This window comes from Lolium perenne, chromosome 6 (genome assembly GCF_019359855.2).
Source record: "Lolium perenne isolate Kyuss_39 chromosome 6, Kyuss_2.0, whole genome shotgun sequence".
Taxonomy (NCBI): Eukaryota; Viridiplantae; Streptophyta; class Magnoliopsida; order Poales; family Poaceae; genus Lolium; species Lolium perenne.
In genome coordinates, this window is record NC_067249.2 from 176021384 (window position 1) to 176093472 (window position 72089).

Genomic DNA, 72089 nt, shown 5'->3' on the forward strand with positions numbered 1-72089 from the left:
TCGTTATCTTTTAAAATATTTTTTATTTAATTTTAGAAATAGTGTGCGCTTATGAAATTTTTCGCAAATATTATAGCGTCGTGTTGTCGAAGCCGACTGCGCATGGTCGGCCTAGGTGCCAAAAAGTTCAGATTCCTAGGCCTCCGAACATCATCAATGCTGTGGATATGCTAGCTAGGTATACCACAATAGAGTCTCAATTTCGGCAAGCCCACATGGCCCACAGATGGTGGTGGTGCCTAGGCCTAATCGTGCGACCTAGTTGCTGGAAGAACTAAGATGGAGGAGTCTACCCCGGAGAGCGTTGGTTGGATCCAGCACATAAATGTTGGTTGGATCCTTGTCGTACACGACAAGATAACTTAACATAGTTTAGGCACATTTATAAGCCATATCCTGGAAGTCTTAGAGAACTTAACTCATTGCAATCTCGCAACTTTTTCTTAATAATTTCAGACAAGCAGCACTAGGACCTCGCCACCATCGTGAGATTTCCAAAGCTGGGTAATTCGTGCGTCCCCGTCCCTGCGACTCCTCGCTCCATGGCCCCCTCTCTCCCCTATGTGAGGCACCCCTCATCGAAGTATGATTGTATACGAAATGACAGTTGGCGTCCACCGTGGAGCCAGCAACGTCGAGAGCCGGATCCAGGCGGGATTCGCCTTCGCAGGCATGCTCAGCACTAGCAACTACCACATCATCCGCAAGGCCGAGTGTTGAATTCCCGCTAAGGAGAGCACCATCCACTGTTCCATCATCCCGATCGGAGAAATTCACCTTTTCATTGGCCAAATCATCGATTCCGGTAGATTCGCTGGATCTAGCCCACAGACCACCGTTGATCCAGATACGTCCACTAATAGAAAAAAAAAGGCTTGTAGGGTTTGAGCTACCGCCGGGGTGCCAAAAATGTTGTCTGTCGGCGCTATAGTACTGCTGGCGCACCAATTTTGTGGGCGCCGATGATGCCCAAATAAGTAAACATAAAATGGTAGTTTATTCACAAAATGGGCTTCGTAACTTAGTTAGGGATGTAATCGCCTACTATGAAGCAATCAAACTAAGAGTCTGTAGTAAATTGGATGCATCTCGAGCTCGCCTTGGTGGAAAAGACTTCAATAATTAGTATCTGATGACTGTGAATTAATTTTCATATTTTTAAATAGAAATCATTTATTACAAATGAAATAAGCTCGCTAATAGGAAATGTTGAAATAAAATGCCGGACTAGCCAACATATTCCTTGTGCGTGGGTCATGATTTAGGGTACATTGAATCCTGAAATACAAGACAACACAATAAGCAAAGCTGAAATGGTAATTTATTCATAAACCAGGTTTGTTAACTTATTAGAGATGGAACCTCATACTTAATTTGAACCAACCAAACCAAATGTTTTAACAAATTAGCTACATCTCGAGCTCACATTGATGGAAAAGATTTTATTAATTAGTATCCGATGAATATGAAATAATGTTCATGTTTGCTAGACGTAAATCATTTGTTACAAATAAAATAATCTTGTTAATACGAAATGTTGAAATAAAAGACAAGGCTAGCTAAAATATAGTTTCCTTGTGCGTGGCGTCATGATTTATTCACAAGGTAGGCTTATTAACTTAATTAGAAATGAAACCTCCTACTTAATTTGATACATGCAATACAAGAGTTCGTAACAATTGGCTGCATCTCGAGCTCAGCTTGCTGGGAAATACTTAATTAATATTCATGTTTTCTAGATATAAATAAATTATTATTCAAATAAAATAAGCTTGTTAATAGGAAATATTGAAATAAAAGGCAGAACTAGCCAAAATATAGTTTTTTTGCCCATGGAACCATGATTTAGGGCACATTGACTCCTGAAAAATAGGGCAAGCCAATAAGAAAAGCTGAAATAGTAGTTTATTCATAAAGTGAGCTTATTAGCTTAATTAGAGATGTAACCTCCTACTTTTGAGTAACCAAACCAAGAGTTTATAGCAAATTAGCTGCATTTTGAGCTCACCTTTCTTGGTAATACTATATTAATTATCTGATAAATGTGAATTAATGTTCATGTTTGCTAGCCAGAAATCATTTATTAAAAATAAAATAAGGTATTAATATAAAATATTAAAATAATATGCAGGACCAGCCAAAATATAGTTTTCTTGTGCACGGGGTCATAATTTAGGATACTTTGACTCCTGAAAAATAGTGGAAGGCAATAAGAAAATCTGAAATGGTAGTTTCTTCATAAACTTGATCGCTGCGATTTGTGCAATTTCATACTCCTTCCGTTCGTAAATATAGGCTGTATAGTTTTTGGTACGAATATTAAAGAACGCACTTGGAGGCAAAGCTAGAGCAGTTTTAGGCAAGATTACCCCTAACTAATTGACGTGAGAAAATAGAGAAGTTTACATTAGATAAGAAAATATAATAAATTTTCTATAAAAAATCTCCATACAAGTGGTTCACCGGAATATACCTTATATTTCAGATTTTTTTCTCAAAAAAACATAGGGCTTATATTAAGTAACGGAGGAAGTAAATGCTAATGGATCAAAATTCTTTCAACAGTACTTTGTTCTTTGTCTTGCCAGACTTGGCTATTTTTTTTTTCTAGTAGAGAGATTCGGTCAAATCAAAAGCTGCACGAAAGAGACAACTCATGAATTTGGTTAATCTTTATGTAAAAATGCACATGAACAGTACCTATATGAGAATTTCTACACAAATACACCAATCTATCGACTCTTTTATCCCAAAAAAAAATACTACCTCCACCGATCCAAATTAATTGACTTCATTTTATAGATATAGATGTACCCATATGCGTTTGTTGACTAGATACATCCGTATCTAATTAAAGTGGAATCAATTAATTTGAATCGGAGGGAGTACTACATTTTTTACAGTATCTTTAGAAAAATATGGTTGCTCCACCGTCCATCCCCTCGCGACAATTGGTCACCTCTTTTATCCGGAGAAATAATACTGTCTTTATATGTAGCAACTTAGATACGTTAGAGCATCTCTAACAGAGCCCGTAAAAGTCCAAACCGAAAAATTCGAGTTCAGTTTTTCGAAAACATGTTTATGGGTCGCAAAACGGCTGGCGCAGAACAGACCCCGTAAACTAAAACTGAAAAACGAAATATTCCAAAAGTCATCATCTTCTTCATAAGAAAGGTCCCCGACGCTGCCTAGATCTCCCCGGGTGGGCTGCCGCCTGTGCCCCTGGCTGCAGCCGCGAGCTTGGAGGACAGCCGCGCACGAAAGAGCCGAGCGCGGATTGAGCTGGGTAGACTCTATGCACAGCAATCATTAAACTTAAATACTAATATCACCATGATTGCTTGCTCAGCCCACGCGGACGGAGCCTGGGCATGCTAGCTCTTGCCCAATTAAACTCCAATACTAATCAATCGAGGCCAGCTCTTGCCCAATTAGACTCCAATACTAATCAATGTTGCTGCTTGGCCGCGCTGCGCTGCTGTTGCTTGTTCGCCCGCGTCTTGCTGCTTGGCCGCGCTGCTAGCTGCTGACGCGCCCCCTGGTGTGTTCGTCCGCCGCGTGCGCCGCCTGCAGCCACGAGCTTGGTCAGCGATGCATAATTTTAACACAGCAGCTAGAAATCACCGACTGGAGGTGGTTGTACGGACGGCGGCGCTGGAGGAGCAGTGAGAAATCCGTTCAGTTTTAGGCCTGTCTTTGGGTCTGTATTAGTAGGGGTCGAGTGTAAAACTTTTTGGGCCCCTGAAAAAGTTTTTCGGGCCGGACAGCGAGTTCAGTCTCTGTTCTGCGCGCGTTTCGGCCCGAACCCGTAAATCCGCCGGAAAAGTTCAATTCCGGCGGGTTTTACGGGCCCTTTTAGAGATGCTCTTACCTTCCGCCATTTCTTTTATCCGGAAAATACTACTAATTTCTCTGTGGTATCTCTTTAGAAATATATTTTTTCTCCACCGTCTTATACTACTACGACCATTTATCGCCTCTTTTATCTGGAGAAACATCACAATTTTTTTACAAGACCGTCGAAAAATATAGTTATTACACCTTTCGTCGCTTCTTTCACCCGTGGAAAATACTACTGCATTCCTCCCACGACACCTTTAGAAACGTATAGTTACTTCACCTCCCTCGCCTATATTACTGCCATCTTTTACGCTAACAAAATATTATCGCCTTTTTCTACGATGTCTTGGGAAAAATATAGTTATTCTAACGTCCACCGCTTATGCTGCTGCATTCTTGTACGACTTCTTCAGAAAAATATACTTACTCCATGGTACACAACCTATTATAGTAGGGTTAATATTGCTACTATTGCTTTCTTTACGGTGCCTTCAGAAAATATAGTTACTCCACAATCCTACCAATATTCCAAACGCGTGTAAAATACTACTAACTTCTCTATTTTTTTTTTTTTGAGGGGAATCGTGAGCTTTATTGATTATAAAATAAAGGGTTTACAATCATTTGCGATTATCGCCATCACGCAGTCCGGTGCTGAATCGATTAACACTCCACTCGACTCACGTTTCCCTAGCTGCGCTAATTCATGGGCTACCTTGTTGCTACTCCTGTCAATCTTCCGAACTTCCAATAGGGGGTGGGAACGAAGCAAGTCTTTGATCTCCATATATATGCTCCAGGATGGTGATCGGTCTAGCACACCAGAGGTTGCTCCATGTATAACACGCTGGCAGTCAGTCTGTACGATGCCGGGCAGCCGTTGAATGTCGATGAGCTGCCGTAGTCCAGCCAGACATGCTCTAGCTTCTGCTTCCTCTGCACTAGTGCTGTAAGGTAAGAAGTTCCAAACTGTGCGTATCACTACACCTTTTTCATCACGCACTACAACACCAATCCCTGCTCGCTTACTCAAGGCGTCCCAGCCCGCATCGACGCTGGCCATGAGGTAGCCTGCCGGTGGTGGCTGCCATTTGGACACCTCATCCGACAGCCTCCCATATGTCTGGCTTGGAAACATCAGGGTCTTGCCTTTAGTATCTTGTGATTTTGCATTTGCTTCAGAATATTCGCCATCCGTTGCCTCTTTTCGCCGACGCGCGTTGTCTCTCTTTTCAGGCACCTCAGCCACAATGTAGTGCTACTGCCATACTACTCTCTCCTTTTTTTTTCCCTTTGCCTCATGATCATCTAGTGATTTTTGTCCATACTACTCTCGTTTTTCACTGCATCACGATCATCCTACAGGCACACGGGAAAAAAAATCCCGTACCTTAATACTACAGTAGGACTTCTACTAAGGGCACGGGAAAAAATAATTCTTAACATTAACACTATAGTGGCACATCTACATCATTTCAATAGTGTTTCCACAACAATACTTCTAGAGAACTTCAGTAACCCTGCTGCACTTCATACACTTAACCATTTTCGATTCCTCCACCTTCACAAACTCTATCACTACACCTAGTGTAATTTCATAAATGCTAACGGATCAAAATTCTTTCAATAGTGTTTTGTTCTTTGCGTTCGGTCTTACCAAATTTGGCGAATTTTTCCTTTTTCCTGGTTGAGGGATTCGGTCAAATCAAACCTGCATGAAATGGAGAGAACTATAAATTTGGTTACTCTTCATGTCAAAATGCACATGAACAATACCCATATGAGAATTTTTATACGAATACACCAATATATCGACTCTTTTATGCTAAAAGAAATACTACTACACTCTCTATAGTATCTCAGAAAATATAGTTGTTCCATCATCTGTCTCCTCATGACAATTAGTGACCTCTCTATCCCGGGGAAATAATATTGTCTTTATCTGTAGCAGCTCTCCAATAAAAAATAGGTTATCTTCCGCGCCTCTTTTATCCGGAAAATACTACTGCCATCATTATGGTATCCCCTCAGAAAAATATATTTTCTCCACCGTATTATACTACTACGACCATTTATCGCCTCTTTTATCCCGAGAACATCACTACCTTTTTTACAGGACCCTCAAAAAATATAGGGATTTCTATTTTCGTGCCCCTCGTTCCTTAGTTGTGCTCAGTTTTCCCCAGCATCTTAACTTTTCCTCAGTTTTCTCCTTCCTCTAGTTTGAAACCCCTCGGACGGGAGGGTTGCCGTCAGGTCAGAGGCCTTACCGTTACCGTTCTGACGGGTGGGGCTGCACAGATCGAGGTGGGGCTGCACAGAGGGCAGTTCCTCTCTGACCGTCTCGTGCTGATGGGTAGCCATCCATTTGTCGCTGACGCGTGGGCCATTTTATTTCTTGATTGTATACGCGGTGCTGCCAATAACAAATGGGGCCGCTCTATAGGGCTGCCGCAGCCAATGACCAGTGGGGTCGTCTATTTTTCAAGAAAATACATATATAACCGCTCTGTGTGGCTGGCGCAGCCAATGACCAGTGGAGTCGTCTATTTTTTAGGAAAAGACATATATTACCGCTCTGTGGGGCTGCCGTAGCCAATGACCAGTGGGGTCTTCTATTTATTTAGAGAAAATTATATATTCCCGATCTGTGGGGCCTCCGCAGCCAATAACCGCTGGGGTCGTCTATTTATTTAGAGAATATCATATAGAGCCGCTACGTAGGCCGCCTCGGTAATGGCAGGTGACTATTTTCACAGCTTAATCTAAAGTGAATCTTAGGCTAAACATGGTGCTTCCCGACGGTGACCTAGCAGTGGCGGCTAGCATAGCCGTTCTGACCATGCCGATATCGGCATCGTTTGGAGGCTGTGGTGCTCGAATCATGGTGGAAATTGCGATATAATTTTTTAAATGCATAATATATAGCTAGATCTCTAAATCGATGCATATGAAGCTACATATATATTCTTGGTCATAATTCCCTTATCTAATGGGGATGGATGCATGGCTTCACGTCGTCGTCGCTTTCATCGTCAGTATCTTCGTCGTCCGAGTAGTAGTACATGTAATATTAATAGAGTCCATTTATTGCCTAATTCTTTCATGGAAAAATTTAGGTGGAATTTTCATGCAAGATGTCTAAGGCTATCATAGTGTCTGGTATTATGCACTGGCAGATCAGATGCAAGTGCAACCTGCAGGGTGGTAATTTTTGTTTTATTTGCAAAATAGCAAATTTTCACCATATGTGTTGGCACCATGGTTATTAGTTATTAGCTCCGCCACTGATATTATGCAATAGTAACATAGTCCTGAAACGAAACGGAGGCGAAATACATGTAGCCCCCATAATTAATCACATGCATCATATATGTCGGAACGCTGGACGTACCTTCTTGACCAAAGGATCTTCATAGACGACGATGAAGAACTCCTCTATGATCAATGGCAGTGTTGACGGTGGTGGTGGCAATGATGATAATCCACGTGGAAGCCATGGCAATGGATCAAGTGTATGTGAACGAAGAAGAGAGAGGCAGAACCTGCGACACAAGGGATGGCCGTTGTGGGTGTTTATAAGGGAGAGATGACCGTTGTAGGGGTTTACACAATAAATTAAGGAGGAGGTGACCGTTGTGGCCTTGTGGGGGTTTACACAATAAATTAAGGCTAGTCATAGTGCATAGTATCATATTGTTGTATCATGCATATGGTATTTGCCTCCCATGATACTATCACTATAGTGGGTGGTATTATAGGGTAATATCATAATCTTCTAAATTTATTGTTTTGTAGAATCTCAATACAAAATGTGTGTACAAGATCTATTTAGATACTAGCACTATGGCCAGCCTAAGGAGGACATGATCGTTGTGGGGGTAGTCATCTAGGTTTTGTGTTTCGTCAAACTTCCCTTTAAACTTTGACCACATATATAGGAAAAAGTAGTAGCATTTATGACACTAATTTAGTATCCCGAGATCCCTTCAAATGGTAATTCATGATAGTTTATCATTTTGCCATAATGGCTACAAGAAATGGATGATTGTTCATCATTTTACCGTGAAAAGTAATGCCTAAAAGAAATGGTAATTCATGATAGTTTATCATTTTACCGTAATGGCTACAAGAAATGGGTGATTGTTCATCATTTTACCGTGGAAAGTAATGGCTACAATAAATTGGTGATGGTGTATCATTTTTTGCGTGAAAAGTAATGGCTACAACAAATGGGTGATGGTGTATCATTTTTTGCGTGAAAAGTACAAATCGGTGATGGTTTATCATTTTTTGCGTGAAAAATAATACCTAAAAGAGTTTATAATTTATCTTGTGAAAAATAATGCAGAAAACCAAACTTTAGCGTACTGGGTAACCGCCCTTTAGCATACATAGAGGGTGGAAGCTAACCGCCGACAGAGAGAGAGAGAGAGGATGGTGGCCCCGACTAGAGAGAGATAGGGGTTATCCTATGATACGCGTACAGCACGTGTCCGTTGGGAACCCCAAGAGGAAGGTGTGATGCGTACAGCGGCAAGTTTTTCCTCAGTATGAAACCAAGGTTTATCGAACTAGTAGGAGCCAAGAAGCACGTTGAAGGTTGATGGCGGCGGGATGTAGTGCGGCGCAACACCAGAGATTCCGGCGCCAACGTGGAACCTGCACAACACAACCAAAGTACTTTGCCCCAACGAAACAGTGAGGTTGTCAATCTCACCGGCTTGCTGTAACAAAGGATTAGATGTATAGTGTGGATGATGATTGTTTGCGTAAAACGGTAAAAACGATTGCAAGAGATTGTATTTCAGTATAGAGAATTGGACCGGGGTCCACAGTTCACTAGAGGTGTCTCTCCCATAAGATAAACAGCATGTTGGGTGAACAAATTACAGTTGGGCAATTGACAAATAAAGAGGGCATGACCATGCACATACATATTATGATGAGTATAGTGAGATTTAATTGGGCATTACGACAAAGTACATAGACCGCTATCCAGCATGCATCTATGCCTAAAAAGTCCACCTTCAGGTTATCATCCGACCCCCCTCCAGTATTAAGTTGCTAACAACAGACAATTGCATTAAGTATTGCGCGTAATGTAATCAGTAGCTACATCCTCGAACATAGCACCAATGTTTTATCCCTAGTGGCAACAGCACATCCATAATCTTAGAGATTTCTGTCACTTCCCCAGATTCACGGAGACATGAACCCACTATCGAGCATAAATACTCCCTCTTGGAGTTACAAGCATCTACTTGGCCAGAGCATCTACTAGTAACGGAGAGCATGCAAGATCATAAACAACACATAGACATAACTTTGATAATCAACATAACAAGTATTCTCTATTCATCGGATCCCAACAAACGCAACATATAGAATTACAGATAGATGATCTTGATCATGTTAGGCAGCTCACAAGATCCAACAATGAAGCATAATGGGGAGAAGACAACCATCTAGCTACTGCTATGGACCCATAGTCCAGGGGTAGACTACTCACACATCACTCCGGAGGCGACCATGGCGGCGTAGAGTCCTCCGGGAGATGAATCCCCTCTCCGGCAGGGTGCCGGAGGCGATCTCCTGAATCCCCCGAGATGGGATTGGCGGCGGCGGCGTCTCTGGAAAGTTTTCCGTATCGTGGCTCTCGGTACTGGGGGTTTCGCGACGGAGGCTTTAAGTAGGCGGAAGGGCAGGTCAAGAGGCGGCACGAGGGGCCCACACCATAGGGCCGCGCGACCAGGGCAGGGGCCGCGCCGCCCTAGGGTTTGGCCACCTCGTGGCCCCACTTCATCTCCTCTTCGGTCTTCTGGAAGCTTCGTGGCAAAATAGGACCCTGGGCGTTGATTTCGTCCAATTCCGAGAATATTTCGTTACTAGGATTTCTGAAACCAAAAACAGCAGAAAACAAAGAATCGGCACTTTGGCATCTTGTTAATAGGTTAGTTCCAGAAAATGCACGAATATGACATAAAGTGTGCATAAAACATGTAGATATCATCAATAATGTGGCATGGAACACAAGAAATTATCGATACGTCGGAGACGTATCAGCATCCCCAAGCTTAGTTCTGCTCGTCCCAGCGAGTAAAACGATAACAAAGATAATTTCTGGAGTGACATGCCATCATAACCTTGATCATACTATTTGTAAAGCATATGTAGTGAATGCAGCGATCAAAACAATGTATATGACATGAGTAAACAAGTGAATCATATAGCAAAGACTTTTCATGAATAGTACTTCAAGACAAGCATCAATAAGTGTTGCATAAGAGTTAACTCATAAAGCAATAAATCAAAGTAAAGGTATTGAAGCAACACAAAGGAAGATTAAGTTTCAGCGGTTGCTTTCAACTTGTAACATGTATATCTCATGGATATTGTCAACATAGAGTAATATAATAAGTGCAATATGCAAATATGTAGGAATCAATGCACAGTTCACACAAGTGTTTGCTTCTTGAGGTGGAGAGAAATAGGTGAACTGACTCAACAATGAAAGTAAAAGAATGGTCCTCCATAGAGGAAAAGCATCGATTGCTATATTTGTGCTAGAGCTTTGATTTTGAAAACATGAAACAATTTTGTCAACGATAGTAATAAAGCATATGTATCATGTAAATTATATCTTACAAGTTGCAAGCCTCATGCATAGTATACTAATAGTGCCCGCACCTTGTCCCAATTAGCTTGGACTACCGGATCATCGCAATACACATGTTTTAACCAAGTGTCACAATGGGGTACCTCTATGCCGCCTGTACAAAGGTCTAAGTAGAAAGCTCGCATTGGATTTCTCGCTATTGATTATTCTCAACTTAGACATCCATACCGGGACAACATAGACAACAGATAATGGACTTCTCTTTTATGCATAAGCATGTAACAACAATTATTATTCTCATATGAGATTGAGGATATTGTCCAAAACTGAAACTTCCACCATGGATCATGGCTTTAGTTAGCGGCCCAATGTTCTTCTCTAACAATATGCATGCTTAACCATAAGGTGGTAGATCTCCCTTACTTCAGACAAGACGAACATGCATAGCAACTCACATGAAATTCAACAAAGAATAGTTGATGGCGTCCCCAGAAACATGGTTATCGCACAACAAGCAACTTAATAAGAGATAAAGTGCATAAGTACATATTCAATACCACAATAGTTTTTAAGCTATTTGTCCCATGAGCTATATATTGCAAAGGTGAATGATGGAATTTTAAAGGTAGCACTCAAGCAATTTACTTTGGAATGGCGGAGAAATACCATGTAGTAGGTAGGTATGGTGGACACAAATGGCATAGTGGTTGGCTCAAGGATTTTGGATGCATGAGAAGTATTCCCTCTCGATACAAGGTTTAGGCTAGCAAGGCTATTTGAAACAAACACAAGGATGAACGGCGCAGCAAAACTCACATAAAAGACACATTGTAAACATTATAAGACTTTACATTGTCTTCCTTGTTGTTCAAACTCAATACTAGAAATTATCTAGACCTTAGAGAGACCAAATATGCAAATCAAATTTTAGCATGCTCTATGTATTTCTTCATTAATGGGTGCAAAGTATATGATGCAAGAGCTTAAATATGAGCACAACAATTGCCAAGTATCACATTATCCAAGACATTTTAGCAAATTACTACATGTATCATTTTCCAATTCCAACCATATAACAATTTAACGAAGAAGAAACTTCGCCATGAATACTATGAGTAAAGCCTAAGGACATAATTGTCCATATGCTACAGCGGAGCGTGTCTCTCTCCCATACAATGAATGCTAGGATCCATTTATTCAAACAAAACAAAAAACAAAAACAAACCGACGCTCCAAGCAAAGCACATAAGATGTGATGGAATAAAAATATAGTTTCAGGGGAGGAACCTGATAGTGTTGTCGATGAAGAAGGGGATGCCTTGGGCATCCCCAAGCTTAGACGCTTGAGTCTTCTTGATATATGCAGGGGTGAACCACCGGGGCATCCCCAAGCTTAGAGCTTTCACTCTCCTTGATCATATTGTATCATCTCCCTCTCTTGATCCTTGAAAACTTCCTCCACACCAAACTTAGAACAACTCATTAGAGGGTTAGTGCACAATCAAAATATACATGTTCAGAGGTGAAACAATCATTCTTAACACTTCTGGACATTGCATAAAGCTACTGGACATTAATGGATCAAAGAAATTCATCCAACATAGCAAAAGAGGCAATGCGAAATAAAAGGCAGAATCTGTCAAAACAGAACAGTTCGTATTGACGAATTTTATCGAGGCACCAGACTTGCTCAAATGAAAATGCTCAAATTGAATGAAAGTTGCGTACATATCTGAGGATCACTCACGTAAATTGGCATAATTTTCTGAGTTACCTACAGAGAAAACAGCCTAGATTCGTGACAGCAAAGAAATCTGTTTCTGCGCAGTAATCCAAATCTAGTATGAACTTTACTATCAACGACTTTACTTGGCACAACAAAACACTAAACTAAGATAAGGAGAGGTTGATACAGTAGTAAACAACTTCGAAGACACAATATAAAAACAAAGTACTGTAGTAAAAACCATGGGTTGTCTCCCATAAGCGCTTTTCTTTAACGCCTTTCAGCTAGGCGCAGAAAGTGTGTATCAAGTATTATCAAGAGATGGTGCATCTTCAGCGGGGTGTGGAGTTTTCTCAACTAGGCATAGTATATTAGATACATAAGTTTTAGCGTTCCCCTTTTCATTAGTCTTGGGTTTGCTACTCTCATCAAACAAATTTTTAGGAACAAGCCAAGCATAATTATTTTCTAGTGCATCATTCATCGCTAGGAGCTTACATGGTATTGGTGCTTTGATCTCCCCACCATCATTAATATTATTAGTGTACTTTATTCTATCCATATCCATCTTTTCAAGGAGACTAACAAAATTGGTATAAGAACCAAGCATATTATATTTAGCAAAGACCTTTCTAGCCTCTCTTGCTATACTACCAAATTCTCTAAGAAGGGTTTCTAAAACAAAGTCTTTCTTTTCCCCTTCTTCCATATCACCGAGTGTAAGAAACATGTGTTGGATTATAGGATTGAGATTAACAAATTTAGTTTCCATCATACGAACTAAAGCAGCAGCGGCAATTTCATAAGTAGGAGCAAGTTCTACCAAGTGTCTATCTTCAAAATCTTCAACGGTACTGACATGATTGAAAAATTCTTCTATATTATTTCTCCCAATTATAGACCCACGTCCTACCGGTATGTCTTTCGTGGTAAAATTAAAATGAAACATGATGAATCAAGTAAAGTAAATGCAAGTAACTAATTTTTTTGTATTTTTGATATAGAGTGCAAACAAGATAGCAAATAAAGTAAAACTAGCAACTAATTTTTTTTTGTATTTTGATTTAGTGCAGCAAACAAAGTAGTAAATAAAACTAAGCAAGACAAAAACAAAGTAAAGAGATTGGGAAGTGGAGACTCCCCTTGCAGCGTGTCTTGATCTCCCCGGCAACGGCGCCAGAAAAAGAGCTTGATACGCGTACAGCACGCGTCCGTTGGGAACCCCAAGAGGAAGGTGTGATGCGTACAGCGGCAAGTTTTCCCTCAGTATGAAACCAAGGTTTATCGAACCAGTAGGAGCCAAGAAGCACGTTGAAGGTTGATGGCGGCGGGATGTAGTGCGGCGCAACACCAGAGATTCCGGCGCCAACGTGGAACCTGCACAACACAACCAAAGTACTTTGCCCCAACGAAACAGTGAGGTTGTCAATCTCACCGGCTTGCTGTAACAAAGGATTAGATGTATAGTGTGGATGATGATTGTTTGCAGAAAACAGTAAAACAGTATTGCAGTAGATTGTATTTCAGTATAGAGAATTGGACCGGGGTCCACAGTTCACTAGAGGTGTCTCTCCCATAAGATAAACAGCATGTTGGGTGAACAAATTACAGTTGGGCAATTGACAAATAAAGAGGGCATAACCATGCACATACATATTATGATGAGTATAGTGAGATTTAATTGGGCATTACGACAAAGTACATAGACCGCTATCCAGCATGCATCTATGCCTAAAAAGTCCACCTTCAGGTTATCATCCGAACCCCCTCCAGTATTAAGTTGCTAACAACAGACAATTGCATTAAGTATTGCGCGTAATGTAATCAGTAGCTACATCCTCGAACATAGCACCAATGTTTTATCCCTAGTGGCAACAGCACATCCATAATCTTAGAGATTTGTCACTTCCCAGTTCACGGAGACATGAACCCACTATCGAGCATAAATACTCCCTCTTGGAGTTACAAGCATCTACTTGGCCAGAGCATCTACTAGTAACGGAGAGCATGCAAGATCATAAACAACACATAGACATAACTTTGATAATCAACATAACAAGTATTCTCTATTCATCGGATCCCAACAAACGCAACATATAGAATTACAGATAGATGATCTTGATCGTGTTAGGCAGCTCACAAGATCCAACAATGAAGCATAATGGGGAGAAGACAACCATCTAGCTACTGCTATGGACCCATAGTCCAGGGGTAGACTACTCACACATCACTCCGGAGGCGACCATGGCGGCGTAGAGTCCTCCGGGAGATGAATCCCCTCTCCGGCAGGGTGCCGGAGGCGATCTCCTGAATCCCCCGAGATGGGATTGGCGGCGGCGTCTCTGGAAGGTTTTCCGTATCGTGGCTCTCGGTACTGGGGGTTTCGCGACGGAGGCTTTAAGTAGGCGGAAGGGCAGGTCAAGAGGCGGCACGAGGGGCCCACACCATAGGACCGCGTGGCCAGGGCAGGGGCCGCGCCGCCCTAGGGTTTGGCCACCTCGTGGCCCCACTTCGTCTCCTCTTCGGTCTTCTGGAAGCTTCGTGGCAAAATAGGACCCTGGGCGTTGATTTCGTCCAATTCCGAGAATATTTCGTTACTAGGATTTCTGAAACCAAAAACAGCAGAACAAAGAATCGGCACTTCGGCATCTTGTTAATAGGTTAGTTCCAGAAAATGCACGAATATGACATAAAGTGTGCATAAAACATGTAGATATCATCAATAATGTGGCATGGAACACAAGAAATTATCGATACGTCGGAGACGTATCATCCTGCCCGTTAAATCATACGATCAACGGTCGGCGGGCACGATCCGCGTGACATGGGCTAGACCAATTAGGGCAATGTTGGGCGTCTGTGAGAATTTGTGAAGGGAGAGGGCAAAACTGAGTAGTATCAAGAAACCAAGGGCAAGTGAGTAGTAAACAGACTAAGGAATTCAAATATGAGATTTAAAAAATGAAAAATGCGTGTTTTGTACAATGAAACCCATCTTGGCCTACCTCAAACTATTTGCAATACAAATATACATGAGTGTGAAAATTATGGCCTCATTCAGACAAAGTATGTTTTGGGGAAAGCTGTTTTGGGTAGGGCTTATTGTGGAAAACCATGCACCTTCATAGCTACTAGGTGATTTGAGAAGTGGTAATTTGTGGTAAAACATGATTTATCTACGATTTATCTATGATTTGAGAAGTGGCAACTTATGGTAAAGACTCCATGAGTAAGTGCCACTCTTTTTCGTAATTTTTTGCACATTAAATAACTCATTTAACTGGTTAATCCCATTTGTTGACTCTCTGTTGACCAGCCACTTGAGGGTAAAACTGAGTATATTGCACTAGCCAGTATTAGCACCCAAGGGGAAAACTGAGCACACAAAAAATGCTAGTATATGACTCGAGGGTATACCTGAGTATATCTAAATTTCCAAGGTTAGACTCGAGGACGTGTTGCGGTGCAGAAGTGGAAGACGTGCCATTGTTGACGCGTGTCGCGGTGCAAACGTGCACTAGTGGACGCGGGTCGCATTTAGGACGCGTAAGCCCCTCTCTCCCTCCCTCTGCACACAGTACGTCTCATTCTCGCTCACGCACGAAACCACGCCTCTCACGTCCCATCAACTTCTCCAAATCAAAGGAAAAACCCGAACCGCCGTACGAGCCCTGCCGGCGATGGAGAAGAAGAATGCGCCGGCGGCCATCGCCCCCGAGCCCGTCGCCTCCGAGCCCGTCGCCTCCGAGCCCGTCGCATCCGAGCCCGTCGCCGCCGAGCCCGTCGCATCTGAGCCCATCGCCGCCGAGCCCGTCGCCTCCGAGCCCGTCGCCGCCGAGCCCGGCGCCTCAGAGCCCGTCGCCGCCGAGCCCGTCGCCTCCGAGGGCGGCGCATCCAAGCGCGGCGCCTCCGTGAGCTGGGCCTCTCTCGTGGGTGACGGACCACTTCACAAGATCGGCGAATGCTTACTGGCGAATGAGGAGTACGTGGACGCCTACTCTGCTATGAGGCAAGTCTGTAGAAATTGGCGCTCAGGTTTACCTGAGCCCGACGTGCACCTGCACGAATGGATCATGGTAGACCACGCCCTTCCACGCGCCGCTGAGTTCACCTTCCTCCAACTCGGCACATCCCGCTACGTCACCATAGATCTATCGGAAGTTCGTGCAAGGTTCAAATTCCTCCAAATTCCTCCATATCTATAGGGTTAATATATTCTTATTTTCAATCTTAGTGTTGAATGTTATCTTCATCAATATATTTTAGATACTACTTCGTCGGCTTTTGCCGTGGTGTCATCGTGCTTGCCCAGAAGAACCCGCCGCACAAGATACGGCTTCTGAACCCACTCACAAAGGCATCGAACACTATGTTTGAAGCGCGAGATGCCATCTCTGTTTTGTGAATTCAGTCGCTGTGATCAAATCCCCGACTATGGTCTTAGTTTGCTCACATTACCCGAACGAAATTAGTTGGGTCGATGAGAGCACTCCAACTAAGGATATATATGAAGATTGGGGAGATGGTAGTTTTTCGATGGAGAACCATAGTTTGCGTTGCATTACCCCGTTCAATGGTGAACTGTATGCAATAGCTGTGGATAATTTTGAGTCCGGAAGAATAGTGTGCACCAATGTACAGTTGCAGCAGCGAGCACCTTTGTCAAGATGGAGACACTAATTTCATTTCCACAACTTGGAAATGACAAGTTCTATCTTGTGAAGTCGGATGGTGATCTGCTGCTTGTGTTGTTGGACAACATGCTTTTGGAGGACCAACCATTGGTGTACCGTGTGGACACTCGAGCCGCTCTCTCCATCCGGTCGGTAACATTGGCAGTCATGCCTTCTTCGTGCATTATATCCGGTGTATCTCCATCGACACCACAGTGCACCCGACACTTCTACCTGGCTGCATCTACTACGCCGATTTGGGTTATATCAGAGAGTACATTCATGATACAAAGGCCTGGGATGAGTTGCCACGATATGTGAATAGAATGGGAAACTACGGTCTGAGAAATGAACACAGGCCATACCGTCTGGAGAATGTATTGGCCGCATACTGCAGACGGAAGGAGTTCAATGAATATTTCCTTGGGATAATGCACGGATGGGACGACGAAGAAATATATGAGCAATGAGGAATCTTCTAGCTGGCCATACATTGCGTGCGTCTTGTATTTTTTTTCATCTTAGTTTGTCGTGAACATTAACAATGTTATTGGCTGCTTTTGACTGCTGTATGCAGTTTATGTATTATACGTTTTACGATTATCTTTCTTTGTGAATTTATCATATACTAGCTTCTAGATTTGCTGCCATATTGGGGAAAAAACGAGGGTCAAAAGGCAGAAATAGAGAAGCTTCTCTAGATTTGATACTAATTTGGTGAAAAAGACAGAGAGAGAAAGAGGGGAAAATGTGCTCTTGAAAGGGAAAATGCCAATTTGGGCCGAGAGAGACAAAACTGAGCTCCTGCTCACGTGCAACCAAACGCTATCTCGTCCTGTCCCACGCGGTCCCTTTCTACCAGCTCCACGCTACGAGGGCCCACACGACGCGGCCCCACACGTCAGCACATCACGGAACGATCAACTTAACGGGAATCCTGCCGTCTGAGCTGCTTCTGCGGGTTTCAAACAAGGACTTGGGGAAAACTGAGGAAAAACTAAGGGGCTGGGGAAAACTGAGCACAACTAAGGAACCAAGGGCACGAAAATAGAAATCCCAAAAATATAATTACTACACCTTTCGTCTTCTTTCACTCGAAGAAAAAACTGTTGCTTTCCTTTTAGGCACCTTTGAGGGCTGTTTGGTTGCACGGAATTTAAAGCACCCAAAAAGCTGCATGAGGGGAATGCTCGATTCGGCCGTTTCTAGCAATGCAGCCTCATCTCGCGCTCGCTGGAGCCAAAATGCGCCGCGCTGATGCGAGGGAGGGATGGTGGGAGCCCGCACGCCAGGTAAAATACGGCGGGGGAAATTCGGCCACCTCCCTTCGATACTTCCCTATATTTACACCTCCACGCCTCACAACCCAAAGCCGCGCCACCATTTCCCTCCTTTCTAGCTCTCCGTCCATAGTTGTTCGCCAGTGACCAAGGTAAGGGACGGGCTCTTCTCAAGCCGGTAGACCTTCGCTCCGGCGTTTGACTCCCAGATCACTGTGAGTACCTCCCAACCCTAGCTTAGATCTACACTAAGGCTGCTGGTATGTGTAGGGATGAAGAGCTCTTGGTTCGATCTACTTGTTTTGCATACTTGTTGCTTCGATTAAGACCTAAAATTGTTTTGGTTAGGTTGTTTCTTCAATCTGTACTTGTAGAGTACTTTTGCAAAGTTTGAGATTTGATCTATAAGTTCTTGCTTCCATCAGTAACCGTAGAGTAGTTTTGCTTAGTTCTTACTTGGATATGTACTTGTAGAGTGCATTCCTAACATTTGTAGTGTTATTTCGTCGAACACCTTTTCTTCTAAGCTACGTCCTCCACATATAAGTGTGATAGTTGTAATGAGAATTGGTTCTATGATGTGTACAACTACTCCTTGTACCAGCTATGCACTTATACGTGGCAGCAGACACAAAATATTAGTACTATCTTATAGTCAATCTGTGTGCGCACAACGTTTAATACAACTTCTTACCATGCTTAATTGCTTACCATTGTTGCATAATAAAACTTCTATGTGCGAAAGAATAGCTTGCTTACCATTGTTCTTGCAATTTGCTACTTTGATTGTCTGTATAGGACGCGAACGCCCCTTATCTGCTGCCCAAGTCTGTGCTGCATGCTGTGCCACTCCGGTACATCCCGGTGCCTGATAGGTATTGCCCTATTAGGAAGAACAACAATATGATATGGCCTACCGCTGTGTCCACCTTCATTCTGAACAGGGTGTGCGAGTTGGTGAAGGAAGGGACGACCAGAGTTCAGGCCTTCAGGAACCGTGACCTAAAAGCGATTGTAGAAGTTTTATTATGATGGATGTCGTCACCTTGCACATGAGGAAAAACTAAGTAATATCATCATCATAGACTCACCCTAGAGACGCGGAGCTCATAAACAAGCCCATAGAGAACTATGCTTAGATGAAAAAGATCTACGCCGGCCGTGTTCCAACAGTTCCGCTCACTCCCGCCGCGGTCCACCGTGCTCTGAGCTACCTCATGGATCACAAGACACATGCGACAAGATATCTCGTGATGACCCCTGATGGCAGGATGGCCTGATTCAATGCCTTCCTGACGAAGTATTATCTATATGAGGATCCAGAACATTGGATGCTTGCTGTCTTGCTTCTTCTGCAGCTGATGATGAACACCGCATCCATGATGTATATTTTGGGTGTAACTAGGGTTGATCTGGCTTGATGGCACGTCTGTATATTTTGCGAGATGGGATTTACGTAACCCCTCAGTTGATGAACTTATGTTGCATCATGAGCTACTGCTCGTGACCCCGTGGTGCAACTCCAGTGCTAGAACTATTATCCATATGCAAGTCTTGCTGATTATTTGATCTATGGTTGTTGTCCTGTTATTTTCTATTTCGTCAAACACATTATGGGCATATGCGGTGAACTGGGTAAGCTCACCAAGAAATGTAGGAGGTGATCGTATTCGCCAAGCAGGTTGTAACCAAACATCATTTGCATTTGCTGAAACGTGATTTGTTGTCAACCAGACGCCAGGGACTTTGCTTCACAACTAATGCAGAATATGAATTGTTTGCAACCAAACAACTTGCACAACATGGATTAGAGGTTGCATTTCCTCGGACAACATCCACAAAGCAATGTTCTATAGATGTGAGCAAACCCTACGAGCAACCAATCAGGCCCTTAGAAAAGTATAGTTAGTTCGCCCTCCGTCGCCTATACTACTGCCATCTTTTACGATGGGAAAATACTATCGCCTTCTTCTACGTTGTCTTGGGATAAATATAATTATTCCACCCTAGCTCCACCATTATGCTACCGCATTCTTCTACGACTTCTTCAGAAAAATATACTTACTCCACTGTTCACCATCTATTACAACATGGTAATATTACTACTATTGCCTTCTTCTACGTCACCTTCAGAAAAATATAGTTACTCTACCGTCCGTCGCTTATACTAATGCCCTCTTTTACGCGTGGAAAATACTACTACCTTCTCTTCTCTATGATATCCACAAAATGAACTTGATTCACCATCCATTGTCTCTTTTAGCCAACGAGCCATGTCTCTCTTTCCTGGTACCGCAACCACAATGTAGTGTTACTACCATCATACTCTTTTTCCTTCCCATCTTTATCACGTAGTGATTTTTTTTTCCATACTACTGTTGTTTTTAACTTTAACTGCATCACGATCACCCTATAGGTACGAGAAAAAAATAATTTCGAACCTCAACACTACAGTAGCACTTCTACTACGGGCACGGAATAAAATAATTCCTCCGAACCTTAACACTACAGCAGCACATCTACATCATTTCAACAGTGTTTCCACAACACCACTCCTAGAGTACTTTAGTAACCCTACTGCACTTCATACACTTCACTATATTCGATTCCTCCATCTTCATAAACTTGACCGCAACACTTTGTCACGAAATGGAGACAACTCATAAATTTGGTTACTCTTCATGCCGCAATGCACATGAACGTACCCATCGATACAAATACACCAATATATTGGCTCTTTTATCCCAAAAAAATACGCATTCTCTACAATATCTTTAGAAAAATATAATTGCTCCACCATCCGTCGCCTCGCGACAATTAGTCACCTCTTTTATCCAAGGGAAATAATAATGTCTTTATCTGTAGCAACTCTGCAAATAAAAATATGTTACCTTCTACCGCCTCTTTTATCTGGAAAATACTACTGCATCTTTGTACGGTATCTCCTAAGAAAAATATGTTTCTCCACCGTGTCTTATACTACTGCGACCATTTGTCGCCTCTTTTATCTAGAGAAACATCACTACTTTTTTTTACAGGACCATCGAAAAATATAGTTACTACACCTTTCATTGCTTCTTTCACCCATGGAAAATACTATTGGCTTCCTTCTACAGTATCTTTAGAAAACAATAGTTACTTCATCGTCCATCGCCTATACTACTGCCATCATTTACCCTGGGAAATACTACTGCCTTTTTCTATGATGTCTTGGGAAAAATATAGTTACTCCACCATCACTAGTAGAAATATGGCCTTTTGCACCGGTTGGTAATGGCCATATGCACCGGATGGCCAACCGGTGCAAACCATCCGGTGCAAAAGGCCCCCCCCTTTTGCACCGGTTCGCTTACGAACCGGTGCTAAAGGGGTCTCCACGTGACGGTGTGGGGCGCTGAGCGGGAGCTTTTGCACGGTTCGTAATACGAACCGGTGCTAAAAGGGTCTGCGCGGCGAAAAACGTCCCAAAACGCTGCCGCGGCAGAAAAACACTTTTTTTTTGAATTATTTTCTACTCCCTTTTTTTTTCTTTTTTCGGAATTTCTAATATTTTAGTTATTTCACAAGGTTAGTCTCTAACTACCCTTATCTCTAATCCAATTACTTACTCATGCCCAAACTTCCCGCTCGGTCACCCATCCTCCCACTACTCTAGCACTAGCACGCTTAACTTCCAAGTTCCTTTCCATCCCGCATCTAAGTGCTTCGCGCGCATGTATGTGATAGTAGTATCATATCAATCCTATTAACATGTCGATCGATGTCATATTTCTTTATTGTTCGAATTTCAAATAATTATTTTAATAAACCAAAGTAATGTTGTAATAATAATCCTGAATAAATAAATAAACATTAACTTTATAATTTGTATTATTTTTAATTATTTTCAATTTTTTAATTTTTAATTTTTTTTTTGCCAAACCTAAAACCTAAAAATTTGAAAATCTTATAATTTTCTAAAAGTAATAGCAATCTTTATGCAGGATGCAATTATTAATTTTAATTATAAAAAATAAAAAAATATGAAATCCTAAATTTCTGGAAAAAAACTAAAATCTTCCTGCTTTCATATTTTCATTTGGAATTTCCAAAATCTAAAAATTAGCTAACCGGGTAAACCCTGGTGAATTCGGATGTAATTTTTTCCCACGATGATTTTGATATATTATACGTTTTTTTTCGACGTCGTATGCAAAAGTTAATGCGGTTTTACCATTTTTCAAACATTTTTTGCAATAAATGTGAAAATTCAAATTTGTTAATTTTCCCTAATAGTAGGTTGCATAACATACATGAATCTCAAAAGATTTTTTTTTGAATAATCTATCATTTTCTTTTCTATTTTACAGTGTTAAAAAAGACGATCCAGGGGGGTGTGGAGGTGCGTGGGGAGCAGAAAAACCTTTTGCACCGGTTCGTGTTACGAACCGGTGCAAAAAATGAACCTTTGCACCGGTTCGTAACACGAACCGGTGCAAAAGAGTTTGTGGCTGACGCCAACCCTTTTGCACCGGTTCGTGTTACGAACCGGTGCAAAAGATCCCGCACGAACCGGTGCTAATGCCCCCTGGACGTGCAGACCGCACGAACCGGTGCTAATGACCCCTTTAGCACCGGTTCGTGCCAAATCCGGTGCAAAAGCACTTTCGAGGACAGGATAAAAGCCCTTGTTTCTACTAGTGCATCCACCGCTTATGCTACTGCATTCTTCTATGACTTCTTCAGAAAAATATACTTACTCCCTGATTCACCACCTATTACAGCAGGGGTAATATTACTACTATTTCCTTCTTCTACGGTATATTCGGAAAAAAATACAGTTACCCACCATCCATCGCTCGCTTATACTAATGCTTTCTTTTAGGCGTGGAAAATGCTACTACCTTCTCTATGTTGTCCACGAAAAAACTTGATTCGCCATTCATTGCCTCTTTTACCCGACACGCTTTGTCCCTTTCTCCGGGCACCGCAACCACAATGTAGTGCTACTGCCATAGTACTCTTTCTTTTATCCTTTCGCCTCATGATCACCTAGTGATTTTTGTCCATGTTACTCTCGTATTTCACTGCATCATAATCACCCTACGGGCATGGGAAAAGATAATTCCAAACCTTAACACTACTGTAGCACTTTTACATCATTTCAACGGTGCTTCCACAACAACACTTGTAGAGTACTTCAGTAACCCGGATATTATAGCTCTTCTACAATAATTTATCCAACAATCTAATAGCCAAGGGCGTGTCAGCTTCTTAGTATGCTTATATGTCAACCTTACTGCTGCTATTACTTTTGCCATCACAGATTTTTGAAAACTAGGTTGGCCATCACAGTTTAACAACAACACAATGCCACCACATATATATACAAGGAATGCTGAAGTGACCAAACAGGTTCAAAACTGTACATTCTGTTTCACAGGAGAAGAAATATGGCATATAATTAACCTTACACGCTAGTGTTTCATTGACCTACACCACCACACCCAACGAAAACTAAGGAAGAGTGCACACTAGAGTACATTTTGTTGCAACTTTCAAGCATCATGCAGCACGGCAGGAGGACGACGACCCTAGCTATCTAGCACACTAAATCTAATTAAACACATGGACTAACAGAATTGTACACATCATGCAATCAGCCATATACAATGCGAGCTTTTCTTCCACACGCGCCCGGCTGACCCACCGGTGGCTTCATGCTGCGAGCTGTTGCTGAGAGCCGCAGCTGCCCGCGTCGTCCTCGGACTCGGAGAGGCAGCAGTGCTGCAGCCTCAGCGGCGCGGGGGGAGCCTCGGCGCACATCATCTCGGACTGGAGCACAGCGCAGTAGTCACCGAAGGTCTTGGGCGTCACGTTCAGGTCAAACCCGATGCCGAACAGGAAGTCCACCTCCAGGTAGTTCATCTCCGCCAGGCTGATGCCGCCGACCTTGGCGAAGTATGCGTTGTTGTAGCATCTGCACAGAGAGACAACATGAACTTTTGATTCACTCTTTTTTCAGCTTAACCTTTTTTTGCATTTTACTGTATATTTCTCCAGCTCTTTCATCAGGCTTATGATTGAGTTTGCTGTCAGAGGATCAGTTAAGCAACCCAACAAAACACAACCAGAATTACCAACTCGGCACCAAAGTCCAAACCAATTCTTTAAGGATGCCAAGTTGGGTCAGTTAATTATATCGCTTTTTCCCAAAGACTAAACCTTGAAAGAGATACGCCTGGGCCATGACAATGGGGGAGAAGTGAGCAGCAAACATCAGCAGAGATGGCAAGTTACCGGTCGCAATCCCCCCACAACTGGCGACTGGATTAAGTTGTTAACAAAAAGGCGAGTGGGCAGGGTGGGATTCTAGTCTATGTCCTTGATCGGGTCCACGCTGGATGCGTGTGGCTGGGTGGAAGGAGCAGCCACCACATACGCTGTTTCTGCTCTCCTCTCCTCGACAAGCATAACTTTGCCTTTGTACTGCCTGTTTTAATTTGCAAGGACAATCACTCTGTGTACCTAGTGCAAATCTAAGCTTGAAAGCGTAGTTAAAAGTAGAGGCCTGCTCACTGATTGACTTCTTTTGTGCATTATTAGCACAGTAGTACATGAGTGCCAATGATTTCCACTGATATTTCTTTCTGAACTCAACGTGTGCTTCTATACTGTATGAACTGACCTGAAGAAAACTCATGTATAGACCATGTATGCGCCGACAGTTACTAGACCTGATAATGGTATATGCAGAGCAAACTGGAGCATAATTCTGGTAATGGGAGTAGAATGATTCTCGTGTTACTTCCAAGGCAAGTCCCAAACTATTCCTAGCAGGCAGAGAATCCTAAGCCTAAGTCGAGTAGTAGCAGAGCGCTTTGTCACAGCTCTCGCTACTCTTCCAACAAGAATCTTCAAAGTTTGAACCTGCAAGCTAAATCCAAAGAACAGGGAACCAAACTTCAGGTGGTCCAAGTAATGCTTTTGGTGTTCTATCCAATACTTGCCAAAATTCAGATTCTTAACCAAGCTGAACATGGCGACCAGAAACAACTCAGTGACTATCAAGTGCAGAGGCAGAGCGACTTATAATTAGCATAATTCCCCTCCGACCACCAAAAATTAATCACCAACATGATCGTGCACATACGTGCAGAACAAATTAGCTTAGCTGAGCTGTTGGAATTACTTGATCGCACAGAGAAACTCACATGTCGTCCATGAACTTGACGGCCGCGAGCACGGTCGTGATGAGGAGACGGTGCACGCTGTACGAGTCCACGGCCAGGGCGAAGCGGCGGCCGCGGTGCAGCAGCCGGTCGAGGTAGATGTAGGCCACGACGTAGCACGCCGGGCTGCACCCGGCGAACCGCGCCACGCGCGACACGTACGCGCGCACCGAGATGCCGGGCTTGCTCGTCGACCGGAACGCCGACGCCGGCGCCGCCACCTCCGCGGTGCCGGCCGCCGCCGTCGCCACGTCGTTGCGCTCCGCCACGCGCTCCAGGATGCCGGCCAGGGCGGCGACCACCCGCAGCATGTCGTCCTGCTGGGCGCCGCTCCCCACCAGCGCCTCTGGGTCGGCCATGGCTTCGTCCTCTGGACTCTGGTGCACGTGTCGACCTCCTTGCGCTGCTGGAGAGTAGGTGGGGAGATATGCACGGAGTCCGTTATTTACAACGGGTAGCTTATGAAGAAGGAAGGAGGTTTAAATTTTTTTTTGTTAGCTATAAATAATCTGGTATTCCTTTTTGGAGGGGTTATTCTCTCAAATAACCCCTCCATCACTTGATGAGAAAAGAAGGGCAATGTATTACTTTATGCAACACAGTAAAAGATCAAAGTGATGTCTTCTTTGCGACACGGATCCATGGTTGGTGCAACATACTAAACAACAAACTTCAACATATGAAAAATACGGGTGTGACATGTAGTATTACTACATTGAGGTTGTGTTGATAATATAAAGTTGAAATATCATTTGAAAGATTCTCTCTCTCATATTGTAATATGGCGGAGCCGGCAGCCCGCCTCACCTTTGCACCCACCGCGACCCCGGGACCACCACCCTGGCTTGCCTGCGCCGGCGGGCCGCCATTGTCTTCCCCAACCAAGCCCGAGGGCCGTCGACACCACACACGAGAGGAACTGCCCCCGGCACCCTTTGACAGCGGGGGGCGGAGCCAATGGCAGCGGCGGCGAGCAAGCACCGGAAGGGAGGAGTGGTGAGGCGGCGGCGGTGAGCGCCCCGATGTCGACTGGGAGAGTGAGGGGGGATTTTTTTGTCCTCTTTCCTTAGCTTTTCTTGTCTGTTCTTATGCAGCTTCAAACAACTGATGCCTTGTGTTCATTCATAGTCTGGATGCCACTTTTGGCTGGTGAACGATTGTTGCCATCACCAGTTTTAAGTGCGGCTTCATTTTCTCCAAGTTAATCTGCATCTCGCTAATCTCTCCAAACTAATGGTCATTTCTTGGGCCCAAATATCTGTACGCAAGAGGGGTCTGAGGTCACTACTCACTACAACCACTCTAGTCTCTTGGGTGTTCCTCCCAGATGCTTTGATGCGGATTACGTTATGATCAGTACGTGACAAAGTTGGGAGCCACAAAGTTGATGCTTTTGAAGAGAAAGAGATCGCTCCGCAGAGCCGCACCTTCCGTTCCGGAGGAGGCAAGGTGGTCCCTGCAAATATCTTCAAGCGGTTCACCTGCCATTCTCATAAGCAAAGTATGTCACGAGGCAGAATGTTTTTTCCTGGTTTGTGCATACCATCACACAAATTCAGAGATGAAAGGCGTGTTCAGCCTAGGCCTGGAATTTGAGCCAAGTCGAGCCAGGCTAGACTCAATAAAGCTCGGTTAGAGCATCTTCAGCTGGCGCGCAACCCGTTTGCGTCGCCTGGCGGACGCCAAAATGACCGCGAGGGACGAAATGTCCGTTTGCGTCGTGGGCTACCTCCAGCGGTCCGACGTATTTTGGACATGTAAGTGTTTTTTTTTTGTGCTACTTCTTTTCATTTTTGGTGAATGATTAAGTTTAAACGCGGAAAAGTAGTACTCAATGATGTCATGTTGCTCCAATCGAATAGATTATAGCCTAACAATTAACCGGATACTTCAATCGAATAGATTCAAACATATTTAACATACAAAGAAGAACAAATTTTAAAACATATAAACTAAAACTAATTTTTGGCCTTCTTGTTAGAAGGCCATGCCTCATCGTCCAAACTCCTGCGCCTCTTGCTTGTCACCTCCTCGTCGGAACTGGAGGATGACGCGCCCGTCGAGGAGTTGAAACTGGAAGAAATGGCGTGTTCGTCGTCGTCGTCGTCGGTGAACGGACGACGACGCGCCGCCCGCGCCAGCGCCGTTGCCCGGGCCCTGGACTTCTTCCTTGCCGCCTCCTGCGCCTCCAACCGGGCGAACTTGGTGTCGGAGTCCTCCTCCTCCTCCTCCTCCTCCTGCCCCTCCTCCTCGTCCTCGGCGTCGCTGCCAGCGCCGCCTTCGTCCTCCTCCTGGTCTTCGCTGGCATTGCCTCCTCCGTCCTCCTCCTCCTCACTCGGCGTGGAGGCAGGGTCGCTGGGCGTGGAGCCCGGATCGCTAGGCGTCGCAGGGGATTCCCACCAATGCAGAAATCCGGTCAACTTGCCCTCGCTCTCCGAGTCGGACGGCAACGTGTAGTCGCTCATGGCGTGCCGGTGTTGGAGAAGAAGAAGAAGGAGGCGGTTGAACTTGAATTACCGTAGACGCATGGGTTATAATGTGCGGGGATTAACGGCGGCGCGTATAATGAAGAGGCTGGCGGTTGCTCTTCCGTGGCGGTTCGGCGCTCCATTGCGGCGGTTGATCGGCGCGCGTTGTGAATTCGAGGCCAATCGAACCTGGGTCGCTGCCATGAGGGCCCGTGGGGAAGCGAGCGGACCGCGGAGCATCCGCGGAGACGCAAACCTGGCGCATATTTGGGCCAGGTTTACGTCTCCGCGGATGGCCCGGTCACTTTGCGTCGCCCCGTTGGAGGTGGTGCCAGACGTATTTTCGGTCACGGCGGACAAAAACGGTCGCTCAGCGTCCGTTTGCGTCGCGCCGCTGGAGATGCCCTTAACTACCGAGTTGGCTGAACATAACTGTTTAGCAATAGCAACCAAGGCAAGATTTATAATTCGGCTTGGCTCCACTCGTAAAACTCGCGAGTAGCTCACTGATACTCCCTCCGTCTCAATTTACTAGTCCTCCCCGTATCACTAGGTCGTCAATTTGACCTATATAATTTAAATTATATAATGCAAAAATTATATCATTAGAAAATAGAATATCTAAACTTGCTAATGATATAATTTTTTGTAACATATAACTAATACTAACTTGATCAAATTTGCAACCTAGGGGTAACGTGCGCGCCTAATAAAACTGTGAGAGGGGGAGTATCTTGTTAAAAACTATCAAAATAAACACATATAATATATGATGTACTTTTCCTAATAATTTGGGTATAGTTGATACTCAACAATCATTAGTATGGTACCACCATAGTATAGTCGATAAACCACAACAATCAATAATTATATGACAAAAAATATATTAACGGATCATTAGATACGGCACAAACCATATTATCAAGAAAAATTGCAAGAAAAATCAACAAACCACAAGTGGGCTTGGACCAATAGGACTTCGCCACTTCGGATGGATTAGCTTCTTTGACCAGATTGTATAATTTAATGTTGATTTTACCGAGCACTAGTAGAAAACAAGATTTCGTCCAAAGCCCCTGGGAGCTTTAGTCCCGGTTTAAAAATGAAGTGGGACCAATGGGAGGCATTGGTCCCGGTTCGAGCGGCGCGGGCCGACGCCACCCTTTAGTTCTGATTCGTTTGAGGCCTTTGGTCCCGGTTTGTAATACAAAGCGGGACTAAGGTGCACGGGCCTTGGTATGCCCTGCCGCAAGACCTTTTGTACAAACCGGGACCCGCAAGACCTTTAATCCCGGTTTGTCTTACCAACTAGGACTAAAGGCTCATCTCTATATATATACCCTGCCCTGCCGAAGTGTGAGTCACACTTAGCTTTTTTCACTTCTTAGCACAAGAGGTGTATGTTGTTTTGCTCTCTTTTCTAATGCACAAGAGGTGCTCGATGAAATGCCTAAGAGCTTTTACCACTTAAGTTCACACAAAACAAGCCACACTTAAGCTTTCTCCTCTCTTTTTTCCTTTCACCATCGAGGTTAACAACTTTATCCTTTCATCTGTCATTGATAAAATGCATGTATATATATATATACATCGCTTCACTAATCATGATGTTCTGTAATGGTTTTTGATAAGCTTAATTATATCATGTAGATGAATCGGCAATGGATGTACAGTGACTAACACCTTCACTGCGGGCCTGATTTTTTTTATCGGTGTGGCTGAGGAAAAACAAACGGGGTGGTTTTATATATTGTCCATGTGTTAACTGTTAGAATAACATAAATTGCTCTTCCTAGAAAACCCTTCACACCCACCTGATGCGGTCCAGTTTCATGCCCAACTACAATTGTTGGACCAAGCACGGAGAAAGAGGGGTTATGATGGAAGACAGTGAAGAAGAAGAGGATAATGGCAACTATCACATGTTCCCTAAATACGATGATACTGCAACAGGGGATTATTTTCCATCAGAAGACAATGCAAACAATGAAGCAGAAAATCAAGAGGCATCAGATGAGCCTGCTGACGATCTTGGTCGGGCCATTGCTGATGCAAGGAGAAACTGTGAAACTAAAAAGAAAAGGTTGAACTTCGACCAAATGTTAGAGGATTACAACAAATTGTTGTACCCAACTTGCGAAGATGGCTAGAAAAATCTAGGTAGCACACTGAAATTGTTGCAATGGAAGGAAGAGAACGGTGTGACTGACTCGGGATTTGAAAAGTTGCTAAAAATAATTAAGAAGCAGCTTCCAAGGGGTAACAAATTGCCCGCCAGTACGTACGAAGCGAAGAAGGTTGTCTGCCCGCTAGGATTAGACGTGCAGAAGATACATGCATGCATTAATGACTGCATCCTCTACCGCGATGAGTACGAGAATTTAGATGCATGGCCGGTGTGCACTTCATTGCGGTATAAGATCAGACGAGATGACCCGGGTGATGTTGAGGGCGAGCGCCCCAGGAAGAGGGTTCCTACCAAGGTTATGTGGTATGCTCCTATAATACCACAACTGAAATGTTTGTTCCAAAATAAAGAGCACGCCAGGTTATTGCGATGGCACAAAGAAGGCCGTAAGAAAGACGCGATGTTGAGACATCCTGCTGATGGGTCACAGTGGAGAAAAATCGATAGAAAGTCCCCGTACTTTTGCAGAGGATGCAAGGAACTTAATGTTTGGTCTAAGTACAGGTAACATGAATACTTTTGGAGATCAAAGGTGCAGTCATAGAACCTGGCATGTGACTCTATGTATCTGTAACCTTCCCCTTTGGTTGTGCATGAAGCGAAACTTCATTATGATGCCAGTGCTCATCCAGGGCCCGAAGCAACCCGGCAATGATATTGATGTGTACCTGAAGCCATTTAGTTGAAGAACCTCTACAGTTGTGGGCCATAACAGGTGTACGTGTGTGGGACGAGCACAAACAGGAGGAATTTGACCTACGAGCGTTGCTTTTCATAACCGTCAATGATTGGCCTACTCTTGCTAACCTTTCAGGACAGTCAAGGTATACAATGCATGCACACACTGTTTATATCAGACTGACAATGTATATTTCGATAAATCTAAGAAGGTCGTGTACCTGGGGCATCGTCGATTTCTTACGCGTACCCATCCCGTAAGAAAGAAAGGCAAACACTTCAAAGGTGAGGCAGATCACCGGAAGAAGCCTGCCCACCGTCATGGTACTGATATATTTGGTATGGTCGAGGATCTAGAAGTAATCTTAAGGAAGGGTCCTGGCGGACAGTCTGTTCTGAATGACACTGCCGGACACACGGCCATGTGGAAGAAGAAATCTATATTTTTGGAGCTACCCTATTGGGAAGTCCTAGAGGTCCGCTCTTCAATCGATGTCATGCACGTGACGATTTTTTTTTGCGTGGACCTGCTAGGCTTCCTGGGCGTGTATGAGAAGACAAAAGATACACCGGAAGCACGGGAGGACCAACAACGTATTAAAGAACCAGAGAATGAGACATATAAAGGACGTCATTACTCCAGCTAGGCTCTACAAAAGTAGAGAAGGAATTATTTTTGAATGCCTGAGCAGTATCAAGGTCCAGTATGGCTTCTCGTCCAATATAAAGGGAATAGGGATTTCTATTTTCGTGCCCTCAGTTTCTTAGTTGTGCTCAGTTTTCCCAAGCTCCTTAGTTTTTCCTCAGTTTTCCCCAAGTGCTTGTTTGAAACCCGCAGAAGCAGCTCAGACGGCAGGATTCCCGTTAAGTTGACCGCTCCGTGCTGACGTGTGGGGCCACGTCGTGTGGGCCCGCGTCGCGTGGGGCTGGTAGAAAGGGACCGCGTGGGACAGGACGAGATAGCGTTTGGTTGCACGTGAGCAGGAGCTGGGTTTTGTCTCTCTCGGCCATTGGCATTTCCCTTTTAAGAGTACCTTTTCTGCCTCCTTCTCTGTGCCTTTTTTCACCTAATTAGTATCAAATCTAGAGAAGCTTGCATTTCTGTCTTTCTTCAATTATTATTTGTGCCTTTTGGCCCTCGTTGTTTGCCCAATATGGCAGCAAATCTAGTAGGGAGCCCAATCTAGTACTCCATCTGGTCCATATGTATGTAGTTAAATCTAGAAGCAAATCTACAGGGAATGTACGATAAATTCACAAGGTCATATAGTAGAATAGGGATAGATAATATAGATAATAAGCTGCATTCAGCAGCCAAACATAGTAGGGTTCGAGGTTCTTCACAGCAGTACAACACCATCATACTAACAACATAACAACGAGGGATCCCTAGCTAACAACAAAGGGATCCCAACAACAAAATGGAGGAGGCAGCAGCAGCACACGTCCAGGACTCCGCCTACCCCATCTGCCTCTGCCTCCACTTGTTGCTCCCCTTGGGAGCCTTGGGCTTGAGCGGAGGCATGCGCCCGCCGGAGATCTCCACCCGCTGGATGCTGCGGAGGTGCATGCCGAGCGCCAAGTGCTTGGCGCGAAAGGAGTTGGGGTTCACCGACGCGCGGACCTTGGGGTTGGTGTGGCCGATGTTCTCGGCATGCGTGAGGAGGCAGTTGAAGTCAGTGCCGCCGAGCCTCCTAGTGCAGAAGGGGCACCTGTAGACACCCTTGGCGATGGCGAGGTAGGAGACGTACTGGCCGACCTGCAGCCTCCGCAGCTCCTGGCGAGTCTTGACGTCATGGTGCTCGTCATCGCTGCCGGCGTCGCTGCCAGACAGCTGATCCATATCAAATGGGAATTTATTAGTGAATGAGTTGCAACGATGACTAACGTGCATGATAACAAAGTTAGGAAAAACAGAGGCAGCCTCAGTTAGAGTGGACACGATTATATGTCTACAGGGATGGTGTAAGCGAACCAAAGCTCATGCACAACAGATTTGTACACATAAATGGTTCGCTGAACCCTCCCTGTAAAAATCTGTGCCCACGGATTCATCATAGGCAAAGAAAAAGATTCCAGATCTGAACTTGAACACATTCCAGATTATTTGCAAAATTAAACGGTTGATATCTTGATTCATGCATAAAATAACTGATTGAGATCCTATGATTACTTGCATAAATTAACTGATTGAGATCCCATTATTACTTGCATAAATTAACCGAACGGCCGAACCCCAAATCTTAAACGAAATCAAGGAGGGATCAAAGCAAAATGGAATAAAATCGGCGCAAATATTAGCCCAATACTCATCCATCCACAGATCCATCTACACCAGCACAAATAGGGTTCAAAAAGGAATGGGGAACAAAAAAGGAAGCAAACCGTAGTTACCTCGTTCCATGGGTCCTCCATGGAGGTGTCGTAGGGGTTCGGGGGCGGGACGTATGGCACCGGCTTGTAGGGGTCATATCCCGGCGGGATCTGACCGCGACCGGCGGCAGCAGCCTCCGATGCACCGGCGGAGGCGGCGGCGACGTCCGTTGAGGGGACGGCGGCGATGCCCGTTGAGGGGACGGCGTCGAAGAGGGAGGCATCGCGCTTGGAGCCGACGGCGCCGTGGACGATGGGATTGGCATTCTCCTTGTCCATCTCGCCGGCAGAGGAGAGGGAGAGGAAGAGGGTTTTTTGCTTTGGAGAAGATGATGGGACGTGAGAGAGGCGGCGTTGCGTAGGCGAGTGAGAGTGACAGAGATAGTGGGAGGAGGCGTCTATAAAGGCAAGGGGTGGTTAATGTGACCCGCATCCTACGCGTCCACAGCTGCACGTCTGCACGTCTTGGACTTCTGCAATGCGCCACGCGTCCACGATTGCCCGTCTTCGACTTCTGCACCGCGACTGGCGTCTACGCGTCAACAATTGCACGTCTTTCATTTCTGCACCGCAACACGCGTCCTCGAGTCTAACCCTGGAAATTTAGATATACTCAGGTATAACCTCGAGTATTATACTAGCATTTTTTGTGTGCTCAGTTTTCCCCTTGAGTGCTAATACTGGCTAGTGCAATATGCTCAGTTTTACCCTCAAGTAGCTGGTCAACAGATAGTCAACAAATGGGATTAACTAGTTAAATGAGTCATTTAATGTGCACAAAATTCCAAAAAATAGTGGCACATACTCATGGAGTCTTTACCACAAATTGCCAGTTCTCAAAACATAGATAAGTCATAGATAAATCAAGTTTTACCACAAATTGCCATTTCTCAAAGGCCTTCTCAAATCACCTAGTAGCTATGAAGGTGCATGGTTTTCCACAATAAGCCCTTCCCAAAACAGCTTTCCCCAAAACATACTTTGTCTAAATGAGGCCACAATTCTCACACTCATGTATATTTGTATTGCAAATAGTTTGAGATAGGCCAAGATGAGTTTTATTGTACAAAACACGCATTTTCCATTTTAAATCTCATATTTGAATCCCTTAGTCTGTTTATTACATAGGTGCCCTTGGTTTCTTGATACTACTCATTTTTGCCCTCTCCCTCCACAAATTCTCTCACACGTGCAACATTGCCCTGATTGGTCTAGCCCATGTCACGCGGATCGTGCCCGCCGACCGTTGATCGTATGATCTAACGGGCAGGATAACCCCTCTCTCTCTCTGTCGGCGGTTACCTTCCACTCTCTAAGTATGCTAAAGGGTGGTTTTCTATATTTATTTTCACGCGCTAAAAATTATAAACTCTTTTAGGCATTACTTTTCATGCAAAAAATGATAAACCATCACCGATTTGTTGTAGCCATAAATTTTCACGCAAAAAATGATAAACCGTCACCGATTTGTTGTAGCCATTAATTTTCACGAAAATCCCAAATGATAAACCATCACCGATTTGTTGTAGCCATTAATTTTCACGCAAAAAATGATAAACCATCACCGATTTGTTGTATCCATTACTTTTCACGCAAAAAATGATAAACCATCACCGATTTCTTGTAGCCATTACTATTCACGGTAAAAATGATAAACGAACCAATCTATCTATCTCTGTATTTGAAGTTTGGAAGGGTTCACCATCTAGTTATGTTAACTTTCGAGGTTTTGACCTGAAAACAAATGGGTATTATAAAGGGAAATAAAAGTTCAAAAAAATGTAAAAACGAAACAATCTACCTATCTTTGTATAGAAGATCGTCTGTATGATTTTTGAGGTCATTTAGAGAAGGTAGAAAAAAATCCCTTTTGAGAAGGTCGAAAAAACCTAACTTGTTACAAAAGCTGGTTTCAGTGAGACCTAACCAAATTTGGCATACATTATGCCATATCTATAACAACAAGGAATATCTAAAAGGGAAAGTTTCACAAAATTTGAAATTTATGGCGAAAATGATGCCATACATGATGCTGTTTTTCGAGGTTTTGACCTGAAAATCAATTGGATATTATAAAGGGAAATAAAAAGTTCGAAAAATATAAAAACGAAACAATCTATCTATCTATGTATAGAAGATCAGCTGTATGAAATTTGAGGTCATTTAGAGAAGGTAGAATAAATCACCTTGTTAGAAAAGCTGGTTTCACTGAGACGAAACGGCATGCGTTTAAGCAAAGTGATTTTTTCGAACATCTCCAAATGATCCCAAATTTGCCATACATGATGCCATACGTGTAACAACAAGGAACCCTATCTAAAAAGTGTCAAAAAAGTTTGCCCAATCGTATAGCTCTATCAAAAAGAACCTCACCATGGCGCTAGTATAATTTTGGGCTTAGTTACAAACTTTCGTTACCTAACCTTCAACACGAAACTTGTTTCAAATCACTTTTGGCGTACAAGAAACAAATCCCTCCTTGATTCGAGCACCACAGCCTCCAAACTTTGCCGATGCCGATATCGGCATGGTCAGAACGGCTATGTGATACGTCTCCGACGTATCGATAATTTCTTGTGTTCCATGCCACATTATTGATGTTATCTACATGTTTTATGCACACTTTTTGTCATATTCGTGCATTTTCTGGAACTAACCTATTAACAAGATGCCGAAGTGGCAGTTGCTGTTTTCTGCTGTTTTTGGTTTCAGAAATCGTAGTAACGAAATATTCTCGGAATTGGACGAAATCAACGCCCAGGGTCCTATTTTGCCACGAAGCTTCCAGAAGACCGAAGAGGAGACGAAGTGGGGCCACGAGGCGGCCAAACCCTAGGGCGGCGCGGCCCCTGCCCTGGCCGCGCGGCCCTATGGTGTGGGCCCCTCGTGCCGCCTCCTGACCTGCCCTTCCGCCTACTTAAAGCCTCCGTCGCGAAACCCCCAGTACCGAGAGCCACGATACGGAAAACCTTCCAGAGACGCCGCCGCCGCCAATCCCATCTCGGAGGATTCCGGAGATCGCCTCCGGCACCCTGCCGGAGAGGGGATTCATCTCCCGGAGGACTCTACGCCGCCATGGTCGCCTCCGGAGTGATGAGTGAGTAGTCTACCCCTGGACTATGGGTCCATAGCAGTAGCTAGATGGTTGTCTTCTCCCCATTGTGCTTAATTGTCGGGTCTTGTGAGCTGCCGAACATGATCAAGATCATCTATCTGTAATTCTATATGTTGCGTTTGTTGGGATCCGATGAATAGAGAATACTTGTTATGTTGATTATCAAAGTTATGTCTATGTGTTGTTTATGATCTTGCATGCTCTCCGTTACTAGTAGATGCTCTGGCCAAGTAGATGCTTGTAACTCCAAGAGGGAGTATTTATGCTCGATAGTGGGTTCATGTCTCCGTGAATCTGGGGAAGTGACAGAAATCTCTAAGATTATGGATGTGCTGTTGCCACTAGGGATAAAACATTGGTGCTATGTTCAAGGATGTAGTTACTGATTACATTACGCGCAATACTTAATGCAATTGTCTGTTGTTAGCAACTTAATACTGGAGGGGGTTCGGATGATAACCTGAAGGTGGACTTTTTAGGCATAGATGCATGCTGGATAGCGGTCTATGTACTTTGTCGTAATGCCCAATTAAATCTCACTATACTCATCATAATATGTATGTGCATGGTCATGCCCTCTTTATTTGTCAATTGCCCAACTGTAATTTGTTCACCCAACATGCTGTTTATCTTATGAGAGAGACACCTCTAGTGAACTATGGACCCCGGTCCAATTCTCTATACTGAAATACAATCTACTGCAATACTGTTTTACTGTTTTCTGCAAACAATCATCATCCACACTATACATCTAATCCTTTGTTACAGCAAGCCGGTGAGATTGACAACCTCACTGTTTCGTTGGGGCAAAGTACTTTGGTTGTGTTGTGCAGGTTCCACGTTGGCGCCGGAATCTCTGGTGTTGCGCCGCACTACATCCCGCCGCCATCAACCTTCAACGTGCTTCTTGGCTCCTACTGGTTCGATAAACCTTGGTTTCATACTGAGGGAAAACTTGCCGCTGTACGCATCACACCTTCCTCTTGGGGTTCCCAACGGACGCGTGCTGTACGCGTATCAAGCTCTTTTTCTGGCGCCGTTGCCGGGGAGATCAAGACACGCTGCAAGGGGAGTCTCCACATCCCAATCTCTTTACTTTGTTTTTGTCTTGCTTAGTTTTATTTACTACTTTGTTTGCTGCACTAAATCAAAATACAAAAAAATTAGTTGCTAGTTTTACTTTGTTTGCTATCTTGTTTGCTATATCAAAAACACAAAAAAATTAGTTACTTGCATTTACTTTATCTAGTTTGCTTTATTTACTGTTGCTAAAATGGGTACCCCTGAAAATACTAAGTTGTGTGACTTCACAACCACAAATAATAATGATTTCTTATGCACACCTATTGCTCCACCTGCTACTACAGCAGAATTCTTTGAAATTAAACCTGCTTTATTGAATCTTGTTATGCGAGAGCAATTTTCTGGTGTTAGTTCTGATGATGTTGCTGCCCATCTTAATAATTTTGTTGAACTATGTGAAATGCAAAAGTATAAAGATGTAGATGGTGATATTATTAAATTAAAATTGTTCCCTTTCTCATTAAGAGGAAGAGCTAAAGATTGGTTGCTATCTCTGCCTAAGAATAGTATTGATTCCTGGACTAAATGCAAGGATGCTTTTATTGGTAGATATTATCCCCCTGCTAAAATTGTATCTTTGAGGAGTAGCATAATGAATTTTAAACAATTAGATACTGAACATGTTGCACAAGCATGGGAAAGAATGAAATCTTTGGTTAAAAATTGCCCAACCCATGGACTGACTACTTGGATGATCATCCAAACCTTTTATGCAGGACTGAATTTTTCTTCGCGGAACCTATTGGATTCAGCTGCTGGAGGTACGTTTATGTCCATCACTCTTGGTGAAGCAACAAAGCTTCTTGATAATATGATGATCAACTACTCTGAATGGCACACGGAAAGAGCTCCACAAGGTAAGAAGGTAAATTCTGTCGAAGAAACCTCTTCCTTGAGTGATAAGATTGATGCTATTATGTCTATGCTTGTGAATGATAGGACTAATATTGATCCTAATAATGTTCCATTAGCTTCATTGGTTTCCCAAGAAGAACATGTTGATGTAAACTTCATTAAAAATAATAATTTCAACAACAATGCTTACCGGAATAATTCTAGTAACAACTATAGGCCATATCCTTATAATAATGGCAACGGCTATGGTAATTCTTATGGGAATTCTTACAATAATAATAGGAACACACCCCCTGGACTTGAAGCTATGCTTAAAGAATTTATTAGTACACAAACTGCTTTTAACAAATCTGTTGAAGAAAAGCTTGGGAAAATTGATATACTTGCTTCTAAGGTTGATAGTCTTGCCTCTGATGTTGATCTTTTGAAATCGAAAGTTATGCCTAGTAGGGATATTGAAAATAAAATTGTTACTACAGCAAATGCCATCCAAGTTAGAATTAATGAGAATATAAGATTAATGGCTGAATTGCGTGCTAGGTGGGATAGAGAAGAAAATGAAAAACTAGCTAAAGAGAAAAATGTAGCTAAAGTTTGGACTATTACCACCACAAGTAATGCTAATGCTACACATGTTGCTGCACCTCCTACTATTAATAATAAAAGAATTGGTGTTAGCAATGTTTTCACTTCTAATGCAAAGCGCGAGAAATTGCCTGAAACTGCTAAAACTGCTGAAATCGCACGTGATAAAGCTGCTGAAATTTTTTCCAACATTGGGGATGATGATCCCATTGCTTTAGATTATAATGGTTTGAATTTTGATGATTGCCACATCTCTGAAGTTATAAAGTTCTTACAAAAACTTGCTAAAAGTCCTAATGCTAGTGCTATAAATTTGGCTTTCACGCAACATATTACAAATGCTCTCATAAAAGCTAGAGAAGAGAAATTAGAGCGCGAAGCCTCTATTCCTAGAAAGCTAGAGGATGGTTGGGAGCCCATCATTAAGATGAAGGTTAAAGATTTTGATTGTAATGCCTTATGTGATCTTGGTGCAAGTATTTCCGTTATGCCTAAGAAAATTTATAATATGCTTGACTTGCCACCGCTGAAAAATTGTTATTTGGATGTTAATCTTGCTGATCATTCTACAAAGAAACCTTTGGGGAAAGTTGATAATGTTCGCATTACCGTTAACAATAACCTTGTCCCCGTTGATTTTGTTGTCTTGGATATTGAATGCAATGCATCTTGTCCCATTATATTGGGAAGACCTTTTCTTCGAACCGTTGGTGCTATCATTGATATGAAGGAAGGTAATATAAAATATCAATTTCCTCTCAAGAAAGGTATGGAACACTTCCCTAGAAAGAGAATGAAGTTACCTTTTGATTCTATTATTAGAACAAATTATGATGTTGATACTTCGTCTCTTGATAATACTTGATACACACTTTCTGCGCCTAGCTGAAAGGCGTTAAAGAAAAGCGCTTATGGGAGACAACCCATGGTTTTTAGTACAGTACTTTGTTTTTATTTTGTGTCTTGGAAGTTGTTTACTACTGTAGCAACCTCTCCTTATCTTAGTTTAGTGTTTTATTGTGCCAAGTAAAGTCGTTGATAGTAAAGTTCATACTAGATTTGGATTACTGCGCAGAAACAGATTTCTTTGCTGTCACGAATCTGGGCTGTTTTCTCTGTAGGTAACTCAGAAAATTATGCCAATTTACGTGAGTGATCCTCAGATATGTACGCAACTTTCATTCAATTTGAGCATTTTCATTTGAGCAAGTCTGGTGCCTCGATAAAATTCGTCAATACGAACTGTTCTGTTTTGACAGATTCTGCCTTTTATTTCGCATTGCCTCTTTTGCTATGTTGGATGAATTTCTTTGATCCATTAATGTCCAGTAGCTTTATGCAATGTCCAGAAGTGTTAAGAATGATTGTGTAACCTCTGAACATGTATATTTTGATTGTGCACTAACCCTCTAATGAGTTGTTCTAAGTTTGGTGTGGAGGAAGTTTTCAAGGATCAAGAGAGGGAGATGATACAATATGATCAAGGAGAGTGAAAGCTCTAAGCTTGGGGATGCCCCGGTGGTTCACCCCTGCATATATCAAGAAGACTCAAGCGTCTAAGCTTGGGGATGCCCAAGGCATCCCCTTCTTCATCGACAACACTATCAGGTTCCTCCCCTGAAACTATATTTTTATTCCATCACATCTTATGTGCTTTTCTTGGAGCGTCGGTTTGTTTTTGTTTTTGTTTTGTTTGAATAAATGGATCCTAGCATTCATTGTATGGGAGAGAGACACGCTCCGCTGTAGCATATGGACAAGTATGTCCTTAGGCTCTACTCATAATATTCATGGCGAAGTTTCTTCTTCGTTAAATTGTTATATGGTTGGAATTGGAAAATGATACATGTAGTAATTTGCTAAAATGTCTTGGATAATATGATACTTGGCAATTGTTGTGCTCATGTTTAAGCTCTTGCATCATATACTTTGCACCCATTAATGAAGAAATACATAGAGCATGCTAAAATTTGGTTTGCATATTTGGTCTCTCTAAGGTCTAGATAATTTCTAGTATTGAGTTTGAACAACAAGGAAGACGGTGTAAAGTCTTATAATGTTTACAATGTGTATTTTATGTGAGTTTTGCTGCGCCGTTCATCCTTGTGTTTGTTTCAAATAGCCTTGCTAGCCTAAACCTTGTATCGAGAGGGAATACTTCTCATGCATCCAAAATCCTTGAGCCAACCACTATGCCATTTGTGTCCACCATACCTACCTACTACATGGTATTTCTCCGCCATTCCAAAGTAAATTGCTTGAGTGCTACCTTTAAAATTCCATCATTCACCTTTACAATATATAGCTCATGGGACAAATAGCTTAAAAACTATTGTGGTATTGAATATGTACTTATGCACTTTATCTCTTATTAAGTTGCTTGTTGTGCGATAACCATGTTTCTGGGGACGCCATCAACTATTCTTTGTTGAATTTCATGTGAGTTGCTATGCATGTTCGTCTTGTCTGAAGTAAGGGAGATCTACCACCTTATGGTTAAGCATGCATATTGTTAGAGAAGAACATTGGGCCGCTAACTAAAGCCATGATCCATGGTGGAAGTTTCAGTTTTGGACAATATCCTCAATCTCATATGAGAATAATAATTGTTGTTACATGCTTATGCATAAAAGAGGAGTCCATTATCTGTTGTCTATGTTGTCCCGGTATGGATGTCTAAGTTGAGAATAATCAATAGCGAGAAATCCAATGCGAGCTTTCTCCTTAGACCTTTGTACAGGCGGCATAGAGGTACCCCATTGTGACACTTGGTTAAAACATGTGTATTGCGATGATCCGGTAGTCCAAGCTAATTAGGACAAGGTGCGGGCACTATTAGTATACTATGCATGAGGCTTGCAACTTGTAAGATATAATTTACATGATACATATGCTTTATTACTACCGTTGACAAAATTGTTTCATGTTTTCAAAATCAAAGCTCTAGCACAAATATAGCAATCGATGCTTTTCCTCTATGGAGGACCATTCTTTTACTTTCATTGTTGAGTCAGTTCACCTATTTCTCTCCACCTCAAGAAGCAAACACTTGTGTGAACTGTGCATTGATTCCTACATACTTGCATATTGCACTTATTATATTACTCTATGTTGACAATATCCATGAGATATACATGTTATAAGTTGAAAGCAACCGCTGAAACTTAATCTTCCTTTGTGTTGCTTCAATGCCTCTACTATGAATTATTGCTTTATGAGTTAACTCTTATGCAAGACTTATTGATGCTTGTCTTGAAGTACTATTCATGAAAAGTCTTTGCTTTATGATTCACTTGTTTACTCATGTCATATACATTGTTTTGATCGCTGCATTCACTACATATGCTTTACAAATAGTATGATCAAGGTTATGATGGCATGTCACTCCAGAAATTATCTTTGTTATCGTTTTACCTGCTCGGGACGAGCAGAACTAAGCTTGGGGATGCTGATACGTCTCCGACGTATCGATAATTTCTTGTGTTCCATGCCACATTATTGATGTTATCTACATGTTTTATGCACACTTTTTGTCATATTCGTGCATTTTCTGGAACTAACCTATTAACAAGATGCCGAAGTGCCGATTCTTGTTTCTGCTGTTTTGGTTTCAGAAATCCTAGTAACGAAATATTCTCGGAATTGGACGAAATCAACGCCCAGGGTCCTATTTTGCCACGAAGCTTCCAGAAGACCGAAGAGGAGACGAAGTGGGGCCACGAGGCGGCCAAACCCTAGGGCGGCGCGGCCCCTGCCCTGGCCGCGCGGCCCTATGGTGTGGGCCCCTCGTGCCGCCTCCTGACCTGCCCTTCCGCCTACTTAAAGCCTCCGTCGCGAAACCCCCAGTACCGAGAGCCACGATACGGAAAACCTTCCAGAGACGCCGCCGCTGCCAATGCCATCTCGGGGGATTCAGGAGATCGCCTCCGGCACCCTGCCGGAGAGGGGATTCATCTCCCGGAGGACTCTACGCCGCCATGGTCGCCTCCGGAGTGATGAGTGAGTAGTCTACCCCTGGACTATGGGTCCATAGCAGTAGCTAGATGGTTGTCTTCTCCCCAGTGGGCTTAATTGTCGGGTCTTGTGAGCTGCCGAACATGATCAAGATCATCTATCTGTAATTCTATATGTTGCGTTTGTTGGGATCCGATGAATAGAGAATACTTGTTATGTTGATTATCAAAGTTATGTCTATGTGTTGTTTATGATCTTGCATGCTCTCCGTTACTAGTAGATGCTCTGGCCAAGTAGATGCTTGTAACTCCAAGAGGGAGTATTTATGCTCGATAGTGGGTTCATGTCTCCGTGAATCTGGGGAAGTGACAGAAATCTCTAAGATTATGGATGTGCTGTTGCCACTAGGGATAAAACATTGGTGCTATGTTCAAGGATGTAGTTACTGATTACATTACGCGCAATACTTAATGCAATTGTCTGTTGTTAGCAACTTAATACTGGAGGGGGTTCGGATGATAACCTTAAGGTGGACTTTTTAGGCATAGATGCATGCTGGATAGCGGTCTATGTACTTTGTCGTAATGCCCAATTAAATCTCACTATACTCATCATAATATGTATGTGCATGGTCATGCCCTCTTTATTTGTCAATTGCCCAACTGTAATTTGTTCACCCAACATGCTGTTTATCTTATGGGAGAGACACCTCTAGTGAACTGTGGACCCCGGTCCAATTCTCTATACTGAAATACAATCTACTGCAATCTTTGTTTCTTGTTTTTCTGCAAATAATCATCATCCACACTATACATCTAATCCTTTGTTACAGCAAGCCGGTGAGATTGACAACCTCACTGTTTCGTTGGGGCAAAGTACTTTGGTTGTGTTGTGCAGGTTCCACGTTGGCGCCGGAATCTCTGGTGTTGCGCCGCACTACATCCCGCCGCCATCAACCTTCAACGTGCTTCTTGTCTCCTACTGGTTCAATAAACCTTGGTTTCATACTGAGGGAAAACTTGCCGCTGTACGCATCACACCTTCCTCTTGTGGTTCCCAACGAACACGTGCTGTACGCATATCACTATGCTCGATGCCACTGCTAGGTCACCGTCGGGATGCACCCTCAATCCCGTCCCCTCATTCGATCACTGACACACCAGAGATACCGCCGAGGCCAATGCCGAACGTACATGCTGATGCCAATGCCGAACATGCATCCATGCCGATGTCGGCACGGCCACGCCGCCCCGCTACGCTGGACGCCACAGACCACCGCGAGGTCTTTCCCTTCGCCACCACAATCTTCTAGCACCCATCTATACACGCAAGAAAGGAGAGACACTAGTTTTCTCTACATTGCTCGTGTTCGTGTCGGACACGGTCAGTCAAAGTTTTGAGGTAGTCGTCGATGTCGTCGACCATTTCTTCTCTTCTTTGCATGGTTAAACGCGTCTAGTTCATATCTATCTAATGCGTCTGGTCTCGCCTCATGCAGTTCTTTGTGGACGTCGATCTCATCTCGGCACCCCGCAGGCCACCTCCTCCGTGCCATCGCTGTAGAGCTCCGTTTAAAAATCTATTCCTACCAGTGTATTGCCCCTTGTATCAGCGCCATGGCCCACTTGTCATTCGATATACCGAAGCCCCACTCGTGCGTGTTTTGGTCAGGGATACAGCGATGCTTACGGTCAAACAAAGATGGATGGTCTGACGTGTCTTTGCGGGCTCTACGTGGCCCCACTAGTCAGAAGATAACGGTCAACCGTCGGGCAACCGGCCGTTACAGCATCTGTGATGGTTTCAGACAAGGTCTTGGGGAAAACTGAGGAAAAACTAAGGAGCTGGGGAAAACTGAGCACAACTAAGGAACCGAGGGCACAAAAATAGAAATCCCAAGGGAATAATGAATATGGCAGAGATAAAATTTCAGAACCTGAAGTCTCATGACTTCCACGTGATAATTACACAATTGCTTCTGATTGCATTGAGGGGGCTTCTACCAAAAAATGTCCGAGTACCCATTGTGAAGCTATGTGCATTCCTCAATGCAATTTATCAGAAGGTAATCAATCCAGAAAGTCTACAGAGGTTGCAGAATGATGTGGTCCATTGTCTTGTTAGTTTTGAGCTCGTGTTTCCACCATCCTTCTTCAATATTATGACGCATATCTTCGTTCACCTTGTCGATGAGATTTACGAGAACATGTGTTCCTACACAATATGCTTCACTTTGAGAGGTTCATGGGAGTTTTAAAGAAATATGTTCATAACCATGCTAGGACAGAAGGAAGCATCTCTAAGGGCTATGGAATAGAGGAGGTCATTGGGTTCTGTGTTGAGTTTATTCATGATCTTAAGACGATTGGTGTTCCTGAATCGCGGCATGAGGGGAGACTAAGTGGAAAAGGCACGCTAGGAAAGAAAGCAATTATAAGTATGGACATGCATTCTTTCACTCAAGCACACTACACGGTTCTACAAAGTTCCACCTTGGTGGCTCCGTATATCAATGTACACAAGATTTTTGTACGCTCCCAACACCGAGGGCAGTCGGACGACTGGATTATACTTGAACACATGGAGACTTTCAGCGGTTGGTTGAAAAAACATCTCATGAATGACACCACTGTTGGAGATCAGCTGTACTTGTTGGCCAAGACACCATCTTTGACTGTATTGACTTTCCAAGGGTACGAGATAAATGGGAATATATTTTTCACGGTATCCCAAGATAAAAAGAGCACCAACCAAAACAGTGATGTCCACTTTGATGCAACAAACAACAATGGCCAAAAGGACACATATTATGGTTACATAGAGGAGATATGGGAACTTGGCTATGACATTCTTTTAAGGTACCTTTGTTTACACTAGTAACATTTGGCTAGTCTATAACAATTTTAGTTCGGCAGCGAAGGGGAAAATCCGTCATGGACACGTTTTGCAGGACCGTGGCGGATCTCGCGTCACAAATGGCCATACTGATGGTTAGAAAATCCCGTCATGGATCTATGATGACCTGCCAAAGCCCAAACCCCAACCAGCCTGCATAGTCATGACAACGGATATCCGTCATAGGGGCGGTACCCCCTGGCGGAGACCATGTTGTCGGTTGTGTTAGACCAATGATTATGTTGTCGCACCAATGATTAAGGTGTCAGTCTTGTCGCGTGATGTCATCACACATGTGGCCAATTTCAATTTGCCATATGGGAAAACTTTTTCGGCAGTTGTTTGCCAATTATAGAAGAACACGTGGCAACTTTGTACTTTCCATGCCGACTAATAAGCAACCGACACTTATCCAATTAGGCAAAGACACATATTGTCTACGTGTGCCATGTTTTAGCTCGACACGTGTCGAATGACCGCTCATGCCATGTTTTGATTTGATGTAGACACGTTGGCCAATCTAAAACGGACACGTGGCAGTTGGTTTGGGTCGTTTTCACTGTCTAGTTTGGCCCATTTTGCAGAAATTACAGCCCATGCTGTACTTCCCTTGCGTTGGGCCTTCGCTCAGTGATCACGTACAACCCATCCCATGAATAGAAGCCCGATTGTACAGAAAGTAAGACCCATATAGTAGGTCCAGTCATCTCGCATCAATAAAAATTGATTATTGCCCACATGAGGATGGCAGGTCATTTCGTTGACACTGTTATGGGCTACGGCGGCCCATTTAGGATATACAAAAAAACCCAGCCAAAGAAGGCCACTTTACAAAATTCGGCCCAACTAATTATTACAACATGTTAACAGTGTCTCTAGCGGCCCACCTGGGTAGAACAAACCGGCCGATAAACATTCGGGTCCAATAGTGGCTAGCACAAACCTGCAGAATAGAACGCTACAGGATAAAAATATAGGCGCCTACATATTATTACATGTAAAATTCGCATTGTATCTATAATATAGTACAATCTTTGTCCAATGAGCAGCATCAGAACGACAGTTAAGTTAGCACCACCGCATCACCAAACAGTTCAATCGTCGAACACTGCACCACTAGGTCACCATGTTACCTGGGTTAGAATTTCTAACTTTGCGTGAGCATTATCTGGCTTAACTGCTCAATCCTTGCCTCCATGATGGCACGATTCTTTTCTCCTTCTTCTACCTTGCTACTAAGCTCATCCATTTGATCACGCTGACTGCTCACAATATCCAGCAGCTCTGCGCTTCCCCTCTTCTCTATCTCCAGACCTGCAACCAGGTTGCTAATCTTTGATCCAGAGGAACACACGAGCCCTGCATTTCGAAGAAAACTAGTTTTGGCTTTATTCCTTGAGAGGACCTCGGATACAACCTGGGCCTCACTCTTTTGTCCGCCATCTGCCGTATGTTCAGAGAGGTGCTTTTCCTATTCAGCCTTGGTTTGCAATTAAGAAAATCAAAGGTTATCAAAAGCAGCAGGATACAACATTCAACTTACATGGAGGCAAAAGCTTACTTACAATTGCATCTTGTACTGTGGTGGAGAAGCCATTTTTCCGGCTGAAGTGGCACTCCTTGAATATTTCTGAAGGAGTGGGCTCTTTATTATTGTATGGGTCTCCCTGAAATAATAGACATACATGAATCAAGCCTGCAGGTTCTACTTGGACCTGGTACAAGGGTACAATGTGCAAAAAGCTCATACATGATTTTAGTTCAATCGGCCTGCAGCTCTCCATGAAATAATTAAACAGAAACCACATGAAGCTGGCAAAAACATCATGTAATGGAAATGGTACAAAAAGCTTAATAACATACGCCAGCACAGAAATGTAAATTACATTGTAGCGCAATGAATGTGATCAACGTAGAATTATCCAACAATGCATTAAGCAAAAATCAAAGTAAATAGACAAGAAACTTGAAACATCCATCACAGTATTCATGTGAATTACAGACAGGTTTTGGCTTACCAAATTCTGTAGATGCACTGCATAGCTGCGCGACCCAGTTGGTTGATGAAACTGGACCATTGCACTGTTTTTTTTGTTGTCAACACATATTTTCTGCACGAATGGTAGAACTAGTAATTGTAGACATAATAATGTACAAGTCAAATAATTGGTTGTAGAAAAGGAACTGACCATCATTTGGGGATTATTCCAGTGGTCCACAAGCGCTTTCCATTCATCGTTACTCATCGATGCAACGAGGCTTTCTTTCGGGGTGGCATGATCCATGTTGTAAAAGTACTCCTTTTTTAGGAGGTACCTACATTGCCGAAGGCCTTTCTGAAGAAGCTTTGTACAAGCTGTTTTTACCGCTAACACATTTATGTCCACAACAAACTTGGACTAGCGACATGACAGAACATGAATATAAGAGTGATATCTCCAAAAATTAGAACCTTAGGGCTACTTTGATTCATAGGATAGGAAAATCATAGGGATAGGGAACATACGATTCCTATGTCATGCCTAGTTGAATCCTATAGGAAGATGAGCTCTCTTTAATTCTGCGATTTTTTATTTCATGAGGTATGACCGCATGTTTATTTCCTATAGGATTTGCACTACAAAATTCCTATAGGACTATTCCTATAGGATATATTCCTATGAATCAAACAACTAGTGTGGCAAAAAAATCCTATAGGATCTAAATCCTATACAATTCCTACACTATTCCTATGAATCAAAGGAGCCCTTAATATAAACATTACATGGGAGAAAAGGGCCTTAGTACGTACATACCGCAACTTCACCGTAATAGTCAGCGAGAAGCCTAGTATCATCTTTGTAGTGATTCCAATGTGAATGCACATGCACATGATTCCTGACTACGTTGTTGCATTCTCTGGCAAACTTTGCAGCGATGAAAGCTGACTCAGGCATAGTCTTCCCTTTTGGAATAACGACTGGTAGTTTGCCACGCAGAGGTCAGGACATCCTTTTGGGTCCTTTTTCCATGTTGTGTCCCCGTCCAACGAGATCATCTTCTTTGGGATCTAGATCAATATATAAAAACAAATATTTAGTACATTATGGTGGTACACTTGGAAGTAACATACTAAATACAGGAAATATGCCTTCAGCGGAATTGTGAATCTTAGTTGACTCATCACTGAGTTCAGTAGTAAGGGCTTCTCTTGTATCAGCATTAGATGTGTTAGGGAGGAAGTCTGTGTGTGGCCATCATGCAACCAAAGCCCTAAACCGTATGTAAAGCACTTGACAGTAGAACTTGGTAAATGCAGTAAGCTTATGGAAATACCTTCAACAAGAGAATGTTCCTGAAGTGAGGATGTGTGCGGTACTGGGCTCTGACCTGTTTTACACCGTTTAGATCGTGATTTAGCACTTCCGTAACTACCTGTTTCAGATCCAACCGGTGATTTCAAAGATTATGGTCTTTTCATTCCAGGCTTGATCGAGATTCCATCTGGAGGCCTCTGGTTAGCCCTACTATTGTTGCTGGCAGTAGGTTTCTTCGTCCCCTAGTAAGAAGCACAACATTGGTCAATTTGAAGCGAGCAAGACAACAATTAATTGGCTTCTGCAATCAAATATAGATGATATGACAAGGCAAGTGGAATTGAGGAACTACACCTTAGCTGTCGAGAGAGCAGAGAAGGCCTTGGGCACATCTTGTGATGAGAGTGCAAGATCATTATCACCTTCAGGTGTCTGAGATGCCACTATTCTCTTGCTGCCCTTTGTTGATGAGCGTCCCCTTGTACTAGCTGTTTCTATGGGAAGCTTGCTTGAAACCTCTATTATGTGTCTGTGAGTAACGAACAAAAGGAAGAAATCAAGCAGAAACACTCGTGTTTGGGACTACAAATCAACTTAATCATGATCTACCAGGTAGTTCTTTCAGCGAAAAAGACCGTTTCGGCACAACTTAGGGCTTGTTTGATTAATAGGGTAGGAAAAATAGAGGGATAGGAAAAAAAATATGATTGGTATGGCATGTCTCATTAAATCCTATGGGAATGAATCCTATGGGAATTTGTAGGAGTTGTTGTTTGATAGCAGCCTAGAAAAAACAGAGGAACTATCAATAATTATAATATTAGTACTTCAAGTTGGATATTTAAAGAACTAGCAGTTACTCACTCAACTAGCGTAGAAATGTTTTCAAGAGGTCTCACCTAATGAAAAGTTTCCTAAAGGAATAGGCTAGGACATGTTGGTAGGAAACGATCCTACATGCTCTATTCCTACAAATCAAGCGGCAGTTTAGGGAACAAAAAAACCCATAGGAATAAAATCCTTTGAGAATCGTATGTAATTCCTACAAATCAAACAAGCCACTAATATCAATTCCCAATAGTTTTATCCCTAGTTTTATAGAACACAAAAGGGTACATATAAATGCTACTCACAGAGATTCCCCTCGCAGCTAAGAAAGGAGGGTATTCCTCTCGATCTATTCACTGAAGCAGACTGAGACGATGCTACTCGTAGAGAAACAAAAAAGAGTACATCATAATCAGTCAACAGGTAGGCTAAAATGGTGCCTGCCATAACAAACTAACTACTCGAAGCTTCTATATAAGCGTAGTTGAACAACCAACTAGCTAGTCCATAGCAAATTGGCAAAACAACCGCTAACATCTAGAAACAATAGAAAAAACTCGGAGCCAAAAAATATAGTATCACCATTGCTGGACTGTCGGTGCGCATAGATCTCCTATCGGAGATGGATAGGAACTGCACTAGCGGGCGTTGCCGGGACAATGGATGGCCACATGTAACAACAACGCATTTACGATGTGTACGGTGAGAGGGACATAGAGGTAGGATAAGGGCGATGGTGGATATAGTCGGAGGGGGGACGCGGAGGTGGAGGCCGATCTAGGGTTCGTTCATCGTTCGATTGGGGGAAATCTCTATACATTTCGGCTAGGCGCGGGTTATGGTCGCATTGGGTAACAATTCCTAGAATACCCTTGTCCTCAGATACCACGTTCAGATGTTACATCTGTGGGACTCACGGGTAGAAGGGGCATTTCCCCAGTTTCAAAATTTCTAGCACCCCACCAATATGAATGCTATATTTGGAGACATTTCAGACAGGTGGGTTCGCCTCCGCTAGCTGTCTCAATGAGGCAATCTACGGTACAAGTGGGTTGGACCGTACCTCATGGGCTGAAGTTGGGCTACCTCTATGTGGAAGGACCTAGCCCATGAGATGGTTGTACATCTTTTAGTTGTGTTTTTTATTCTAAACATAGTCAGGTGAGGCCACACGAAGTTTGAATGTCTGATCACCAGAACTGCCTGGAAAAGAAAGCTGCATTTCGTTGAACGTTTAAAGTGGCCAATATTTTAACTTAGCCAGGAGCTTTATTCGAAGTCTCATGATTCAGGTTTATTATACGAAGTCTCCTGATTCAGGTTTATTATTTCTTGATAGAAGACCCTAATGGCCCTGCTTTTTTCCAAATGCAACATGTCTGATTAGACCTGACAGAATACCAGTTCATCTATAATACGTGAAATGAAAATTATAGCACCAATTAACTGCAACATTACAAGACTACGTCAATGCTGGGACTTCAAACAACATATCTTCAGTTCAGGTGTCAAACACCAAGTAGTGCGAAATAGTTACAATAGGAGTACCCAAAACAAAATGAAAAGTACTAACACAAGTTTTGCAACCAGATAGAACATGCCACTAACTAAGAGAACCTAGAACATGCCAATTGCTACGCTGGAACAAGTGGAACCTTATTAGCAAACATCATCCTATTCGATTCTTCATCGCCACACGAGGCACGACCCACATCGGCGTCTATGTGCTTCCCCATGTCTGCATGTTGTACTTGAAGAACCCTCCCACAGGTTGTCGTACATTAGAAATGTGTAGCACGATCCAATCCGCTTCTGCACGTCTTCTGGGAGTTACCCGATCATTCGAAATGTAGACCCAGCTTGACTTGCCCACCAAATCAAAATCTTCAGAAAGATTGCCCATTAAGGGGTGGTTCAAACCCAGGAAGAGAGAATCAGCTCCGAGGTCCTCTACCTGAACCCACCTCGATGGCTGGTCAGGCCCTTGGAATTCTTCGTCCAAATTTGGCATTCGGAAAACGTAGCACCTGAAGAGATGGATACAATGTCAATCTCTGACGAGGGAAATAAAGAGTATCGTCTTTCGCATTGGCAAGAGTGCCCCGGATATGTATCCGTATCAGTGATGGATGGTGATTATGATCAAGAAATGCCAAATCCAAGAACCATCAGCGATAATCCAGGCGGCCGTTGAGTTGGCCGTCAGCGTCTCCATCGTCGTTTATTACTGGGGCCCCAAATACCAGTTGATTACCTGTCCATCCTGCCCAAACCACATAACAAAGCCAAAGAATAATATGAAGTTAGATGATTTTACTATCACATTACCACAACGAGGAACTGCGCATTGGTAGTGGTATATATCGAACTAACCATATGAACGAGATTCCCACACAAATACATCGCCAGTATAGGCCATGACCGCAAAAATGCGCTCATAGGTCCATGCAACGTCAACATACTCTCGCGGGGCGAGACTTGTGTTTGTAAGGACACTCCACTTATTGGACATTCCAGTAAAACAAGGATCTGTCGCAAGTATGACAATGAAACGACTGAACACGACAATGAGCTTGTAGATCCACCTGCTGTTGATGAACTCAGGAGCCTCGGCAATATGAATCTTCCGCAGTTCGGTGATTGCGAAATCATGTGTAAACGTGAATGGCCCATAATATGATGGTTTCTCAAACTGTGCAATTTGGATTGACGTGATCGGAATCCTGGTACATGAGTACAAATTCACCAAATACCACTGCACCGGATTATCACGACAAACTACGGCTATCCATTCGCGCTTGTAACCAACCCAGTGGCAATCACTCTCTGGGAGTATGATGCGCACTGGCTCAGAAGGATGATCTAGCAGCATCAAGGTGGCTTCCATCACTTTGTTTCCATCACCACTTTTGTCATTTGGCCAAGTACACGGATTGGTGTGCAGTGAACAAGGAAGATCAAAGGGGAAACATCGCGGGATTCGCGACGCAAGCCGTGTCAAGGAAATGTGCAGATCGGGGACGGCATAGGACATACGGGACATGCATATCGGGCTAGATAGAGAATATATTACCTCACGAATGTGATCCATCATCTCCGACCAGTCGCGGACACGGTTGGCTCATCCGTCGCCGTCCATGGCCGACCAACCGCAGATAATGGGGTTTTTGGCCCGGTCAGCTGAGGGAGGTGAGGCTTGCCTAGAGCCGGTAGCGCCGCTGCGAGCTCGAAGGCTGTGGAGATGTTGCGGGACACGTACGAGCGGCGCCGCGAGTTTGAAACTTGTACGGATAGCTAGACCGATGAGGTGAAGACGGCGAAGCGGCGTGCGAGCGGAACACCGGGGTAAGCCAGAGAAAGGCTACTGGGCGGTTAATGCAAAAATGGGAAAATGCTTAGAACAACTTAAGATTTTGTTCTTTGTTCTCTCTATGCACGAGGAAGAAACAAATAATTAACAGAGGGTGGCTTCTTTTTCGGTCGGCAGCGGATGATACGACGGCCCATTCCACTGTTTACTAGGGCTTGACAGGCATTAACACGACGAGTCAAGTCTATACTCAGTAGAGTACTCCATTGCGACCTGCGTTCTGTAGCGGACTACGAGGAAATTTAGTTTTACTTACTATTTTTATATGTCGTAGTACCATTGGTAAAAAAATCGCCTCCTTTTACATCTGCCGTGCCGCGTGCAAATGGTCCCACGTGGGTAAAAGAAATCTCCTCCTTTTACATCTGCCGTGCCACGTGCAAATGGTCAAACACTCTGCAAATTGGTAGTAACTTTTAACGTTTTTTTATGTTGGCACTTACCAGTTTTCAAAAATTCTAAAATAAAACCATGCATGGGCCTAGATAGTGTTATACTTCTATATAATATCTTGTGTGCCTGTGAAGTTTCATCCGAAAATATGACAATTGACGACCTACACACACAAAAAATGATTTTTGAATAGTATAGGACACTAATATTCACTTATGTATTATCTTTTATTTTGCACGTGCCAAAGTTCATTGAACCCTCATGTGTGGTTTTGGTAATATATTCCTTAAAAATAATTAATGTAAGCTTCCAAAAAAATAGATATGAATATATTCCAAAAAAATGTGAACCTCCAAAATAAGTTAATATCCAAAAATGAAGCAAACTTGCACATAAAATTAAGTGAACTTGGAAAAAATATAATGAAGTTCCAAAAAAATAGTGAACTTCCAAAAATTGATGTTTAACTTTTTTAAAAAATGAACTTCCAAAAAATAGTGAAGTTTCAAAAATGTAGTGAACTTCGAACAAATGAAGTTAACTTCCCAAAAAATTGAGATAACTTCCAAAAAATTGAAGTGAACTTCCAAAAATATTAAGTTAACTTTAACGAAGAAGAAAAGTGAACTTCCAAAAAAAAGTGAACTTCGAAAACATGGACAGTGTAATCAGAAAATGAAAAGTGAAATTCAGAAAAAATAAAGTGAACTTCCCAAAAATGAAGGGAAATTTCAAAAAAAAGTGAACTTCCTAACAAAAATGGAATGAATTAACTTCCAGAAAGTTGGTGTGTCGGGTTGACGGAAGGTGGGTGGAACGGAGAGAGTTGAGGTGGTGTGGGGTCTCCATGCATGGAATGTGTGGCATGGTGTATGGTGTTGGCGGGTGAGGTGTGTGGTGGGGTTTAATTTGTGTCGGTGGGTGGGTCCAACTATACCGAAGTCTGCAAAACATGTACGTGGTCCACGAAAGGCAGATTGGCAGGGTTAGCGGGACATATATGGGATGTTAGGTGGTTGGCGGGAGGTAGGGTGGTCGGGGTTAACGGAATATGGGATGGTTGGGGTCGATGGGGTGGCCGAGGTAGGGTGTGTAGGGTCTATGGTAGGTGGGCGGTCTAGGGTCGGTGGAAGGTCGAATGGTGTCACCGGGAGGTAGGCGGGTTAGCGTGCGAGGAAGGGTTTGTTGTGGGTTTAGCGAAATGTGGTGTTGGGGTTGGGTTAGCACAAGAGGTACATACGTGGGTCGGGGTGGGGTCGTGGCGGGAGGCGTGGTAGTTGGCAGGAGGCAGGCTACGGTGGGTGTGGGGTATGGATGAGGATAGTTATTTATTACTGGCGGAGGTGGGTTTAATTAATTCTCAGTTGAGTGGGTGAGTCGGGTTTAGAATGTCTTTAATTAGCAAGGGGTTTGTATAATTAATAGCTATTATACAACCTCTTAATTAAGGGGTTGTAGTATAGTCCCACCGTAAATAGAGAGATAATGAATATCTATTATATAACCTCTTGGTTTATTTTTAGGGTTAGGGTTAACTAGGGTTTATGGTTTAGGGTTAGGGTTTAAGGTTTAGGGAGGATCATTTTTTGCATATTGCACCGTCATACGCACACACGTTCGTGGATGTTATTCTTTTAGGAGGAAATAATATTTACTTTTAGCATTGTGTTGCTAATTAAGTGATGTCTACGGGTGATTCTATTCTTGTAGACAGTGTTGGGCCTCCAAGAGCAGAGGTTTGTAGAACAGCAGCAAGTTTTCCTTAAGTGGATCACCCAAGGTTTATCGAACTCATGGAGGAAGAGGTCAAAGATATCCCTCTCAAGCAACCCTGCAACCACAAAGCAAGAAGTCTCTTGTGTCCCCAACACACCTAATACACTTGTCAGATGTATAGGTGCACTAGTTCGGCGAAGAGATAGTGAAATACAGGTGGTATGAATATATGAGCAGCAGTAACGGCACCAGAAAATAGCTTGATGCTACAACTGGCGTGTGGTTGATGGTGGTAATATTGCAGGCAGTAGAGATGCAGTAAAACAGTAAACAAGCAGCGATAGCAGTATTGGAAACAAGGCCTAGGGATTATACTTTCACTAGTGGACACTCTCAACATTGCAATCATAAAGGAATATAAATATAAGCACTTCACTATGCTATTCCGAATTACTCTCTGGCAAGATAACGAACTCTAATTCATCATGTAGGCAAACCTTAAAGATGTATTCCCAAGTACTAATGAACACCCCACGCTGTCACTTTGAGCATTCACAGGAGGTACTAACACACCACAATTTCATAGAGACATCCAACTCAAATCATAAATCAGTGAATAAGTATTCTGTGAAATATAGCCTAAGAGACCCACACGGTGCACACACTGTCTCCTTTACACACGTGGGACAAGGAGTCTCCGGAGATCACATACGTAAAATCCACTTGACTAGCATAATGACATCTAGATTACAAGCATCATCATATGAATCTCAATCATGTAAGGCAGCTCATGAGATTATTGTATTGAAGTACATAGGAGAGAGATTAACCACATAGCTACCGGTACAACCCTTAGCCTCGATGGAGAACTACTCCCTCCTCATGGGAGACAGCAGCGTTGATGAAGATGGCGGTGGAGATGGCAGCGGTGTCGATGGAGAAGCCTTCCTGGGGCACTTCCCCGTCCCGGCGGCGTGCCGGAACAGAGACTCCTGTCCCCCAGATCTTGGCTTCGCGATGGCGGTGGCTCTGGAAGGTTTCTCGTACCGTCGCTTTTTCGTATCGAAGATTTAGGTCAGGGACCTTTAAATAGGCGAAGAGGCGGAGTCGGAAGGTCGACGAGGCGGCGACACAATAGGGGGGCGCGGCCAAGGCCTGGGCCGCGCCACCCTGGCGTCTGGGGCCCACAGGGCCCTCCTCTGGTGGCTCTCGGGTGTTCTGGAAGCTTCGTGTGATTCTAAGATGCTGGGCGTTGATTTCGTCCAATTCCGAGAATATTTCCTTACTAGGATTTCTGAAACCAAAAACAGCAGAAAACAGGAACTGGCACTTCGGCATCTCGTCAATAGGTTAGTTTCGGAAAACGCATAAAAACGATATAAAGTGTGAACAAAACATGTAGGTATTGTCATAAAACAAGCATGGAACATAAGAAATTATCGATACGTCGGAGACGTATCAGCATCCCCAAGCTTAGTTCCTACTCGTCCCGAGTAGGTAAACGATAACAAAGATAATTTCTAAAGTGACATGCCACCAACATGATCTTAATCATACTATTGTAAAGCATATGAGATGAATGCAGCGATTCAAAGCAATGGTAAATACAATGAGTAAACAAATGAACCATATAACAAAGACTTTTCATGAATAGTACTTTCAAGACAAGCATCAATAAATCTTGCATAAGAGTTAACTCATAAAGCAATATTTTCAAAGTAAAGGCATTGAAGCAACACAAAGGAAGATTAAGTTTCAACGGTTGCTTTCAACTTGTAACATGTATATCTCATGGATAGTTGTCAAGGCAAAGCAATATAACAAGTGCAATAAGCAAGTATGTAGGAATCAATGCACAGTTCACACAAGTGTTTGCTTCTTGAGATGGGAGGAAATAGGTGAACTGACTCAACATAAAAGTAGAAGAAAGGCCCTTCGCAGAGGGAAGCATCGATAGCTATATTTGTGCTAGAGCTTTTATTTTGAAAACAAGAAACAATTTTGTCAACGGTAGTAATAAAGCATATGCATCATGTAAATTATATCCTACAAGTTGCAAGCCTCATGCATAGTATACTAATAGTGCCCGCACCTTGTCCTAATTAGCTCGGATTACCTGGATTATCACCGCAATACATATGTTTTAACCAAGTGTCACAAAGGGGTACCTCTATGCCGCCTGTACAAAGGTCTAAGGAGAAAGCTTGCATTGGATTTCTCGCTTTTGATTATTCTCAACTTAGACATCCATACCGGGACAACATAGACAACAGATAATGGACTCCTCTTTAATGCTTAAGCATTCAACAACAATTAATTTTCTCATATGAGATTGAGGATATTTGTCCAAAACTAAAACTTCCACCATGGATCATGACTTTAGTTAGCGGCCCAATGTTCTTCTCTAACAGTATGCATGCTCAAACCATTCAACTCATGGTAAATCGCCCTTACTTCAGACAAGACGGACATGCATAGCAACTCACATGATATTCAACAAAAAGTAGTTGATGGCGTCCCCAGGAACATGGTTATCGCTCAACAAGCAACTTAATAAGAGATAAAATGCATAAGTACATATTCAATACCACAATAGTTTTTAGGCTATTTGTCCCATGAGCTATATATTGCAAAGATAGAGGATAGAAATTTAAAGGTAGCACTCAAGCAATTTACTTTGGAATGGCGGAGAAATACAATGTAGTAGGTAGGTATGGTGGACACAAATGGCATAGTGTTTGGCTCAAGGATTTGGATGCACGAGAAGTATTCCCTCTCAATACAAGGCTTAGGCTAGCAAGGTTATTTGAAACAAACACAAGTATGAACCGGTACAGCAAAACTCACATAAAATACATATTGCAAGCATTATAAGACTCTACACCGTCTTCCTTGTTGTTCGACCCTTACTAGAAAATATGTAGACCTTAGAGAGACCAATCATGCAAACCAAATTTAAGCAAGCTCTATGTATTTCTTCACTAATAGGTGCAAAGTATATGATGCAAGAGCTTAATCATGAGCACAACAATTGCCAAGTATCAAATTATTCAAGACATCATACCAATTACCACATGTAGCATTTCCCGTTTCCAACCATATAACAATTAACGAAGCAGTTTCAACCTTCGCCATGAAAATTAAAAGCTAAGAACACATGTGTTCATATGAACCAGCGGAGCGTGTATCTCTCCCACACAAGCATGAATTTATTCAAACCAAACAAAAATGAAAACAAAAGCACACAGACGCTCAAACTAAAGTACATAAGATGTGACCGAATAAAAATATAGTTTCAAGAGAAGGAACCTGATAATTTTGTCGATGAAGAAGGGGATGCCTTGGGCATCCCCAAGCTTAGATGCTTGAGTCTTCTTGAAATATGCAGGGATGAACCACCGGGGGCCTCCCCAAGCTTAGAGCTTTCACTCTTCTTGATCATATTGTATCATCCTCCTCTCTTAACCCTTGAAAACTTCCTCCACACCAAACTCAAAGCAACTCATTAGAGGGTTAGTGCATAATAAAAAATTCACATGTTCAGAGGTGACACAATCATTCTTAACACTTCTGAACATTGCCCAAAGCTACTGGAAGTCAATGGAACAAAGAAATCCATCCAACATAGCAAAAGAAGCAATGCGAAATAAAAGGCAGAATCTGTCAAAACAGAACAGTCTGTAAAGACGAATTTCTAAGAGGCACCAGACTTGCTCAAATGAAAATGCTCAAATTGAATTAAAGTTGCGTACATATCTGAGGATCACTCACGTAAATTGGCATAATTGTCTGAGTTACGTACAGAGAATTAGGCCCAGATTTGTGACAGCAAGAAATCTGTTTCTGCGCAGTAATCCAAATCTAGTATGAACCTTACTATCAAAGACTTTACTTGGCACAACAATGCAACAAAACTAAGATAAGGAGAGGTTGCTACAGTACTAACAACTTCCAAGACTCAAATATAAAACAAAATTACTGTAGTAAAATAAACACATGGGTTATCTCCCAAGAAGTGCTTTCTTTATAGCCATTAAGATGGGCTCAGCAGTTTTAATGATGCACTCGCAAGAAATAGTATTTGAAGCAAAAGAGAGCATCAAGAGGCAAATTCAAAACAAATTTAAGTCTAACATGCTTCCTATGAAAAGGAATCTTGTAAATAAACAAGTTCATGAAGAGCAAAGTAATAAGCATAGGAAGGTAGAACAAGTGTAGCTTCAAAAATTTCAGCACATAGAGAGGTGTTTTAGTAACATGAAAATTTCTACAACCATAGTTTCCTCTCTCATAAAGATTTTCAGTAGCATCATGAGCAAACTCAACAATATAACTATCAAATGAAACATTCTTATCATGAGTCTCATGCATAAAATTATTACTCTCCACATAAGCATAGTCAATTTTAGTAGTTGTAGTGGGAGCAAATTCAACAAAGTAGCTATTATTATTATTCTCATCATCAAATATAGGAGGCATATTGTAATCATAATCAAATTTATCCTCCATAACAGGTGGTACTAAAAGAGTACTATCATTATAATCATCATAAATAGGAGGCAAAGTATCATCAAAGTAAATTTCCTCCTCAATGCTTGGGGGACTAAAAAGATCATGCTCATCAAAACCAGCTTCCCCAAGCTTAGAATTTTCCATAGCATTAGCAACAATAGTGTTCAAAGCATTCATATTAATAACATTCCCATTAGCATGCATATAAAGTTCCATGGGTTTTTTAATTCTCTCTTCAAACACATCATGTCCTAATTCAAGATAAAGTTCATAAAGATCTCTCATATTTTGTTGTTTTCCATTATGCCTAACTAGTGTAAACAAGAAACAAAAAGATGCAATTGCAGGATCTAAAGGAAATAGCTTCGAGTACTTACAACAGCGAAAATAGCTTAGTAGCCGAGATCCGGAGTGTGAGTACCTTTTACCTTTCCTCCCCGGCAACGGCGCCAGAAAAGTGCTTGATGTCTACGGGTGCTTCTATTCTTGTAGACAGTGTTGGGCCTCCAAGAGCAGAGGTTTGTAGAACAGCAGCAAGTTTCCCTTAAGTGGATCACCCAAGGTTTATCGAACTCAGGGAGGAAGAGGTCAAAGATATCCCTCTCAAGCAACCCTGCAACCACAAAGCAAGAAGTCTCTTGTGTCCCCAACACACCTAATACACTTGTCAGATGTATAGGTGCACTAGTTCGGCGAAGAGATAGTGAAATACATGTGGTATGAATATATGAGCAGCAGTAACGGCACCAGAAAATAGCTTGATGCTACAACTGGCGTGTGGTTGATGGTGGTAATATTGCAGGCAGTAGAGATGCAGTAAAACAGTAAACAAGCAGCGATAGCAGTATTGGAAACAAGGCCTAGGGATTATACTTTCACTAGTGGACACTCTCAACATTGCAATCATAAAGGAATATAAATATAAGCACTTCACTATGCTATTCCGAATTACTCTCTGGCAAGATAACGAACTCTAATTCATCATGTAGGCAAACCTTAAAGATGTATTCCCAAGTACTAATGAACACCCCACGCTGTCACTTTGAGCATTCACAGGAGGTACTAACACACCACAATTTCATAGAGACATCCAACTCAAATCATAAATCAGTGAATAAGTATTCTGTGAAATATAGCCTAAGAGACCCACACGGTGCACACACTGTCACCTTTACACACGTGGGACAAGGAGTCTCCGGAGATCACATAAGTAAAATCCACTTGACTAGCATAATGACATCTAGATTACAAGCATCATCATATGAATCTCAATCATGTAAGGCAGCTCATGAGATTATTGTATTGAAGTACATAGGAGAGAGATTAACCACATAGCTACCGGTACAGCCCTTAGCCTCGATGGAGAACTACTCCCTCCTCATGAGAGACAGCAGCGTTGATGAAGATGGCGGTGGAGATGGAAGCGGTGTCGATGGAGAAGCCTTCCGGGGGCACTTCCCCATCCCGGCGGCGTGCCGGAACAGAGACTCCTGTCCCCTAGATCTTGGCTTCACGATGGCAGCGGCTCTGGAAGGTTTCGCGTACCATCGCTTTTTTGTATCGAAGATTTAGGTCAGGGACCTTTAAATAGGCGAAGAGGCGGAGTCGGAAGGTCGACGAGGCGACGACACAATAGGGGGGCGCGGCCAAGGCCTGGGCCGCGCCACCCTGGCGTCTGGGGCCCACAGGGCCCTCCTCTGGTGGCTCTCGGGTGTTCTGGAAGCTTCGTGTGATTCTAAGATGTTGGGCGTTGATTTCGTCCAATTCCGAGAATATTTCCTTACTAGGATTTCTGAAACCAAAAACAGCAGAAAACAGGAACTGGCACTTCGGCATCTCGTCAATAGGTTAGTTCCGGAAAACGCATAAAAACGATATAAAGTGTGAACAAAACATGTAGGTATTGTCATAAAACAAGCATGGAACATAAGAAATTATCGATACGTCGGAGACGTATCAGCATCCCCAAGCTTAGTTCCTACTCGTCCCGAGTAGGTAAGCGATAACAAAGATAATTTCTGAAGTGACATGCCACCAACATGATCTTAATCATACTATTGTAAAGCATATGAGATGAATGCAGCGATTCAAAGCAATGGTAAATACAATGAGTAAACAAATGAACCATATAACAAAGACTTTTCATGAATAGTACTTTCAAGACAAGCATCAATAAGTCTTGCATAAGAGTTAACTCATAAAGCAATATTTTCAAAGTAAAGGCATTGAAGCAACACAAAGGAAGATTAAGTTTCAGCGGTTGCTTTCAACTTGTAACATGTATATCTCATGGATAGTTGTCAATGCAAAGCAATATAACAAGTGCAATAAGCAAGTATGTAGGAATCAATGCACAGTTCACACAAGTGTTTGCTTCTTGAGATGGGAGGAAATAGGTGAACTGACTCAACATAAAAGTAGAAGAAATGCCCTTCGCAGAGGGAAGCATCGATTGCTATATTTGTGCTAGAGCTTTTATTTTGAAAACAAGAAACAATTTTGTCAACGGTAGTAATAAAACAAGCATGGAACATAAGAAATTATCGATACGTCGGAGACGTATCATTAAGGATTTGATTTTCTAGTTTGATACCATGTGGAATTGTTATTGCATGGCATGATCTTAGATGGTATGTAAGATTCAACTAACATATCAATATGTGATTGGAAGAAACGAGGAAATTTTATATATTAATGCAATGCAAATTTACAAAATTAATAGCTCACACCGCTTGTCGAAATCTTGTATAAAACGTGGGTATATACGTAGTCACGGGTCGGTGGAAGGCGAATGGGTGTTAGCGGGAGGTGGGTTGGGTCGGTGGGAGGAAGGGTTTGTGGTGGGTTTAGCGGAATGTGGTGTTTGGGTTGGGTTAGCACAAGAGGTACGTGGGTCGAGGTAGGGTCGGCGGGAGGCATGGTAAGGTACATGTGGGGGTATGAATTAATGTGGTGGGGGTTGTGGGGGTCGACGAAAAGAAGGAGGGTGAGGTTGGTAGGAGACATGCTACGGTGGGTCTGGGGTATATGTAGGATGAGTGTAGTTTAGTATTGGCGGGGGTGGCTTTATCAGTTGATGCGTGGGTGTGAGTCGGGTTTAGAATGTCTTTAGCGAGGGGTTTGTAGAATTAATAGATGTTATACATCCTCTTAGGAGGTTGTAGTATATAGTCCCACTATATATAGAGACAGAATTAATATCTATTATATATAACCTCTTGGTTTAATATTAGGGTTTAGGGTTAGGGTTAACTAGGGTTTATGATTTAGGGCTAAGGTTTAGGGAGGATGATTTTTTACATATCGCAACGTCATACACACATGCGTGGATGATATTATTTTAGGGAGGAAATAAATATTTACTTTTAATTAGTATCGTGTGATACGTCCAAAACGTATCTACTTTCCCGAACACTTTTGCTATTGTTTTGCCTCTAATTTGTGCACTTTGGATGCAACTAACACGGACTAACGCTGTTTTCAGCAGAACTGCTCTGGTGTCTCGTTTTTGTGCAGAAATCCAACTTTCGGGAAAATCCTCGGAATTTATGCAGAAGGCCCTATTTTCCCAGAATAATGACGGAGCCAGAAGGACAATTAAGGTGGAGGCCCGAGGGCCCCACACCATAGGGCGGCGCGGCCCAGGGGGGGCCCGCGCGGCCCTGTGGTGTGGCCCCCTCGGCCGGCCTCCGACGCCCTCCTTCGGACTATTTATCGGCCTCGACCTAAAAACGCACGGAGAGAAGTCGAAGTCGCCAGAAACCCTCCAGAACGCCGCAACATCGTGAAACTCCGTCGCGGGAGCCAGAAGTCTCCGTTCTGGCACTCCGCCGGGACGGGGAATTGGAGGAGATCATCGCCGCCATCACCGCCAACGCCTCTACATCAATCAGCCATGTTTCCCCCATCCATGTGTGAGTAATTCCCCCGCTGTAGGCCGAAGGGGATGGTAGGGATTGGATGAGATTGGTCATGTAATAGCATAAGATTGTTAGGGCATAGTGCCTAGTATCCGTAATTGGTACTTTGATGATATTGTTGCAACTTGTTATGCTTAATGCTTGTCACTAGGGCCCGAGTGCCATGATCTCAGATCTGAACATGTTATTGTTTCATCATGATATTCATTGTTTATGGTCTTACCTATAAGTTGTATACACATGTCGCTGTCCAGAACCGATGGCCCCGAAGTGACAGAAATCGGGACAACCGGAGGGAATGGTAGCGATGTGAGGATCACATGTGTTCACGGAGTGTTAATGCTTTGCTCCGGTACTCTATTAAAAGGAGTACCTTAATATCCAGTAGTTTCCCTTGAGGCCCGGCTGCCACCGGCTGGTAGGACAAAAGATGTTGTGCAAGTTTCTCATTGCGAGCACGCACGACTATATATGGAATACATGCCTATTGATTGCTTTGTACTTGGACACCGTTTTATTATTATCTGCAAATGCCCTGCTATGATTGTTACATGAGTTTCTCTCATCCATGCAACGCCCGTTCATCCGTCCCCGTGCCTACAGTATTTTAATCCTGCTGTTTACTAAAATCACTACTGCTGTCTCTGTTACTCTGCTGCTGTTATTTCACTACTGCTGCTGCTATAAAACTGTTACTACTGATAAACTCTTGCGAGCAAGTCTGTTTCCAAGTGCAGCTGAATTGACAACTCCGCTGTTAAGGCTTCCAAGTGTTCTTTGTCTCCCCTTGTGTCGAATCAATAAATTGGGTTTTACTTCCCTCGAAGACTGTTGCGATCCCCTATACTTGTGGGTCATCAAGACTATTTTCTGGCGCCGTTGCCGGGGATCATAGCTTTATTTGGAAGTTCACTTGGATTAATATTGTTCACTGCAAATTCTCCATCATGGGTAAACCTCGCGATACTAAGATCGCCATATTACCATCCACTACAAGAAAAGGTACAATTCTGAGTACCTCCGCTACACTTGATTCACCATCTGTGATTGATAAACTTGTTTCACCGCCACATGCTTCACATGCGGGTACTTCTGCTGAATCTGAAAACTCTCATAATATTGATAATGTTTCTGCTGTGCTTGATGATAGTGGTTCTTTGGGATCCTTTCTAGATGCTACAATTGCTAGGTCTAGACAAATTGAAAATACTGAAACTCCTAATGCTACTACACCTGTTAATTCACCTGAACTTGATTATTTTAGTGATGATCCTGATGAAGATTATGTGGAGCTTAATGATGATTTTATTGAAAAATGCAATGCTACTACTGATGCAAGAAAAATTAAAAAGTTGCTTGCAGAATATGCTGTTAGATATAAACTGTCTCCTGATCCTAAGTTTGCCACATCTCCTATAAACATTAAGGATAAAGATTATGATTTTTCTCTTGATCTATCTCATATAGATATTGTTGAGAAAACACCCTTTTGTGGTACTGAAAAAGAAAGTGCTGTTGAACACATGACTGAGTTATCTACTCTAAGTAGCTTGTTTTCTGATGATGTCAAGATGCGTACTTACTTTGTTGCTAAAATCTTTCCATTCTCATTAAAGGATGATGCTAAAACTTGGTATAATAATTTGCCACCTAATTCTATTAAAAGTCCGAAAGAATTGCTTGATGTTTTCTTCCGCAAATACTTTCCTGCTAGTGCTCAACATATTGCTTTGCAGAGAATTTATAATTTTGACCAGGGAGATGAAGAGAAATTGCCTGAGGCTTGGGCGAGATTTTGCTCTCTTATTAGAGCTCGGCCTGACCATGATTTGGAAAAGCATGATTTACTTGATATATTTTATAGCGGACTAACCATTGAGTCTAGGGCATACCTGGATAGTTGTGCTGGTTGTGTTTTCAGGAAAAGAACTCCAGACGACGTCAAGAATTATTGGCTAAAATAAGCCGGAATCATGATGATTGGACTACGCCTGAACCAACTCCAACGCCAATATTGAAGAAGAGGGGTTTAATTAAATTGAATGATGAAGATATGAGGGAAGCCAAGAAGTCTCTCAAGGAGAAAGGTTTTAAATCTGAAGATGTGAAGAATCTACCTCCTATAGAAGATATATGTGAGATAATTCCCCCTTCATCCATGATTGAGGTAAACTCCCTTCAACGCTTTACTAGGGAAGATATTCCGTATTCGAAACCTCCTGCACAATGCTTAGATGAGTTTGATAATTATATTGTTAAGCAAGAAAATTTTAATATGAGAGTAGAGAATCATTTAATGGAAAATTCTCGAGCTATTAGTGAATTGCATGATATTGTGGAGAGAACCTCCAATGATGTTAAGATGCTTGTTAAACATTTTCATATGATTCAAACTCAAATTGATCAACTCACTAAAGTGCAAAATGACTTGTTAGGGAATAATTCTAAAGAGAAACATGCTTATGAAGTAACAACTAGAGGTGGTGTCTCTACTCAGGATCCTCTATATCCTGAAGGGCATCCCAAAAGAATTGAACAAGATTCTCAACACATTGAACCTAGTGCTCATTCTAGGAAGAAAAAGAAGAAGAAACATAAAAATGTTGTAGAATCCTCTCGAACCTCGCTAATGATCCTAATAGTATTTCTATTTCTGATGCTGAAACTGAAAGTGGTAATGAACATGATAATAATAATGATAATGATAAGAATGATACTCCTGATAAAGAAGAGGTTGAAGAAGAACCTGAAAAGCATGCTAAAAATAAAAAGTATACTAAAGAAGATTTTATTGCTGAGAAACATGGTAATGAAAGAGAACCTTGGGTGCAAAAGCAAATGCCTTTTCCTGCTAAGAAACTAAAATCAAAGGAAGAAGAACACTATAATAAATTTTGTGATTGGATGAAACCTTTATTCTTGCAAATCCCTTTGACTGATGCTATTAAATTGCCTCCTTATTCAAAGTATATGAAAGATATTGTTACTAACAAAAGGAAAATCCCCAATGAGGAAATTTCTACTATGCTTGCTAATTACTCTTTCAATGGCAAAGTTCCGAAGAAGTTGGGCGACCCAGGTATACCTACTATTCCTTGTTCTATTAAGAATAATTATGTTAAAACTGCTCTATGTGACTTGGGAGCCGGTGTTAGTGTTATGCCTTTTTCTCTTTATAAGAGACTTTACTTAGATAAGTTGATACCTACTGATATATCTTTGCAAATGGCTGATAAATCTACTGCTATTCCTGTTGGTATATGTGAGAATGTTCCTGTTCAAGTTACTACTAACTGCTTGATATTAACTGATTTTGTTGTGTTGGAAATGCCTGAAGATGATAATATGTCTATTATTCTTGGGAGACCTTTTCTTAACACCGCAGGGGCTGTTATTGATTGCAATAAAGGAAAGGTTACTTTCAATGTTGATGATAGGGAGCATACCGTTTATTTTCCCAAGAGGATTGAGAAAGCGTGTGGAGTTAATACTATTTCTAATGTGAGAACTATCAAAGTGGGAACTATTGATTGTCCTATATATGAGCCTAAGGAAGAATATCAAACTCTCGTGATTGGATCCATATCAATACAATTCAAGGTAACATGATTGATTTGAGGTTTATTTCTTCTTATGCTATGTAAAATTTATTTGGTGACAAGACTTGATCAACCTTGTTAACGAATACCTTTTATATGCATAGAGGAGGTAAACAACATCTCTTTCTTCCTCCACTTGCTCTAGTTGCTGTAGCATTTTTAAGTTGCAAAGTTCCTTAGTTATTTGGAGATTTCAAATTTTTTCCTGGCCAGTAATGATAAACTAAATACCCAGAAAGGTGCATTTTTCAAAGTTTTCAAAAATTCACAAAAATTATACCGTTGGTCCTATTTTTCGACGAGGCACCTGGGAGCACCAGAGGATGACCTGTGGGGCACCAGAGGGCGCCAAACCACAGGCCGGCGCGGCCAAGGTGGTGGCCGCGCCACCATGTGGTGTGGGCCCCTCCTTGCCCCACTTTGCCATCTCTTCCTCCCAGCACCTTCTCTCTCCCGAAAAAACTCGTACCAAGTTCCTCTCACTCGCGTTTTTGCTCCAGAGCTCCAGATTTCTCGATCTCTTTGCTCAGCCCAGATTTCTGTCTGAAATTTGGCACATTTGCTCTTCGGTATGTGACTCTTCCACCCATCCAAGTAGAATTTTGTTTGGTTGAGTATATCTTGAATATTTTGCTGCTGTAGGTAACATGTTTAGTGAGCTTGCATGCTTGTTCTAAGTGGTAGAAACTAGTTTTGATGCATGATTAGTACTCTAGCAAGTTCCTATGGTAGTTTCCCTTGATTATATGTCACCAAATCAAATTTTTATATTGTTTGTTGAAATTTCAGAAAATGGAGTGGAATAGATATCACTTGAACCAGCAAGAATTGGAAGTCCAACAAGTTATGAGAGTCAATCGTGAAGAGGGAGTATACCCCTCTTATTACCCGTGCGCGGATTTTATGAGAAGCGCGGGAATACTTGAAGATGTTCAAAGTCTAATTTCTCGTGCAGGGCTGAGTGACTTTGTTGAAGGAGAGCCAAGACAATATGTAAAATTAACTATGTCTTTTGTACAGGACTTCAAGTTCAATTGGTCATGATCTAACCCCACGGTCCAGTATAAAATTTACAATAAAGCTGTCAACTTGCCATTTAGTTCTTTTTGTGCAGCAATTAGAGTACCACAATGGGGATCATGCGAGAAGATAAGGGGATCGCCGCAAGAACTCGTGGACCTCTTCAAGATGATTTGCGATGGAAGGAGTTTCTCAGGGGATAATGGTAAAATCACTAGTATTCAGCTCCCGGCTATCCGCTACTTTGCCTATTTTATTACCAAATGCGTCCTTGCTAAAAAGATTGGTGGTAAGCTTTCTATCCCGGATTTGGCTTTTCTAGCTGCAGCACTGCAAAATAGTAAGACTTATAATTTGGGGGCATTGATAGCTTATAGACTTGCTACTAACCATGAGAAAGGTGGAATTTGTGGAGGTCTCATTGCCTCTCGTTTACTAGCTTTTCATAATGTAGAACCTCATCATTTTGATATTCCATTCCCCATAGAAAAACTTGACATAGCTTCTATGATTAAACATGAATTTGTTTCAGATTCCTCCAACTTGGGTAACCTGTTTTACAAGATGACATTTTATAAGAAAGTCTGGAGAATAACTAAGAAAACTGAGAAACTAGTAAGATTGCCTGCGCCTGTTTTGTCTAACCTTGATTCCAGGGGAGATTGGTCAGTCACAGAAGGTGCACTGGATGCACACATAGAGAGAGGAGGTCAACATGCAAGAGACGACACGGAGGTCGAGGAGCACCTCGACTCATCATCCGATGCAGCAAGTTCCTCGCATCAACATGGTGGATATGCGGAGCCTCCACGCTTTTCTTCTGCACAGGAACTTTACTATGACTACTCCTTAGACTACCCACCGGCGAGGAACAACGACCCTCGTTGGGGTTGAACTCCACTTAGGCCAAAAGCCTAAGCTTTGGGGGAGGTATACCGGCATCACTCATTCTTTGCATATTATGGTTGCTGGATACTTGTACATACTTGTTTTGTTCGTTTGAGTGGTTTTCTAATGAGAGGAAGATGATATTTGGGGAAGTGCTGCCTGAAAACAGAATCTGGAATGTTACCGTAAAAATTCTCAAAAATAGCCAGAGCGTTATTTTGAGCTGCCAATTTTTGTGCAGGTTCCCCAGGTTGTTATCTAACTTTCATTAGTTGAACACTTTTCGATCTGACCAAAGTAAGATTTTTGTAAAAATCGATTTCTGTACTGCTGTCAGGTTTTGGCAGATTCCTGCCATCTCGCTTTTCTGTGTTTCTTTTAGTTTGCTATTTCTTGTTTTTGCTTTGTTTCTTTCCCAAAACACAAAAAGACCAAAAATATTTCTGTTGTTTCTCTTCACCATTTGTTTGCTTTGGTTTCTTGCATTTGCTTCGTTTCATTTGCTATTGCTAGTTGCTATAAGAAAACCCAAAAAGATTTTGCTTTGTTTGTTTGTTTCCTCTTGTTCTTGTTCTCAAATTCGAAAACACCAAAAATATTTGCTGTTCTTCTTTGGTTTGTAAAGTTCTTTATGAGTTCAATGGTCTTCGGTGGCTGGAGCGTGGTTTTCATTTTATATTATCCAAGCTGCACAAGTGAAAAGGCAATAATGACGATCTACGACAATTGGATTGTGGTGAGAGCCTGGTATGAACTCTATTTGTTTTCATTTTTGTACATATACTCATCCATGTGAGCATGCTTAGTTGGTTCAAGTGAGGTATATGTTATTTGAGAAAGTCTAGTAGTTTATGATCTCTCATGATTAGCCCCAATTTATTAATATGAGTAGCATGTCGTGGATGTTTGCTTGCATTGTTTTATTCATAAGTAAGTATGGCATTGTGGTATCCTCCTCTGAATAATTCATTTATATCGACTTGGCACATGCTCACGCATGCATATGACTGAACAAAAAAGTCAATTAAGCCTCGATGATTTATATTGCTTCAGAGTTCTTGTATCACTTTTATGCCTCCGTTAATTTATTTTGCCGCAAGCATGATTATGACAGTTACTGTTCTCTTGATTTGTCGCTCCCTAGTCTATTGCTAGCCTTCACTTGTACTGAGCGGGAACGCTGCTCGTGCTTCCAAACACATGAAAACCAAGTTATTCCAGAGTGTCCACCATAAATACCTATGCATGGCATTTCAAACCATTCCAAGTAAATTCTCGTGCGCTACCTTTAAAACCTTCAAAATGCTTCTCAATTTGTGTTTATGTTTCATAGCTCATGAGGAAGTATGTGGTGTTTAGCTTTCAACCTTGTCATTTACTTTTGACGGACTCTCATATGGACTAGTGGCACATCCGCTTATCCAATAACTTTGCAAAAAGAGCTGGCAATGGGATTCCCAGTCCCAAATTAATTAACTTAAATAGACACTCCTCCATGGTTTGTGATTGTTGGACGGCACCCGAAGGATTCGGTTAGCCATGGCTTGTGTAAGCAAAGGTTGGGGGGAGTGTCATCATCATAATAAAACTAAAATAAAAAAGGGGCACTCCTTCATGGTATGAGATTGTTGGCAGGCACCCGAGGATTCGGTTAGCCATGGTTTGTGTAAGAAAGGTTGGAAGGAGTACCAAATAAATATGCAATAATTCATGGGAGCCGCTCTTGAAAGTCCGGTTGGCGAGGTAGTTAGTGTACCCATTACCATTCGTTGACAACAACAAACACCTCTCAAAATAATTTTACTCCTGTCTTTATAAAAATGAAAAGCTCTAGCGCATGTTAATCCCTCGCTTCCTCTCGCGAAGGGTCAATCTTTTACTTTTATGTTGTGCCTCCATTATTTCTTTGAGCACTATCTTGAGAGCACAACTGTCATTCTTAGTATAATATGCTTGTCTCAAAATATGATTGATTGTGGTATAACTTTGATGCATTTATCTTTTGACAATCACTACTTCTAGTCTTTCTATGAACTCCAGAGGTGCCCGGGCATTTATGTTTTGCCAATCAAATACAGGCAAGCGAGATACCACTTTATCATACTCTCTTATGAACATTGCAATCCTGCTTATATACATGATTCATGATGCTTATTATTAATTGTTGGTACCTCTCCATGATTGACATAGCTGTTAGATGATCTTATTTGCATGTATCTCATTATGAATTGCTTAAGTATTAGCCATAGCATGAGAATATATACATCATATGAGCAAATGTGTTCGTGAAAGTTCTTTTATCGCTCAGTTGTTAACTGAATTTCTTGAGGACAAGCAATAAGCTAAGCTTGGGGGGAGTTGATACGTCCAAAACGTATCTACTTTCCCGAACACTTTTGCTATTGTTTTGCCTCTAATTTGTGCACTTTGGATGCAACTAACACGAACTAACGCTGTTTTCAGCAGAACTGCTCTGGTGTCTCGTTTTTGTGCAGAAATCCAACTTTCGGGAAAATCCTCGGAATTTATGCAGAAGGCCCTATTTTCCCAGAATAATGACGGAGCCAGAAGGACAATTAAGGTGGAGGCCCGAGGGCCCCACACCATAGGGCGGCGCGGCCCAGGGGGGGCCCGCGCAGCCCTGTGGTGTGGCCCCCTCGGCCGGCCTCCGACGCCCTCCTTCGGACTATTTATCGGCCTCGACCTAAAAACGCACGGAGAGAAGTCGAAGTCGCCAGAAACCCTCCAGAACGCCGCCACATCGCGAAACTCCGTCGCGGGAGCCAGAAGTCTCCGTTCTGGCACTCCGCCGGGACGGGGAATTGGAGGAGATCATCGCCGCCATCACCGCCAACGCCTCTACATCAATCAGCCATGTTTCCCCCATCCATGTGTGAGTAATTCCCCCGCTGTAGGCCGAAGGGGATGGTAGGGATTGGATGAGATTGGTCATGTAATAGCATAAGATTGTTAGGGCATAGTGCCTAGTGTCCGTAATTGG

General features: G+C 42.6%; 1 protein-coding gene and 1 pseudogene across 1 annotated transcript; one reads left to right on the forward strand and one right to left on the reverse strand.

Annotated features, from left to right (window-relative positions):
- Nucleotides 1–23475: 23475 nt before the first annotated feature.
- On the reverse strand, nucleotides 23476–25789 carry LOC127306881 (cyclin-P4-1). Its single transcript, XM_051337581.2, has 2 exons — nucleotides 25335–25789; nucleotides 23476–24100 (listed from the first exon to the last, which is right to left on the reverse strand). The coding sequence occupies exons 1-2, from the start codon at nucleotides 25709–25711 to the stop codon at nucleotides 23839–23841; spliced, it is 639 nt and encodes a 212-aa protein (XP_051193541.1). The 5' UTR covers nucleotides 25712–25789; the 3' UTR covers nucleotides 23476–23838.
- Nucleotides 25790–29742: 3953 nt separating this feature from the next.
- On the forward strand, nucleotides 29743–45528 carry LOC139832565 (uncharacterized; annotated as a pseudogene).
- The last annotated feature ends 26561 nt before the right edge of the window (nucleotides 45529–72089 follow it).

Coding starts and splice junctions, on each gene's coding strand:
- LOC127306881 (XM_051337581.2), bottom strand. CDS start 25,711: ATGGCCGACCCAGAGGCGCTGGTGGGGAGCGGCGCCCAGCAGGACGAC. Junction 24,101..25,334: donor GTCAAGTTCATGGACGACAT/GTGAGTTTCTCT, acceptor CTCTCTGTGCAG/ATGCTACAACAACGCATACT.